Here is a 70,013-nt window from a genome sequence, read left to right as displayed (position 1 = left end):
CTTGGTCACAACTCTTTCACTGGAAGCATCCCTTCTTGGTTTGGAAAGTTGAGTGGCATCCAAGAAATTTCACTTCCTCATAACCAGTTGAGAGGGATCATCCCGAATGAGATTGGGAATCTCTCTGGGCTCCGAGAGCTCGATTTATCTGCAAATTTCATAAGTGGGATGTTACCAATTAGTCTTTCTAAGCTCAAGAAATTATCAGTTCTTGACTTGTCTCAAAACAATCTCACTGGAGAAATCCCACCTTTCTTAAGTGAACTGCCAAATCTTGATTCATTCAATGTTTCAAATAACAACCTATCTGGTTCTGTTCCCTTCAAACTTTCCCAAAATTTCAAACCAAGTGCCTTTGATGGAAACTCACAACTCTGTGGATACAGTGCTTCAGCTCCATGTCCTGTTCTATCCTCCCAAGCTCCACCTGAAGCTGCAATGCCAGACAAAATACGGCACCGAGAACTTAGTATCAAAGACCTTATTCTCATTTTATTAGGGACACTTCTTGTTATTCTTCTTGTGGCTTGTACCATTCTAATCTTCTGCTTGCTGAGGATTATGAAAACGGTGAAAGAATCCAAGAAAAGCCAGTCTGCAGCAACAAAGGGTATTCCCCCAAATGCAGAAGAAGTTGAAGCAAGCGCCGGAACAGAGGGAAAACTTGTGCATTTCGATGAACTTAAGGTTTTTAGTACAGATGATCTTCTATGTGCAACAGCTGAGGTTATTGGCCGAAGCACGTACGGAACGGTGTATAAGACAACGATGGAGAATGGAATTCAAGTAGCTGTGAAAAGATTGAGAGAAAAGATAACTAAGGGTCAAAAGGAATTTTTCACAGAGGTTAATGCATTGGGGAAAATCAGACATCCTAATCTCCTTGCACTTAGAGCTTATTATTTAGGTCCAAAGGGTGAAAAACTACTCATTTTTGACTACATGCCTAATGGAAGTCTTGCAACTTTCCTCCACGGTGAGCAAAATTGTACCGCTTTTTCGATCAATATACGGTCTTAAATGTATTAGCATAACATTCCGTTTGTTTACAGTCCACGACGCTAATGCGCCCATAGATTGGGGAACGCGGATCAAAATAGCGAAAGATGTAGCAAGAGGGTTGCTTTATCTTCACACCAAAGTAGGCATTACTCATGGAAACCTCACATCAAGTAATGTACTTTTGGACGAGCACAAAATTGCCAAGATTTCAGATTATGGCCTCTCAAGACTAATGTCTGCTGCTGCAAATGCTAATGTGGTTGCCACTTCCGGGGCATTGGGGTACCGGGCACCGGAGCTATCGGAGCTCAAGAAAGCAACGTCCAAGAGCGACGTTTACAGCTTCGGTGTGATCATGTTGGAGCTTCTGACGGGGAAATCGTCCGGGGACGTGGCTAATGGCATGGCTTTGCCACAATGGGTTGCATCCCTTGTGAAAAAGGAATGGACTAATGGAGTTTTTGACGTAGAATTGATGAGGGATCAGTCTGTTGCTGGTGATGAATTGCTGAGCACATTGAAACTGGCTTTGCATTGCGTCGAGTTATCGCCATCTGACCGTCCCGAGGCTCTGCTGATTCTCCGGCAACTGGAGGAGATTGTGAGGCCAGAATCAGACGCGGAGAGCTCCGGAGAAGACGGCGAAGCGATGCCTTCACCGACTGCTTTGATGAACTAGACTGATGGAAATCTCCAAACTAGTTGAACATATTGAAGGGAGATTCTGTAATTCATTTTTTTTGGAGACTCTTTCAAATCCACTTTGAAACTAGTTTATTTCTCCATTCAAAAGGCTCTAGGACATGATACCTAATTTAAGGGAATTGAATTATTATTATTTTTTTGTAATTCTTTTGGTCTTGTGATACATTTGGTACCTGTATTTCTTCTTCTGAAATAGTGTGTGAGGTCCCCCTAGAGAAATTTCTTCAGTAGAAGTTTGATTATTATTATTATTTCTTTAATAAAATAAGTTTGGTGATTTGGTTGTTAATGTAATTTGATTCTTGAATCATGTAAACATACTTTCTAAGCTTTGCAACGTAATAATATCATATATTTCTCAAAAGCCCTTGAAATTCCGGTTAGTTTTTTTCTACGAGTAATTTTTCATGTTTTAACATCGTTTTTTTCTAATACAAAAAGGAGGAGAATGACTCGAAATCGAATTTACGCCAATAGATAAACAAATGAGACTAATTGAGTTTTTTAAATTTCAACATCGTTAGATCACATAAGTCTATCACATTTTAATGAAAGTTCAAATCGCGAAAAAACATTTCCAGCATGGAAAATAGATGTTCTTCCCATGGTAGGTCGGATGCAAACAGTTGAAATATTTATTTTCATTTTCAATTAAATTAGAGGCACTTAAAAAATGCGAAAAAATTGCTCGAAAACTGTCCCTTAATTAATATATCCAATTAATTTTTCGTTGTTTCCACTATTCTTAACGACTTATATAAACGCGCAATTGTTGGAAAATGAAACCATCAAAGATTTAATTTTCACGTTTCACTTAAAAGTCAATAACAAACTTACCAACTCGAATGCTTTAATTTTTAATTTTTAATTTTTGGTTCAGCCATCTAATGTTTATTTTTCCCTTTGATTCGAAGTGACTTAAAAGAATGATAAGATGATAAATTTGACTTGAAATGTCGACTCTAACTTTGGTAAAGGATTCGTGAATTTTTAAGGGAATATAACTTCATCTTAATTAGTTAGTAAAAAAATCATTATTAATAGTTTTTTTTAAAAAAAAAGGGAAGCAAAACAAGAGAATTTTACATTATATTCAATTCTATTGCCTTTAAATCGTTACCTATTTGACTATTTTATAATCGATATTTCCAGCTGTGCACCTACAATACATATTAAATCATGAATTGGATGGAAAATATTTCTTTAAAAAAAATTTAAAAATGTCAAAATATAAACTATGGTTATCATAAAAATGGAAATTGAAGAATATAAAAACGATTCAAGAAACGAAAGTAATTGTTATACAATTACGTGTGCGAGCTCTTAATTAGCTACCCTATCTTTAAATTGGTGAAAAAAAAAAATAGTCCAAAAAAATATTTTCGTTAACAAATTTGAGGTTTTTTTTAATACATCTATTTGCTTCCTATTTAGACCATTTTTAAGTTTTCTTTTTTCTTCTTCTCCTTTTTTTTTTTAAAAATAGATTTAAGAGTGGTTAAAACATTCTTTCAAAAAGTTGAAATAAAATGGTTGACATGCTACCTAAGGTCCTAAATCACGTGCAATTAATTTAACTACTTGTCGTTACGGCTTCCCTATAGGTAAAATCATTATAATTTGTCACCAAATAGCACAAATGAAGGAAACTGATATGCTCAAATATACATAAAAACTCTTGTGAGAACGTCTTATAGTTTCATTTTGTGAGACAGATCTTTTAATTCATTTGATTCATAAAAAATATTATTTTTTAATACCAAAAATATTATTTTTCTCTTTATATATGAATTCTTACATATAAATATTTGTGAAACTGTCTCACAATAAACTTACTCGTATATATTATCTTGAATGCAATATCCGCAATCTAAATATCTAATTAGTTATATTACTCATTTATTTGTTATCTATACACATCAAATAAAGAAACTGAACCATATAATAATAAGGGACCAAAAAAGGGTAATTAGGGACACTAACTAAGCAATTTTAATAAGTTCAAACCTTTTTTTTTTTTTCCCATTTAAGACATCACATTCGGAATTTAATTTCGCTTGCCCGTTTTCAGGCATACTTCTGAAAAGGATATCCTTCGTTGACTAAGAAAATGTTTCACAAAAAAGGCTAAAATGATAGAATTCATACAATTATATGTTATACATTGTATAAAATATTTTATGATGAGAGATTTGGACTTAGTTTTGGTATTAGGCACGAGTTCCAGCATGTAGGTGAGAAATATGTGTGCGCAATGACAATTAATAAAACCTACAAAACCAATAAGCAACATTACCAAGAAAGTTCCTAAATATACATATTTATATATTTGCTTGAAATGGACAAATACTCAAATTTAATGTAATTTTTTATAAGAAAATATATCACAAGTTTTGCACCCAACAGTTTAAGATACTTAAGAAACCTATAAAATCTTACATTGCAACTAATGGGTCGCCCCTGTTTCTCTTCCAAAAAACGTAACTTGACATATTTTAATAGTAAACCAAATCACATCATAATATGGAACAAAAAAAAGGACTTGTGAAAGAAGCATAAATCTGAGATTTTCTTGAGTTTGATGAACCAGTGGGTGCAACAACTCTACTGTAGAGTTGAACTAAGTAAATTTTGCCATTTGATTGTTCCCACTATATATCAAAACCTAATCTGCCAACCTTAGAACCACCCTTTTCTTTCTTAATCTTGTGTATAAAACCAAATCCTTTCTTGCATTTTTTCACTAGCAAACGTTCATTCATACATACGCCTAGTCCCGCCGCGAGACGTCACTTTTCTTCACTGAAAACTTGGTGGAAATGGTGGCAAATGGCAACCCTTTCTGCCCTTTCCTGTTCTACTTAGGCCTCTATCTCCTCTCCACAAGCGCAATGCCGAAAACTAATGCAACAGTTCATTACCATGATTTTGTTGTATGTTGGATTCTTCTCTAGTCTTTTTACATGGAGATTGATATATATGATCATTAGGTTATGTATATGTTTTTTGGTTTACATGTGGAATTTATTTATACAGGTGCAAGCAACACCAGTGAAGAGGCTGTGCAAAACTCACAACTCGATCACGGTGAATGGGATGTACCCCGGACCAACGTTAGAGGTGAACAATGGCGACACTCTCGTGATCAACGTTGTAAACAGAGCACGTTACAACGTCACGATTCACTGGTAGTTATAGGCATATATCCATTGATGAGTATATACAAAATACATAGAATTCAACTTGAGTGTTCATATATAGATCTTTTGTGTTTTCATATATTTTCCACCAACTATGTATAGGCATGGAGTGAGGCAAATAAGGACGGGATGGGCCGACGGACCTGAATTTGTGACGCAGTGTCCTATCAGACCGGGAGGGAGTTACACGTACCGTTTCACGATCCAAGGACAAGAAGGTACTCTCTGGTGGCATGCGCACAGTTCTTGGCTCAGGGCTACTGTGTATGGCGCTTTGATCATTCGTCCGAAGGAAGGTGATTCGTATCCTTTCACTAAGCCCAAGCGCGAAAATACTCTGCTTCTTGGTAAGTTCAAGGTCCTTGCTCTTACAAACCGCATGACATTACAAGAAATTAGTCCCATTTTCGGCTTGCTGATGAAAAAATGTATGAACATGCTTTGTTTAGGCGAGTGGTGGGACGCCAACCCTATCGACGTTGTAAGAGAAGCTACAAGAACAGGAGGGGCTCCGAATGTGTCCGATGCTTTCACCATAAATGGTCAACCTGGGGATCTTTACAACTGCTCCAAGAAAGGTCTGTTTTGAAATTTTTACACTTAACTAGTTCCAAGTTCGAATCCCCTTTGTTACATGATTTCTTCTTCATATAGATAGATATAACATTCAACCGAAATGTAATAAATCAACTCATTCTGTTCCATCTTGATACAGATACAGTGATAGTTCCACTGGACTCTGGCGAGACGAATCTTCTTAGGGTAGTAAACTCTGCACTAAACCAACAACTTTTCTTCCAAGTTGCCAATCACAAGCTCACTGTAGTCGCCGCTGATGCGTCTTATGTGAAGCCCTTTACCACCTCTGTACTCATGCTCGGACCGGGACAGACAACCGATGTCCTGATCACTGCTGATCAAGCACCAGCCAGATATTACATCGCCGCACGCGCCTATGCCAGTGCTCAAGGCGCACCATTCGACAATACAACAACAACAGCTATTCTTGAATACAAATCCGCGCCCTGCCCTGCTAAAGGTGTCTCTGTCAAACCAGTCATGCCTATCCTACCTGCATTCAACGACACCGCCACCGCCACAGCCTTCACGACAAGCTTCAGAAGCCCGGGACAAGTTCAAGTGCCCACTGACATCGACGAAAGTCTTTTCATTACAGCTGGTCTAGGACTCAACAACTGCCCCCCTGGTGCAAGGCCTAGAAACTGCCAAGGTCCAAACGGGACTAGATTTTCTGCCAGCATGAACAACATATCATTCGTGCTCCCATCGACGTTTTCCTTATTGCAAGCACATCGACAAGGTATACAAGGAGTTTTCACGAGCGATTTCCCAGCAAATCCACCGTTGAAGTTCGACTACACGGGCAACGTGAGCCGGTCCATATGGCAACCCATTCCAGGAACTAAAGTGTATAGACTAAAATACGGGGCTACGGTGCAAGTAGTGTTGCAGGGAACAAACATATTCACATCTGAGAACCACCCTATCCATCTTCACGGGTATGATTTTTACATAATCGCCGAGGGATTCGGCAATTTCGATCCAAGAAAGGACACAGCAAAGTTCAACCTCATCGATCCACCTTCAAGAAATACAGCGAGTTTACCCGTTGGCGGGTGGACGGTGATCAGATTCGTGGCGGATAACCCAGGTTAGCACGATGTTTTACACATTCATAAGTATTCAAAGCATGAAATTTTTTCTCTAGCATGAAAAAAAAAATGGCCTTGTTCACTTAGGAGTGTGGCTGTTTCATTGTCATCTGGATGTGCATATCAACTGGGGACTGGCAATGGCTTTCGTGGTCGAAAATGGCGTCGGCGAATTGGAAACTTTGGAGCATCCTCCAGCTGATCTTCCTGTCTGCTGATCTTCAAGAACAGCAGTCGTTTTTTGTTTTAGTTTCCTCACATTGGAGAAACCTTTTTTTTTTTTTTTGCCATTTTTCATTGTTTACTCAATCAATCAGTTCTATAGGGATATAGAATTACAGATGTTGAAGGAATATTTTTTTGCTGGATTCAAATAATTTTATGCTTCAGCAACAATCTCTCTTTGCAACCACAAGGTTTTCTTGAGGGTTCCTTCCGACCGCTAAACGGAGAAAGACTGAGTCGTGCTACGTTTACATGTGTGGTTACGTATTATTTTTGAAATTATAAATTTATTTTATATGTATTAATGGAAAGATATAATTAGAAGAATAATTTTGTAATTTTAAAATTAACGTGTAACAAGTGTGCAATCATCAGATTGATTATGTACATTCAAAAACAAGGCGATACATTGAAACCTTGAAACGTGCTAATCTCTAAGAACACTGAAAAATATCTAGAAAATGTGATAATGTATTTTATAATGAAGCAACGCACCATACTACATGCAATGCATACATAAATATGGAATCAATCAATTCCACTGGAAATAAAGAAAATTATTTATAAAAATATATAATTTAATATGGAACAAGTGTTGCTTCGGCTATACCCACATTAATATCTCGGTATAAATATTTATATCTCGTTTCTAAGGTTATTGACATCTTACCTTTAGGATATTTTTTTTTAATATAATGGTTAATGAGATCCATCCTCAAATTGTATTTAAAGATATATTAGAAAAACCAATAAAAATATAATTAATTGTAAAAACTAGACCATATATTCGAGACAAATAGACAATTATATATATTTAATTTGAAAAAAAATTTCCAAATAAAGTTTAAAGATAATTATGTAATTTTAAGTGTATTATGTAACCCAACATATATATATATATATATATATATATATATATAATTGGGTTGGATACAGTATATTGTTTACTAAATCAAACTCTCACCCGTAAACCATTTGAATGTCGACTTTTTGTCAGTGCATGCAAACTAATCAAAGAGTGTGCAATGCAACTAGTTTTAACAAGTTGACCTAGTTGAACAATTTGAGCCAAAAGTCAAATTATACCATGTTTGCAAGTTGCCCAATTTGTAAATACCCTTTGTTTTCTTTTTTCTTTTTCTTTTTCTTTTTTTTTTCCCTTCCAGGATTTAAATATTTTTTAAAAACGAAATATTACTGAGCACTTGATTTGATTAAAAACAAATTTACAAACTACATATCCACAGGTTTACACTCAAATCGAACCTTGATTAATTTGTATTCATTAAACTCTTTCCAATTACTATAGAATTTCAGGAGTTAAAAAAATATTAGGTCTGAAATAAATTGTTATTATATAATTTGATCACTCAATTGGCTCGAAAACAGTTACCCAAACGTATATCGTGGAATACTATGCAGCCATATATAGATAGATTTTTAGTTGAAATTAAGTGTGTCTAATTATCACTTAAAGCAACTTGATAAATATTAATTTCAACTCGTAATTATATACCAGGTTTCATCGAATTTATATTTTCTTTTATACAAGTAATTACAATCACATGTTAATTTTGCAAGTTAAATATCTTGATTCATGAAAAAATATTATTTTTTATGTTAAAAATAATGATTATTTTTCAATGTAAATATGATCATGGATCCAACCTATCACAAGGATATCTATCTATTATTTTATAGTTAAATACACGTATAATTAGTGAAATATATATCTAAAACTTTGAATTTGTCGGGAAACTCTATATCATCATTAAATGGGCTAGCAAGGTATATCCGCAAAGGGTATATATCCCTATCATATTAATTTCAATTAAATAGTAAGACGAGTGCTTGCAAAAAAATTATACTTTAAAGTGATTAAATTTATAGATTATAAAAAAGTTAAGAAAAATCAAAAGTTGGTAGTGTTTGGAAACAAATGTGAAAATCTAAAAATCAAAGTTGGGTAGTGTTTGATAAATAAGTGATCAGATTGATTTTAACACTGATTTTTTTTAATTAGAATCAATTTTGAAGAATCATAATCACCATATGACTAGCTTTTGAATTTCAATTAAGTTAAGCATAAGTTAACACATAATTTGAGTTTAAGGTAGTGTTTGGGAGAGCTTCTAGGAATCACTTATCAGCTTTCGTCAACAAAATTTTGTTAAGAAAAAACTGAGAAATGCTTCCTAGAAGCTCTCTCAAACACTACCTAAGAAACATACAAATTAAAGTGATTTTTTTAATCAAAATCTAACAATCACTTTCTTTTAGTGATTGCAAATACTACCTAAAAAACAATGATTCTAAATTTTCTTAACAAAATTTTTAAAAAAATAAAAATTTTGTTAAGAAAAAAATGAGAAATACTTCGTAGAAGGTCTCCCAAACACTACCAAGTCTAATGAACTTTTGTTCCCAATTTTCTTTCTAATTACCGAATTTTCTTATGTGACCAAACCAAGTTTGAACTTGCAGCATAATTTTGAAAATTTCCCGAATATATATAATTTTACAGCATACTTTCAAGGAGTGTTTGAAATTTGACTGCGTCCAATAAATATATATATATATTTCCAATGCAACTTGTGCATCAACTTTCGAAATGAATGTCGTAAGTAATTAGCACAACAAATAAGTCTAACAAATATTGTCTTTTGCATAAGAGGCGTGCACATACACAAATAAATAATTTTTTAATTAATTTAAGGATATATGATTACCTTATCGTTTATTATTATTATTATTATTATTATTATTAATCTATGAAGAAATTTGTATTTATATACACCATCTCGTTCCGATCTCATTTCATTGGTATTTCATTCGTCAGTGCGAATTAATATTAAAAAAAAAAAAATTAAATTAAATCCGGCTGCCTCCTATCTTTCTCAGCTCCGTCGGAGCACCCTTGCGCCGCCGCGAACGGGGAACCGATGATGCCCGTGTGGACTACTCCACCAGTCTCCGGCAATGTGTCAATGCCGGAAAACGCTTCGAGCCACCACGCTCACGCGATAGGGTCGAACCAGTGCTGTTCGGCGGTGGTGCAATCGATCGACGCGCCTCTGGACACCGTGTGGTCGCTGGTCCGCCGCTTCGACGAGCCGCAGGCGTACAAGCTCTTCGTGAAAAGCTGCCACGTCATCCTCGGAGGCGGCGGGGTGGGCACTCTCCGGGACGTGCGCGTGGTGTCCGGTCTCCCGGCGGAGTCCAGCACGGAGAGGCTCGAAGTCTTGGACGAAGAGAGGCACGTCTTGAGTTTCAGCATCATCGGCGGTGACAACCGGTTGAACAACTATCGATCGGTCACGACCCTCCATGCAGCGCCGCCGCCTAAGGCCGGCGGAGGCGGCGGAACTGGAACCACCGTCGTAGAATCGTATGTTGTTGATGTGCCTCAAGGGAATACCGATGAAGAAACGTGTGCCTTTGTTGATACCATTTTGAGGTGCAATCTTCGTTCTTTGGCCCAAATCGCACTCAATTTGACAAAAAATTAATTATACATAATCGTATTAGCTAGCTTCGTATATTAATTAATTGATCGCACACCATTAAGGTTTTGCACCAAAAATTATAGGATCGTATAAAAATCTAGATTTTATATATGTATAATGTATAATTATATATATATATACATGATAATTATGATTGATTTCAAATCATTTGAAATTCATTCTACTTGTACTAATAAATTTCTAGTAATTACGATAATTTTGTGTTGATTTTTGATGGACTACTTGGATATCTGAACTTCACAGTTTTGCGTTTGCTCTATATATCACTGTTATTTTTCTTATGTTATTAAAACTTTATCGTTGTCCATATACCATAATTATATATTATGCATGAAATATCGGAATAAATAACATGTAATGTTTCTGAGATATTAAAGCAATGTTTGAAAGAGTTTTTAAAAAGCATTTTTAATCTTTTCTTTAAAAAAAATTCACAAAATTTTAAAATTTTATGAAAGAAAAGTTGAGAAGTGTTTCCTAAAATCTCTCTCAAACACTACTTAAAAGTATGATATGATTCTATGAACATATATAATAAAAGACATAGCTCGGGCATATGACGATAGAGATAGTTTGAAAAATTATATTTTGATTTATGATCATTTTTTAAATTTTTTTTTGGCAAATGACCTTCAAACATATAAGAAATACAAAAGTTAAAGAGACAAAAAAATTGAGAAGGTTATATTTCAAATTATTGGTCAAACACAAAGGTCATTTCGTTAAATGAATATTTTATCATGATGTTATGTCTGAAAATTAAGAGATGATAAAATTAAAATATTTTTCTAAGTCAAAGTTCCATCCAAATGTTATATCAACGAATTGGTACAAAAATTTATGGGTTTAATTGGGTAAACACACTTTTAATAATATTTCAATATACACTCTCAAATTTTGTTTCTTCAATTATCTTTGACCGAAAAACCATGAACAAACTGGTTAGAGATACTGAGATTTTTACCGTGATAACTATAATGCTTAAGTTTAGAAATAAGGAGAATTTAAGAATGATTGAGCAAGACTGTAAGGGCCACAAACCCGGCCTTAGACACTCTATGAACATATATCCTCCCTTGTAGGGTAAGAGAAATTATAATATCTCTTCTATTTTATAATAGTTGAGAGACGCATAGTAATTGCTACTCTGAAAACACTAATTTTTATTTTCGATTTTACCATTTCGTCTATTTCTATCCACTATCCCACTAAACCTCACACTCACTGTACCCACAAAAAAAAAGACATATAAAATAACTTTTATTTTGCACACGCATAAACGTGTGGAATTTTTACTAGTATATAATAAAAAATACTATATATATCTCCTTTTCCTTTTCTTTTTTTCTCTATGTCGTCAATTTTGTCGTCTTTATTCTCAAGTTGATTGAGAAAAATATGATAACATGACAAACATGTTTATATATCTCATGGCATGCATGTCAAACTATAATTTTAGAAATATCATGCTAGCGTGATATAAGAAGTAAATATTCAAATAATGGACGTATTTTTTATTTTTGAAAATATTACTTTTAACGAATAGTGAATTGAAATGTATATTTTCACCAATTTGCATGTTGTCAATTACTTGGGCACAAGGTCCCATTTCATATGAGAGAGTCGTTTTTCTTTTCAATATTTTGTCAACTCAACTCAACCATTGTCTATAAAAAAAAAGCTATACAAAAATCTGTTTCAAATCCATTTTAATTCTATCAAAATTTTTAAAATATTCTATTTATTTACAAGGAAAACAAATTTATAATTTCGTTTTAAATATGCCTCTAATTTATATATTTCTGAAACGTATTTCATTTCCATCTCAAAATTTATGTTTCTGATGCCGTGCTTTTTTGTAGTGTATAATTTTGTAAAATACAAAAACAATTTTAATATTTTAACAAAACAATTTTAAAATTTTAATAAGTTATTTTAACAAACTTTTTACTTAAAGTTGATTTTCCATGAAAAAAAGGTGTCGTTGGGCATTGAAAAATCCTCAATGTCCTTTATTGTTATAATTGTTATTTTGATCACTAACCTTTATTTTTTTTCGCTAACCACAAAATTTAATCTGACTCATGTGGATGGAGTTCCATTCGAAATCAACCATTTTTTTAATAAATGTATGAAAGAGATAAATAAAAGTTGTGAAAGAGCTCGGGCCAGAGGAAAAGTCTCAAGAGAAATAACATCGTTCTTTTTTTCTAATGGGTTTTCATCAATCAAGCATATGCAAAGGACGACAAAAAAAGTTGTAGATCGCTTGATAGATACCGGTGAAATTCATTATTCTTTTAGTTTATTTTTTTTAGTACGTTTGTTGGATTTTTTCACGGATTTATGTTGATAAGAAGAGTCCATATATTTAATATACATAATGAAAATCAATTATGACAGAAAAATTAATACTTGTCATGGTCTGAATTGGTCAGAAATCTGTCTCACAAAACGAACCAGTGAGACGGTCTTACATAGTTTTTGTGTTTATGTTTTTCCTATATGATTAGTATTTGGATGAAAATCGATAGAATTGTCATTATTTTAAAATCATTAGGGGTGGGCATAATTTGGTTAAAACCAAAAAAATCGACCGAACCGAAAAATTCATTTTTTTTTGTTCGTTTTTTTCGGTTTTTCGGCCGGTTTTGGTTTTAAAATGTATGAAAACCGGTTTTTCGGTACGGTTTCGGTTTTAAAATGTATGAAAACCAGTTTTTCGGTTCGATTTTCGGTTTTATGTCCCGAAAAAATCGAACCAGTCGAATTTTGATTAAAATAATATTTTTATGGATATTGGTCATTGGACCTTACAAATGGGTCTTTTTTAATCACTTCTATGTTTTTTTCTTACAAGATGTAAGCCTATTTTAATTAAATACGATTTTTATGTAACTTAATAGTCGTTTTATTGTTTTAATTGAAGTCCATATTGTAAATTTTGATGGAATAATTTATATTTTATTGTTATTAGTTCTCTATTATGTATTACATGCATCAAGAGAGATATCATTTTAGTTCTTAAATTTTTTTTAGTATTAACCTTTTTATATTTTGGTTTTTATTTTAGTTTTAAATCCATAATTATTTTAAACAATTCATAATTTTCTTTGTCCCTAAACTAATATTTGCAGTCGTGCAAAATAAATTTAATTCATTACATAAACCGTATAAAACCGACCAAAAAAATCGGACCGTATCACAAAAAAAACCGGACCGGACCGTAATAAAATGGTTCGGTTTCGGATCAAAGATTTTGAAAACTGAACCGTAATAGAGTAAAACTGAACCAAACCGACCGATACCCACCCCTAAAAATCATACAAGAAACATAGTGAAACGGGAGTCACATGGATAAGTCATTTGTCATTATGTGTGCTTCATTTAAGTAAATCGTGGTTTAGATATCAGTTAAATCCATTATTTTGTTGATTATTAAGTCATTTTTTAGCATGTTTTTTGTCAAACGATTTTACGAATTTATATATGTGAGACGAGTCGATCCATTCCATACATGCAATGAAAATCAATATTCTTTATATAAAAAGTAATGCTGTTAATGTGCCAGGCCGGGCCAGATGGGTCGGAAGTTTATCTCATAAACGAACATTTGATATGGTCTCACATAAGTTCTTATATATATATTTTATAGTTTTTCGCATACGAGTCTTTGGATAAAAACATATATTTTCTAATGAGAGAGAATTGTTACTATGTTAAAATCTACAAAAAAAACTTATTAAAAAGTGATTCATATAGATAAGTAAAATATAGTTTTTTTAATTAATTTTTATTAGATGGAAAAATAGTCTTGAATATTATTCAAACGACTTTAAACATGCTCCAAATTTCGTGTTTTTAATAGTTAATACATAGTGGACGTGCATTTCTCTAGGCACCGTTTGGTTTGATTGATGATATAAGTAATACATAGATAAGTAATATAATGTAATAAAAAATAAATAAAAAATGATAGTTAAAATAGTATTGGATTTGATTGACAGATTATAGTTTATTTGATTTGATTGATTAAATTTTATATAAAAATGTTAAATGACTATTTTGACATTTTAACAATAAATAAAATAAAAATTATATTATTTATAATGAGTATTATAGTAATTTGAATTTAATGATTTGATTGATGTATTATAAATAATTAATGATTTGATTGATTTAAAATAAATAGTTAATATATGAATAAATAATAATGATGTAAAATAAATAGTTAATAGCTCGGTCAAAACTCGACTCGAGCTCGAGTAGCTCGAACACACATCGAGCTCGAGCTTTCCATGTATGTGATCGAGTAGTATCATGTATATATATATATATATATATATAATATAAATATAAATATAATATATATAATATTATATTTATTTATTTATTTATTTATTCATATATTATTTATTTATATATATATTTATATATATTTATTTATTTATTTTTCGAGCTCGAGCTCGAGTAACTCGAAATATAGTCGAGCTCGAGTACAAAAATAATTACTCGATCGAGCTCGAGCTCGAATTCGAATGGTCAAATACGAGTTGAGCTCGAGCTCGAGTAGTATGATACTAGACTCGACTTGACTCGATTGCACTCCTGAGTTATACATAGAGGTGTAAACGAGCCGAGTTACTCGTGAGCAACTCGCGAGTAGCTCGGTCAAAGCTCGACTCGAGCTCGATTTGACCGAGCTCGAGCATACAATCGAGCTCGAGTCGAGCTTTAAAACTATGTGATCGAGTAGCTCGCGAGCTACTCGATAAGCCACACACACACACACATATATATATATATATTAAAAGATAATATAAATATAAATATAAATATAATATATATAATATAATATTATTTTTATATATTAATTTAGTTATAATATTTATATATTTATTTATAATATTTAATTAATTTTATTTTATTCATTTATTTATATATTTTTAATTTTTATATATATATAATATAAAAGCTCGAGCTCGAGCTCGAGTACTCGAACTACAACCGAGCTCGAGCTTATATTTTACTTCTCGATCGAGATCGAGCTCGAGTAGTAAAATATGAGCTCGAGTAGTGTGCTACTCAAGTTTGGCTCGATAACACCTCTAGTTATACATATATTATTATATGATGAACAAAACGGTGCCTTAATATATAAAATATACATGTGTGTCTGTAGTATGTTGGTAAGTTAAACAACAAATCATTCATACCCGTATAATTTAAACCGGGAGAAGGACCAGCTCCTGGAAGCCGCAGCCAATGGCAGATAACGCAAACCCAAACAAGGCCTTAACCAGTACAAGGTTTTCAGACCTAACACCGCCTCTGTCCCAATCGGTGGTAGAGGCCCTAAATCGGGAAGCCTTCGAGTTTTGCACCCCGGTTCAAGCCGCCACTATCCCCTTGCTCTGCAGCTACAAGGATGTGGCTGTCGACGCCGCTACTGGCTCCGGCAAAACCCTGGCCTTCGTTATACCCCTTGTCGAAATCCTCCGCCGTGCTTCTGCTCCTAAACCACACCAGGTCGGTGATACGCACAAGTGACACCAAGTTTCAATTTTAATTGCAGGGTTTAATTTATTGACTCAATAAAGCATGTGAATTCTGCTGACAATTTCAAAGGGTATGTGACTTTGGCTTGCGTACTTGTGTAATGAGTAGTAATTGGGAGGTTTTGATGATGTTAGGAATGTAGGATTCAGCTTTTTGAGTGTGATGTAACATATTGGCGCGTATGATTTTTATTTTTTACTTTTGTTTTTTTTTTTTTTTTCTGTTAGTCAAGTGTTCTTTTACGCAGATAGCTAATTTCTTTTACCGGTTACAGGTGATGGGAGTAATTATTTCTCCTACGAGGGAGCTGTCCTCGCAGATATTTAAGGTTGCGGAGCCATTTATTTCCACTTTGCCAAATGTGAGCCCCATGCTGTTAGTTGGAGGAGCGGAAGTGAAAGCTGATGTGAAGAAGATAGAAGATGAAGGAGCAAATTTGTTGATTGGGACACCTGGAAGATTGTATGATATCATGGAGCGGATGGATATATTGGATTTTCGCAGCCTCGAGGTATTGATTGTTTTCTTCATTTTAGAATTTAGAATTGGCCTTCATTAACTGCTTAATTTCTAACACCTTTACCAAGAACTATAAGTTTTAGTTTGCCTTGGTAAACAAGAAAATTGTGTGTTTGATTATCTTTAGTATGCATTGCCTAATTAGTAATTAGTGAGAAGTATCTTGGAGAAGGTTGAGATAGTAACAGTTATCGGTTAAGTTTTTTGTTCCTTCTTTTCCCTCGCCGACTGAGGGTAGGTGGGTTGTATGTTTATTTCACTTCCTGGTTTTTTGTACTTAGGGAGTTTAATTTTGCATAGTGATTTGGTTTCTCCACCGCTTTGATTAATTCTGAGTAAATATTTATATTCCTTGTTTTTGAGAAGTTTCAATTTGGTGCAACAGATACTTATTTTAGATGAAGCTGATAGGCTGTTAGATATGGGATTCCAGAAGCAGATAAATTCTATCATATCTCGCTTACCAAAGCTTCGTAGAACTGGTCTCTTTTCAGCTACACAAACCGAGGCAGTTGAAGAGCTATCTAAGGCAGGACTGCGGAACCCTGTAAGGGTTGAAGTTCGAACTGAAGCAAAAAGGTCAAATGATTCACTATCATCTCAACAAATTACCTCTGCGAAAACACCTTCAGGACTGCATATTGAGGTGCTCCGTTATCTTCAAATTTTTTGGATCTCTGTGGTTACATTTATTGATATTGGTTTATATCACAATTCAAGATTCGGATAAACTGATGCTTAGTTCGAACATGCTGATGTTTTCCTGTTGTTTATGGTTGCATAAATATCCGGTATCATGAATGCTATACTTAATGGGGATGCTGATGCTGGCTTCATTTATGTTTACATGAAATTTCAGTATCTTGAATGTGAAGCAGACCAGAAACCTTGCCAGCTTATTGATCTCCTTGTTAAGAATAAAACTCGAAAATTGATAATGTGAGTTCCAGTTTGCTATTTTTCTGGAACTTTCAAACCCTTTCTTTTTGCCATTCGAGCTAAAGTGGATATTTTCTGACAAATAATCACCCTTCTATTGTAGCTATTTCATGACTTGTGCATGTGTGGATTACTGGGGCACTGTACTACCATGCCTTTCTGTTCTCAAGGATTTATCTTTAATCGCTCTTCATGGAAAGATGAAGCAGGTAATTTGTTGTATACTTTTGGATAAGATTCGTTCCTTTTATGTTGCAGAAGTCTTAGGACAGTCCATGACTTTTTTCATTATGAATGCAGGCTGCAAGAGAGAAAGCATTAGCCTTATTCACGTCTTTGTCCAGTGGCATTCTTCTTTGCACCGATGTAGCTGCACGTGGACTTGACATTCCCGGTGTTGACTGTATTATACAGGTAGAGGTTGAGAAATTATATATTGCTTTTTGACCGCTTCGAATTAATATCAACAAGTCCAAGAGTTGAAGAATGTGATTTCTTTTTTTAAAAAATGCAGTATGACCCTCCTCAGGACCCGAATGTGTTTGTGCACAGAGTTGGTCGAACTGCTAGGATGGGACGAGAAGGAAGTGCAATTGTCTTCTTGTTGCCTAAGGTTTATTTTTTTAGTTCAAAATTTTAGGAGAAAAAAACTATAATCTTGTTGGTTAGGTCTTTGGCTGTGTTACTTCCCCAACTTTATTGGTTTCCTTGAATGTAATTATTCTCTAAACATTTAGGAGGAAGCCTATATAGAGTTCCTTAGATTAAGGAGAGTTCCACTTGAAGGTACAAAATGCTCTGATGAAGCTCCTGACGTAATTCCTCAGGTGAAGATTTTTTTTTAAGAGATATCACACATTCTTGCTCTATTTTTCAATATTTTCTTTCTTTGATCATGGAATAATATAACAATCGGGTCCTTGCCTGGTGTTAAATAAAGCAAAAGAGATCTCTCCAGAATGCTGAATCTTCAATCCTTTCAATTTGTTTCCATGTCTTGTCTTTTTACCAACAGTGTTGAGTGTAGGCTATGCTGATAAATTGACGAATAATCCATGAAGGCCAGCATATAGACGAGACGTGATGATTTTTCCTATTTTTTTGTAATGGGTGAAGTAATCCTTTTCAGATTCGTGCTGCTGCTAAAAGAGACCGCGACATCATGGAAAAAGGACTCCGAGCTTTTGTATCTTATGTCCGCGCCTATAAAGAACATCACTGTTCTTATATCTTCAGGTTACGTTATATGTTTTATTATACCATGATGCAGAATGTTATTACATTGTCTTAATGACATTTTTGGTGTGTAGATGGAAAGAACTTGAAATTGGGAAGTTGGGTATGGGATTTGGCTTGTTGCAGCTCCCTTCGATGCCTGAAGTGAAGCATTACTCTCTTTCAGTTGAAGGTTTTGTCCCAGTTGAAGATCTAAACCTGGACGAAATCAAATTCAAGTGAGAATACACTTTTAATATATTTCTTGCTAAAGGTTCTCCGTAACTCTTTGAATAAATGCATCGCACAAAATTTACTCTCCCTTTTTCATCTCAGTCTCGACTCATTTTGCCACTATGTAACCGTGTCAAAAAATCAGCAAAATTTGGATGGTTTCCATGCATTTTTTCACAATTAATCATCCACGACTGTAATTTTTATTATATGTTTTCTCACACAATGCTACTTTCATTAAAACAGTCACCTATCTTCCTTTTCGCTGCTTAAATTGTGAAATCTTACCAAGTAACCATGTTGTGGTAGTATCCGGCTGGAATATGGATGTACTTTTTTCGTGAATTATTTATCCAGATGTAAACTCCTAATCTCTCTTTATTTAGGGATAAATCTCGTGAGAAACAACGAAAGAAAAACTTGGTAGCAAAGAGAGCTGCGAAAGAGCTAGAACAAAAACAAAAGAAACCGAAAGCTGTCACAAATCCTACTGCCCCTGTTATGAGGAAGAAAACAGCCAAGCAACGTCGTGCTACTCAGTCAGCCGAAGACGCAGATGAGCTGGCCAACGAGTATAGACTGCTGAAGAAGCTAAAAAAGGGCAAGATCGATGAAAATGAATATGCAAAACTAACTGGAACAGAAAATCTGCTTTAAGATTTGGCAAAGCTAAGACATTACCAAGATCTAATTAAATCGATTTTTGGACGGTTTGAATGTCCCAGGAGTCTTGCTTGTAATGCCGCCCCTCTATATGTATGACCGGAATAAGATAATCGGTGGGCTATGCTGGAAATTGAACCAGTTTCTCGGCTGACAGCCAAAGGCTTGGAACCTTAAACGACAAGAATTTACCTGCTGGTCTCTGTTCTCAGTATTTTTTTTATATAAAGGAGTTGTAACCTTTAGGCCTTGAATTCTGAGTTATATACAGTAGCTTTGCAATTGTAAATATGGGTATGATGATTTTTGCAGTCAGTTTTTTACATGCACATGAGCATAAAATATTAATTGATGACTACAAATATTAAATTAAAATTGTGAAAAAATGTAGATGTAATAGATGGAGAAAATGGATCATGGGCTACAGCCTACAAGTTGGTTTAGATATGTGTCACTTCGACTAGTCGCATCCAAAGTTTAGGCCAATCGATTGTAATTTAGAATTATTATTATTACAAAATAATGACTCACACAATACAATAAAAATATTTCACATCAATAATTTGGCACCATGATAATAAACATTTCATTAATAAATCAATATTTTTAAACTTCTAACCTTAAACCTATCTCGGAGAATGGTCGTTTTCGGACAATTAATGAATAAATAGACGCATCGGAGCATTAATTGAAGAACAAAAGAAAGAAAATAATTCAGTAATTTTAGAACATACATGAGACATCCCTCTACTCCAATCTGATATATAAAAAATAATATATATTTCATTTTTTTTCAAAAAAAAAAAACGAATAATGAATTTTAAAAGTTACCCATCTTTTTCACGTCAGCAATCCTGTCCAGATTTTATCAGGGGATTCCACAGCATTCCACGAGTCAGCCACGCGCCCTTTCAGCGACTCAATCCTGTCCCTCCACGTTTCTCACATCCGACCGTCCATTCCACTCCCTGCGATTCCCATATACACACACATCCCCATCCATTCCCCAACAGACTAGAAGGACTCATTTTCCTTTCCCCCAAAATTTCTCCCCCAATTTCTTCATACAATCAAGGAAAGGGAAAGATGATTCTGAACGTTTCTCAGCCTGCTTTTGGTTTGTTGAATTCCAACGGAGAGAACGTGGGCGCCCTCTTCTCATCGGCTTCTTCCTTCGCCGTTTCGAACCGGAGGAATGCAAACGGATGCGTTGTGTGCGCATCGAAGCAGGCGAATAACAAGCCCTTAACGGGTGTCGTTTTTGAGCCTTTTGAAGAGGTGAAGAAGGAGCTCATGCTCGTGCCTAATGTTCCTCAAGCTTCTCTTGCTCGACAGAAGTACGCTGATGAGTCTGAGGCAGCTGTCAACGAGCAAATCAAGTATGGGACTGTTTTCCTTTGTTTATTTTTTATTTTTTGTTTTGAAATGGATTTTTTTAATGGGCTTTTTCGTAATGATTACAGTGTGGAGTACAATGTTTCGTACGTGTACCATGCTTTGTATGCCTACTTCGATCGAGATAACGTTGCTTTGAAGGGTCTGGCGAAGTGAGCCCCGGAAATTAATTCTTGATTTTTTTTATTTTTTTTAATGTTGAATCTCCCTGACAACTTTGTAAGTTATGTTAATATTATTGACACCAGTTTGTTTGTTTTTGTAAAGATTTTTCAAGGAGTCTAGCGAAGAAGAAAGAGAACACGCGGAAAAGTTTATGCAATACCAGGTGTTTGATTATTTGCCCTTCATGTTTTTCCCCTCGCTTTTATAGTTTATTTTTAATCGAATTATATTTTCTATAAATTTGTCGATCAAATTTAGAACAAGCGAGGTGGTAAAGTGAAGCTGCAATCGATCTTGATGCCATTGTCAGAGTTTGATCATGCTGAGAAAGGAGATGCGTTATATGGTAAATGCATCTTTTCTCATTTGTGTTGGTCTAATAAATGTAGAATACAATATGGTGATATTTTCTTTGGAAGGTATGGTTGTGTTTATTGTGAGTGGTTGCTATGTGTGAATCTGTCATCAACACAGATGGTAATTGGTTTTCTATCTCTATGTCTATTCAATGTTGGCCTCAAGGCCTCAAGAATGGGGACCATATTTTGTCCAGAGCATACATTTTATTGCGGTTAGCAATAATTATAAATACAATGAGTATTCATTTGCAACCCGTTTTTTGGAGGTATCCAAAGGATTTTTTTTGGGGTCCAATCGGAGATTTCATGTGATCAACAATATCTGTGATGAGTATGTATTGCTCTACGATGTGTAGTAATGAAGATACGGCGAGTTCATATTCCGTAGACCTTGCACAAGTCTTGATGCTACCAGAATTATCAACTGTGGGCCATGATGTGGATCGTAGTTGACATATTCTCCTCTCCCTATATTTGAAAGTGATACGATTCTTCATGCTTTGTGGGTCTGAAATTTTGCTATCGCACATTTAAAACCTTGTTTTTGGACGCTATGCAACTCCTCTCAATTTGCTCATATAGTTAAAACCTTGTTTTTGGACACTATGCAACGCCTCTCAATTTGTTCATAACATAAATAAATAAAGTAAGGTAGTGGTTTGATTGATTTGTTGTTCTGATAGTAAACAACAGTTTTTCACAACCCCACCTCCTCCTCCTTAGGGCGATAATTAATTGCCTCCAACTAGTTTTTTCATCCCACATCCATGCTATTCCTAGACTCGGCCATCACCACTCCACTTCTTTCTATGTACACCGATTCTGCTTTTGGTCATCCATAGCACGTGGTTAGTGCCTGATGTGCTTCATCGTAACCTTCACATATTCATTGCACCTTCCTGACCCTTATTCTTGATATCATGATACAAATGTTCATTTAATTTACTTTACAGCAATGGAGCTTGCTTTGTCTTTGGAGAAGTTGACAAATGAGAAGCTTCTGAATTTGCATGCTGTAAGTCTGTTTTAGGCTTACAGTTTACCCGAACATTAGCACGATATTTATCATTAATATTGTTTTTAAGTTAAACAAGACTGATAGGGATGTCTTTAATGATTGGAATGTAACAGGTGGCCACCCATAACCATGATGTGCAGTTGACCGACTTCATTGAGAGCGAGTTCTTGGCTGAGCAGGTTCCCTATTACCATTGATCACACATGAAGTTTTCTTGGTTCACACATAGTGGTGTTGGTACAAAACTCATCTTGTGAAATTTCCTTTTCAGGTGGAATCTATCAAGAAGATATCAGAATACGTAGCACAGCTGAGACGAGTGGGCAAAGGACACGGTACAAGCATAAAAATAAATCTACTTAACCTTTTCGCAACACCTAGCTTCTTCCCCATATTTTAGATGAGAGTCAATACTATTAAATTTTTAACACCTTGCATATTTTTTGGATTTGGACATCAGGAGTGTGGCACTTTGACCAGATGCTGCTTCAGGAAGAGGAAGCTGTTGCTTAAGAGGGAGCTTGTTGCACCAGTATATTCTAGTTTGCTACTAGTTGGTATAGTTTGTGTTGGCGTTAGACAGCAGTTGTGTGAGAGACTTAGTTGTAGGTGATTGTGGAGGAGGTAGTTTCAGTATCATCAAATTTCGCTCGACCCTTTTTCTAATAGTTGATCAAACGTTTCTCTGTTTTTGGTACCTGTACTTTGATATTTTCGTCTCATTCGGTGCCTAATTCTTGAGCACTCCCAAATTACTGTTTTATTGGGATAATATTCCCACAGCTGGTATCTGAACGTGCGAAGGAGGAGGGGCTTTCTTTTAGTATAAAAGGTTTTTACATGAAATTTGGGCACGATTCGGTACACTACCTTGGCTGGTAATCGTTACAATGTGAGAGGGCATCGGTGCCATCGAATGAAACAGTCGCCTTCCTCTTATTCTTCCGGTGACTCGGCGACTGTTAAAAAAAAGTTTAATGTTTCTGGGTATACTTTTTGGTTGCGCGATTTCAAAACAATAGTCGTTTACCAGAGAAATTTATGTTAATATTGTGATAATGCTTTTATGTCGTGAAAAGGAATTGGTACAGAGACTATCAATAAATAAACGTCATTTAGCGACTTGGTACGAAAACAATATGCTAAGTGCAAAATCAAGGTGGTGCCTAGTGATTGGGATTGATCTAAAGTAATTGGAATTTTCGTGAGGACAAAAGTTCAAAAGCCATTTTTTAACTTATTTTTTTATAATGCCTTAATAAATTATAGATAGGTTAAATTGAATATTAGGGTAATGACAGCCAACAAGCCCGTCTAGCTCAGTTGGTAGAGCGCAAGGCTCTTAACCTTGTGGTCGTGGGTTCGAGCCCCACGGTGGGCGATTAGTTTTTTTTAATCCAATATTTTAAATATAAATATATATAAAATATTACACTTGTCGCACAATAACGTCGATATGTCCGAGTGGTTAAGGAGACAGACTCGAAATCTGTTGGGCTCTGCCTGCGCAGGTTCGAATCCTGCTGTCGACGCTTTTACTCTATTTTCATACTGAATTTTAATTAATTAAAATAAATTATATTAACATACGAATAATTGTCGGCAAAAGAAAAAAAAATAATAATAAATACGAGTGGACAAGTGGACAGTGTCTTTTTGGAAACACAGAGAGAAGTTGTAATTCTCCAAATATTATAGTAGAATCTTTTGGTCTTGCCCGTGGTTTTTATCCTAATAATTTTTGGGGGTTTTCCACGTAAATCTTGGTGTCTATTTTATTATTTAATTTCCATAGTTTCTATCTCGTGATGCCGCACCTGGGACCAACAAGTGGTATCAGAGCCTTGGCATAAAATTTCTTAAAATTCTGAGTATGCTCTGTGGTTGCAGCTTTGACTGATCTTCCACATCAGAAAAGATTTTTTGAAGACTTTATAAGGCAGGATTCTTGTAGTCAAGATGACGGCAAAATACGAGATAGAAAAATTCAATGGGAGCAATTTTTTGCTGTGGAAATTGAAGGTGAAGCAATTCTAACAAAAGAGCGTTGCTTGACAGCTATTGGAGATAGACCGACGGATGTCAGGACAATCAAAAGTGGAACGAGATGAATCACAATGCTGTTGCCAATTTGCACTTGGCTATAGCGGATGAAGTTTTGTCAAGTATCTCTGAAATAAAAAGCGCAAAAGTTATTTGGGATACTCTGACAAAATTGTACGAGGTCAAGTCACTACACAACAAAATTTTCCTAAAGAGAAAGCTTTATACTCTTCGGATGGCGGAATCCTCATCGATGACCGACCATATCAATACACTGAATACTCTATTTTCCCGGCTCACGTCTATGGGGCATAAAATAGAGGAAAAAGAACGTGCGGAGCTTCTACTTCAAAGTCTACCAGATTCATACGATCAGCTCATCATCAATGTTACCAACAATGTTTTTTCGGATAATTTAAATTTTGACGACGTCTTAACTGCGGTTCTTGGAGAAGAGAGTCGTCGAAGGAACAAGGAAGATAGGTTGGCAACGTCGAAGCAAGCAGAGGCTTTATCGATAACGAGAGGAAGATTGACGGAGCGTGACTCCAGTGGGAGCCACAGATATGGTAGATCCAAGTCAAGAAGTAAGAAGAAGAATATTTACTGCTTTAAATGTGACGGTAAAGGGCACTTCAAGAGAGAGTGTACGAAGAGCATCGATAAGGGATCTCAAGGAAATGTGGCCAGTACTTCAGGCGGTGGTGAAATATTATTCAGCGAAGCAGCAACGGTTGCCAAAGACAGACACAAATTTTGTGATGCATGGATTATGGATTCAGGAGCGACATGGCATATGACGTCAAGGAGAGAATGGTTCGACCAGTATGAACCAGTCTCAGGAGGATCTGTATTCATGGGAAATGATCATGCCTTGGAAATCGCTGGGGTCGGTACCATAAAAATCAAAATGTTTGATGGTACTATTCGCACCATACAGGAGGTACGACATGTGAAGGGTCTGACAAAAAATCTTTTGTCTTTGGGGAAATTGGATGATATTGGGTGCAAAACCCGTATCGAAAAAGGGATCATGAAGATTGTGAAAGGCGCGCTTGTGGTTATGAAGGCGGAAAAGGTTGCTGCAAATCTGTATGTATTGTTGGGGGAAACACACAAAGAGGCGGAATTAGCTGTTGCATCAATTGGTTCGGGGGAAGAATCAACAGTGTTGTGGCATAGAAAGCTTGGACATATGTCAGAACGAGGAATGAAGATTCTTTCTGAACGGAAGCTGTTGCCAGGGCTTACAAAAGTGACTCTACCCTTTTGTGAGCATTGTGTTACCAGTAAACAACACAGATTGAAGTTTGGCACATCTACTGCCAAGAGCAAAGGAATATTGGAGCTGATTCATTCTGATGTTTGGCAAGCACCAATGGTATCCCTAGGAGGAGCGAGATACTTTGTCTCGTTTATTGATGATTTCTCTAGGAGATGTTGGATGTATCCAATCAAGAAGAAGTCAGATGTTTTCGAAGTCTTCAAAGTTTTCAAAGCGCGGGTAGAACTTGATTCTGATAAGAAAATCAAGTGTTTGAGGACTGACAATGGAGGAGAATATACCAGTGATGAATTTGATACATTCTGTCAGCATGAGGGCATCAAAAGACAGTTCACGACGGCTTACACGCCTCAACAGAATGGAGTGGCGGAGCGGATGAACAGAAGTTTGTTAGACAGAACAAGGGCCATGTTGAGTACTGCGGGTCTACCAAAGTCATTTTGGGCAGAAGCAGTCAAAACCGCTTCTTACATCATCAATCGTTCTCCTTCAGTGGCGATTGATTTGAAGACTCCGATGGAGGTGTGGACTGACAAGCCAGCTGATTATTCTCGGTTACACACATTTGGAAGTCCGGTGTACGTTTTGTACAATGAGCAAGAAAGATCGAAGTTGGATTCCAAATCCAGAAAGTGTATCTTCTTGGGCTATGCTGATGGAGTAAAGGGGTTTCGCTTGTGGGATCCTACTGTCCACAAGCTTATCATCAGCAGAGATGTTATCTTTGAAGAAGATAAAGTGAAGGGAGACAAAGGCACACTGAATTCAGAAACTACTATCATTCAGGTGGAAAATAAGACAGACAAAGATCAAGTTTCTTGTGAAGCAGTACCAGAGCACGAGGAACAAGAACCAGTTGAGTCAGAGGTTTCCAAAGTAAGGCAGTCAACTCGAGAGAGAAGACCACCAGGTTGGCTTTCAGATTATGTCACTAAAAGCAACATTGCATATTGTCTATTAACAGAGGATGGTGAGCCGTCGAGTTTTCATGAGGCTACTCAAAGCTCGGATGTATCCCTGTGGATGACAGCGATGCAGGAAGAATTGGAAGCAGGACAGAAACAAAACTTGGGATCTTGTTACACTACCACGAGGGAGGAAAGCTATAGGTAACAGATGGGTCTATAAGATCAAGCGTGATGGCAATAACCAAGTGGAGCGGTATCGTGCGAGATTGGTTGTCAAAGGGTATGCTCAGAAAGAAGGTATTGACTTCAATGAGATATTTTCTCCTGTGGTTCAACTTTCAACACTCAGGGTAGTATTGGCATTGTGTGCGGTGTTTAACCTACATATAGAACAGTTAGATGTGAAAACGGCATTTCTTCATGGCGATCTTGAAGAAGAAATCTATATGCTCCAGCCAGAAGGTTTTGCAGAAAAGGGCAAAGAAAACTTGGTTTGCAGGTTGAACAAATCTCTGTACGGTCTCAAACAGGCACCGAGGTGTTGGTACAAGAGATTTGATTCCTATATCATGAGCCTTGGGTACAACAGACTCAGTGCAGACCCTTGTACGTATTTCAAGAGGTCTGGTGATAATGATTATATCATTTTATTGTTGTACGTGGATGACATGTTGGTAGCAGGCCCCAACAAAGATCGGGTCCAAGAATTGAAGGCAAAGTTGGCTAGGGAATTTGATATGAAGGACTTGGGACCAGCAAATAAGATTCTAGGGATGCAAGTTCACCGAGACAGAAGCAACATGAAGATTTGGCTTTCCCAGAAAAATTATTTGAAGAAAATCTTGCAACGCTTCAACATGCAAGATAGTAAGCCAGTTTCAACCCCTCTTTCTATTAACTTCAAGTTATCTTCTGAGATGTGTCCTAGCAGTGAAGCAGAGAAGATGGAGATTTCTCGAGTACCGTATGCATCAGCAGTGGGGAGTTTAATGTTCGCCATGATTTGTACAAGACCAGACATTGCACAAGCAGTGGGAGCAGTCAGTTGATATATGGAAAATCCTGGACAAAAGCATTGGAGCACGGTTAAGAGGATCCTTAGATACATTAAGGGTACCTCAGAAGCTGCATTATGTTTTGGAGGATCAGATTTTACACTCAGGGGCTATGTGGATTCAGACTACGCAGGTGATCCAGATAAGAGAAAATCTACTACTGGTTATGTGTTTACAGTTGCAGGAGGTGCAGTCAGCTGGGTTTCAAAACTGCAAACAGTTGTGACATTATCTACAACGGAGGCAGAATACATGTCAGCTACTCAAGCTTGCAAAGAGGCAATATGGATTAAAAGGTTATTGGAGGAGCTTGGGCACAAACAAGAAAAGATTCCTCTGTTTTGTGACAGTCAGAGTGCCTTGCACATTGCAAGGAATCCAGCCTTTCATTCCAGGACTAAACACATTGGAGTTCAATTTCACTTTGTTCGGAAAGTAGTAGAGGAAGGAAGTGTGGACATGCTGAAGATCCATACAAAGGATAACATAGCTGATTTTCTGACCAAACCAGTGAATACGGAGAAGTTTGAATGGTGTAGATCCTCAAGTGGCCTAGCAGAAACGTAAGCAGCAGGAAATGGCAAGATTGAAAGGACGTGTGGAGACGTGTTTGATTCTCAATCAAATCTCCAAGTGGGAGAAATGTCGGCAAAAGAAAAAAAATAATAATAAATACAAGTGGACAAGTGGACCGTGTGCAATGTTTCAAGCATATAGTCATGCCACGTGACAAGCTGTGCTGTGCCAAATACAATTCATAATTGAATTGTACTCTCGCATTCAGACGGAAATATGCAACTATAAATAGATGCATTTGGCATCAGTTCATAGCATCCCAACATCGAGTTCATTTCTCATCTAAAGCATTCAAATACTTTTGAGTGTGTTTCTATATATATTTGTGAGATAGGTTTTCTCCTGTATAAAAGAGTGAGTGTCTTTTTGGAAACACAGAAAGAGGTTGTAATTCTCCAAATATTATAGTAGAATCTTTTGGTCTTGCCCGTGGTTTTTACCCTAATAATTTTTGGGGGTTTTCCACGTAAATCTTGGTGTCTATTTTATTATTTAATTTCCATAGTTTCTATCTCGTGATGCCGCACCTGGGACCAACAATAATGTCTTTATTTTTTTTTCTTTCTAATTTTCCAAACTTTGATTTACTTTTTTATTTTACCCATCTTATTTTATAATTTAATTACAAAATTTATAATACAAATGTTTTTTTTTCTTCTATACCTACATGTGTGTTAATAAAATTACACAAGCCTCAACAATTCAAATCTATGCTTCACAGATAACAAAGTACAAATACACGAGAAAATAAGCAAAATTAATGGTTGCTACTTCCGAGATGATGAAGAAGATGGCGTTGATGCAACAAAAGATGCAGCAGCTCCTTTATCAAGCAAAAGCTGTGTAACGTCCTCGTACTCCATCAACTTCGAAATATATAAAGGGGTTGCTCCAGTCTTGCTCTTGACATTCAAGCTGGCTCCTCGATTGATAAGAACCTCGACTGTCTCTGTACTACCTCCTTCGACGGCTAAATGAAGCGGTGTATGGCCTTCGGCATCTTGACATTCTAAGTCAGCCCCGAATTCAATTAGCATCATGACTGCATCTTTGTGTCCTTTGAGAGACGCAACATGGAGTGAAGTTAATCCGTATTGATCACAGAAGTTTGTAGTTGCTCCCTTATCTAGCAGAGATTCTAGTAGTTCAAGTTCACCACGTCTAGCAGCATGGAGCACTGCTTCACCCCGTTCAAGGATTTTGGCTACTTCTATCTACAAATAATCCAAAAATATGCTCAGATTGAGGTTCCCTATGCTAGTATTGGAAATTCGGTTGAATGGTACTCGAGTCAAAAAAAAGTTTGTTCCACAAATCAGATTTTTCACTCAAACATAGTAAAATGGCTATCGAGATCTCAGTCTACAATGTTTCTAGATGTTGATATTTGACAATTCCATCTCACATCGATAGGAAATTGTTCAATGGAAACAATAGATGACTGGAAATCAACAAAAAGTTACTTCATAGAGGACCGACAATAGACACTATTAAAAGAAAGTTTATTCACATGTACACAGCATTTGGTCATGTGAACAGTCCTAAAAACAGAAAAACACCATTAAACTACTATAATAAGTAACTAAACATATCACAACACTAACAAAGACAATAAAGGAAATGTTCTGCTGCTAAAAGTATTCAAGATTGGTCCACAAGGCCTTAACTGCTGCAGCCAGTATTTAATTTAATCTCATGCAAACAAAAAGGCAAACAGAAATAATTATTATCCGCTTTTCCGGCTTAAATGACCAACATACTCACTTGGTGTGGTTAAAAGAATCAGCTTCTTCAATAAGAAACCCCCTGTGATTACTTGGAGTGGTTATATCTCTCAAGTTTGTTTCCTCAATCTTGGTACTCAATTGTTTAAGCCAAAGGGAAGGAACTACATTATGGACAAGGGAGAATGTCACATGTCTGTATAAAAAACTGATATTCATCCGAATAAACCAAAAAATCTCCTATTCTCCTTAAGTGCTTTGCTTCTTGGCTGCACAAGATGGATGGCACGCTGTAGAGTAACAAGCATAACTTTAGATGGTTCTTTTGGAACCTTCATAATGGACTCTTTCATACTATTCTCTATTTTCTACTGGTATACATCAGCTGCAAATATTTTGAGCCAAGCTACAGAAAACTATCTTCTCCAAAATTGCCATTATACATCAACAAAAATGAGCAGCTATGGCTCAAAATGGATGAAAGTAGTCGTGAGCAAAAGAATAGTCATCCCCTCTTTCCTAATAGTAATAAATCACTCTTTTCTATGACTTTTTGTGGCATAATTTCTTTCTGTTCAACACAATGTTCTGAAGCATAGATGTATATGTACTGATTTATTTTTCAATTTGCAGATGGGCAAAAACTAAAGGCGATAATATTCCTTCAAAGAAAAAAATATGAAAGATGGAAAATATTACTTACATGGCCCTTATCTCGTGCAATATCAATGGCCGACCGGAAATTATCAACATCCCCGATGGTAGGGTCCGCCCCCGCTTCGAACAGCACCTCCACCATTCGACGGTCCCCATTCGCCGCCGCCCTGTACAAAGCCGTCCGGCCGTCCTTGCTCCTAGCGTCCACGTTAGCACCTGCACTCACCAGCACCTTCGCACTGCTCAGCTGTCCTTTACTCGCCGCCAAATGCAGCGGCGTTCTCCCTTCCTTGTCTCTGCAATCAACCGCCGCCCGCTCCTTCGCGAATCTCTCAACCTCCTCCGTCCGATCAAACGCGGCCGCCACGTGTAACTCACTCCACCCCTTCGATGACACGCACGTTACGTCGTCGTCCAACCCTTTCCTCGCATCGACTTTTAACCCCGCATCCAGTAGCAAATCAATCATGCTGTGATCGCCCAGCTGGCTCGCGACTCGGTACAAGGACTCGGCTTCCGAATGGGAAAACTCCGAAACGACCGACCTCTGTCGCTTGATTATGCCCTTTACGGCTTCAAAATCTCCCGCACCAACCGCGTGCGTCAGGAGAAAAGGACCCACGAAATAAACCTTGAGCTTCACGTCGTACGTGGGACGGTGTGGCGCCGAGTTGAACCAGCGGTTCACAAGCTCAGACTGAGTGGACTCCGAAGGGTCGACATTCAAATCAGGGGCAACGGCGGTCTTGAGGAGGAATCTATCAGAAGGGGAACGTGGGAACGTCGGAGGCAGGTGGGATTGCGGCTTCAGTACGATCTGGAAAGTGGCGGCGGACAACGGGGCAACAAGCCCACTTGGCGGGTTCACAAGAAACTTGTGGGGGGAAGATGTTTGGACCTTGAAAGCTAAAGTTGCAGCCGAAACCAGAGATTTGAGGTGAACGTAGGTGCGGCATTTGCAGTCTAACACGAAGTCTATATGTATCTCTGAATCCGAAAGTTCAACCAATTTTTCCATTCGCGCGAAAAGGTGGGGAGGATAGATGAAGTGAGAGAGTTGAATTCTTGCGAATCATTGGATTCGGATTGAGTTTCTTGCAAGAAGAAGACGATGAAACAGTGAAAATGACGTGATAGGGTGGCGGCATGTGATATTGTGGGGGAATGATACGAACGAAGAAGAAGAAGACAATATTTGATTCGTTTTGGTTCCACCATTTTCTTTTTCTGTATATGACAGAATTACCAAGCTTACTTCAAATTCAATGAAATGCTGAATACTATGCATTGCTTTAGAATTAGACAATTAGCTAATAATATTGCAAGATTTGAGATAATAAATAAAATTTCAAAGTTTCATAAATGATATGTAAAATTATATTATGTATCGATATTTTTAATACCAACATTTGGATAATATTGTTATGTCAAATTATTATTTACGGTGTAAGAAGTTATCGTTAATTTTTTTTTTTCGATTTGCATCAAATAAAACCTTGAACTAATACATTGACTGCAAATTTTGTTAATCAAATAAATCACAATGATAAGTTTTATAAAATAGATTCGTTCGAAAATGTGTTGGTAACGACTTCAGCAACTCGGACATGGCTCGAGATCAAATTATTAACTTTATAATGTATTCATATTTTTAATATAGTTTTAAAAATCGAAAAAAATAATAAATTCAGGTAGTGTTTACAACCTTTAAAAATAAATGATTTTAGATTTTTTTTTTTCTTCATAAAAATTATTAACAAAAAATCGATAATCATTTATTTTTAAAGGTTGGTTTCAAATAGTTACTTATGTGATACGATATGACATTGGTTATATAATTAGGGTAATTGCCTAAAATAGTACCTCATTGTCATTAACGGTTTCGAGAAGGTGGACTGGTGGTGTCGGATGACTTTTTTTTTTTTTTTTTTAAAAGGTGTCGCCTGTCGGGTGATTACTATATTTTTAGTTGAAATTTATTTATTATTGGGGAGAAAAAAAATTGTCCCAAATTTAGGCAAATTATATCAGCCCTTATTTAATTTTATGGACTGCAATAATGGGCTTTATATATACATATTTAGAGCCCAATCTTAATTTTAAGAAACGGGCCTAGAGTAAGAATTGATACGTAAATAATCGATTCATTTAATTTTAATAATAATTGGTAATTGTAAAAAAAATTAATGTTTCCTTTTTTTTTTCTTTTTTTTTTTTTTCAAATCTAAAAGGGACGTGAAAATATTAACATACGTATTTTTTGTGGTCTTTTCATTTCGGCTGATGTGCAAGCATTAAGACGAAAGACAACAAAATAGGGATAGCAACGGGACGGGTTTTGCCAAACTTGAGACCTGTTCCGCCAAGAAAAAATAGGATCTGGACTCGAACTCGCCCTTTTTTGGACCCTCCCCACCTCGCTCCACCCCGCCTCAAAACCCGGCGGATCCAACCCGGGTTTGGATCTGAACCCATTAATATTTAATTTATTAAAAAAAATTAAATAAATTATTATTTATAATATATAAATATATATACATGCATATATATTTTTATTTATTTATATGAAATTATATAAATAGTATAATAATGTATATATATATAATACTATGATATATATTAATATATAGTATATTATTATTATTATTATTATTATTATTATTATTATTATTATTATTATTATTATTATTATATATATATATATATATATATATATATATATATATATATATATATATATATATATGCGGCGCGGGTCCACCCAAACCCGGAACCCGCCCCAGACCCGTTGATCTAGACACGTCCCGCCTCGATACCCGTTTGATCGGATTTGAACCCGACCCCGTGCTAACCCGGCCAATTGTCATCTCTATAACAAAATCTACTCTTACATATTTTATCAGATATAATCATATAAATGAACCAAACCGATGAGTTATTGAGAGCTTGATTTGATAAAATTTCATTTGAGTTCGTTAAACGAGATTCGTTAAGATAAAAGAACTAGTATCAAACTTTGCAATATGTGATTCGTTGGTCCGTGAATAGGTCATTTAGTAGCTCTTGGAAAACAAAACAATAGTTTTGATATTTGATTTATAGATTTTACATATTTACTAATAAAAAATATTAAAAAATTCCGTTAAATTTATATATTAGAATAAAATTAAAATTTTAAATAAGTTTTATAAATATATAATTTATTTTTAATAAATACAATAAATATTTAAATTTATAATTTGTATTTATTAAGTTCATTGAGGGTCAATAAAACTCGAATAAGATCGTGATTCGTGAATCATGATTATATTCTTTAAATAAAAACTGGAGCTCCAATATATAATAAACGAATCAAACTTAAACATTATAATTCGATTCAATTCGGTTACATTCCCTTATGACACACATGTTTGCTTACTCATTTACGATTTTATGTAAATATAAATATAATTAGACAAAATATATAGGGCAAATTATTTTAAAATTCCCAAACCCAAACATTTCTTTCTCTTAACTCCCTACACTCAAATTTCTTTGTTTCAACTCCCAAGTGGTCCCCAAATTTGTCTTAACAAAGTGTTTAGCATTTAATCATTTGTACGTGGCATTGTTTTACCTATCGAACCCGTTCAGGCCAAGCAGAACTATCGGTTACGCAAGGTTTCCAGCCGATATACTCTGGATTAGGGTCCAACATGCTTTCGTAAGATGAATTAAATTCAAATACCTCTTTGACCATAGTGTCATCGGGTCATACCTGCCGAGTTTTACGAAGTGCTCCTCACACTCCAACCACACAGTCGCAACATATGGTTTCTGCACAAGCTCCTTCAACGACACCCAGCACAACCTTAATTCGTTTTCTACCTTAAGGCGTATGGTATATGAATTTAATTATAAAATATGAGCATGAAAGAACAAGAGACTTTAGAAAAATTATTCAGACATAATATTATTACATAAATCAACTCCTTTGAAGAGGAGAAGACAACTTGTTTAGCTACTCATAGTAGCTTTGTTCTTGAAATACATAAACAGAAAACTTATTACAATAGAAAGAGAAATATTACAACAATTTATTTGTAAGAAAACTGAAGGGAATGCTCGATGTCTTCAGCTTTCTTGAATGCTTGTATTTATAGTTGAGGTTCCACTCGTTTCACCGAGAAACTTCAGGGAATCTTACAGCTATTTTGTCTTGTCCTTTTATGCCATTATTAATGGCATCTTTAGCTAGTGGATGAGTCACCCGTTATCCACCTTGTCCTGTTATGCCATTATTGATGGCATCTTTTGGTGGAGGAGTCACATGCTGTCCTTTTTCTTTTGGCTCTATCTTCCTCACATGCCTTTTTTATTGTTGTCGGGGCATCTTCTGCTTTTGCAGTGGTCCCCTGAAAAAACGCATCTTTGGTGGTCCCTGTCCACCTTTGCTTGTCTCGGAAAATTTTTTTCGATCCGTTCGGGGTCTGAAGTTTTTTCTGAATTCTGGCTCCTTCTGGTTTGGACACTCTGGGCAGATGTTTTCTGACCATCTCCGATATGAGCCATGTTACAAAATTTTCGGCGAGTCTCTTTACTCCCCGGCAGCTTGTTGTTCCACAAAAAGTTTCTCTTCTTTTCGAAGAGTTGTTCCGCAAAAGCCGTAGTTTTTCCTGTCATTGTGTTTAACAGGAATGATCCGTTCACAGAATTTTGATAAAATTTGAACGAAAACTTGACCTTGTCCATCTCGGTGAGACAAACCCAAATACCTCATGCCCTTCTAGTTGAAATTACATCTTCTCCAAAAGTGGACACTAATGGTATTTCTTCAGATAGGGGATCCTTGATGAATTTTTGATTATTCATTTCAGGTCTCCTCAGTTTGATGAAATGAAATGGCTAGTGTGATCTTTTTCCGGTTGGTTCTGGAGCTGTACTAAAGAAATATAATTCAAGCACATCTCCTCTGGACAAATGGTCGTTATTTGCCCATGTTTCTTGAACTACTTCCTGAATCCATTTTGGTAACTGTGATATCTCCGGAAATCTTGGTGACGTTGTATAAACTGAGGCCAAAGCCCCAAATTCATACCAGAACTTTACATCCTTAGGATTGACATTGTTTTTTAGCCAAACCCTTGGATATATCTCTGCTACATCAACCCTGCAAGTGTTAGGGTTAATTTCACTTCTTGTACTTAATTTCTCCCACCTCTGTTGATAAACCTGAAATGGAAAAATAATAGCTGGGTTAGTATCGATCTTAGATTTGCCCTTGTCTGTGTTGGGCCTAAGATTGATCTCTTCCTCTTTTACCCCAGAGGCGGAGGATTGACTTGATGAGTTATCCTCATCAATTGTTGCTTCATCCAAATCATCAAAGGCTGATGATAGATTCACACTTGTTTCTTGAGTTTTAGATCCCTCAACATCTTGTTTCACAACCGGTGGTTGTATTTCTTGTTTTTTTGTAAAACGAGTGGTTTTAGCATATCTTGTTTATGAGAAAGCAATGGTTTCTCTATAGCCTTCACAATTGCCCCTTGAATAGCAGCCCAAAGTTGTGTTTGAGCCTGCATACATCCTGTAATTCGATTAGATACTTTGATCCGATCAGCTTGTTGTAATCTGCCGGCCATTTCAGCATTAATGGCTAACTTATTGAACTCGGTTTGAAGCAACCCAAGGTGTTCCTTGAGATGCCTCTGCATTTTCATGATGGAATCCAAGTCACTGCCTTCCATCTCTTGTTAAGAAATCTGCAAGAATATTTTCATGAGATTTAATAATAACAATATCAAAAATATAATTTTGACATAATGCTTGCCATCTTAATAACCTAGCTTTCTCAGGTTTAGATTCAATCTTATTTCTTAGGAAAGCTTTTACCTGGGTGTTATCAACCTTGAGTGTGAATTTTTTAGCAAGTAAAAATAATGGCCATTTTTCGAAAGCTCTTTTAACTGCATAAAATTCCTTCTCGTTGATATGCCATCTGATGGCCTCTGATTCTGAAAAAAGACCGCTACAGTATCTGCATGGTATTTCTCCATCTGGGGTGATCTTGGTAAGGACTGCTGCCCACCATTCGTCACTGGAATCCGTGAAAAACACCAGATCATCTTCATCTACGGGTATAGCCATTTTTGGGAGATTCTTACATATTTCCTCTAATTGGTTTACCCCTTTAGTATGGTCATCGGTCCATATAAACTTAGCATCCTTTTTTAACAAAGGACTGAACACCTTTCTGTACATTGCTAGGTTGTTAATGAACATCCCTGCAAAATTAACTACTCCAAGAAAACTCTGGAGTTGTTTCACGTCTTTGAGTTTATCTGGAAAATTCTTTACCTTTTCCACAATATGGGTTTGTAGAATTATTCCGGATTCATCAATCTCAATACCAAGGAATTCAATTTTCCTTGTTGCTATGACTGCTTTCTTTTCAGATAAGACCAATCCCTCTTGTTTGCAAATGTAACACCCGGTATTTTTAAATACGTAAATCTGCATGCATAATTAGGGAATTTAATTATTTAAATTTTAGATTTATGGGTTAAATAATTATGTGAATTATTTGTGCATGATTTAATTTATTTTTTTAAGCATTTAACCCATAATTAGTGATTTTTATGATTTTTAGTATTTAATTGTCTTTGGATCGCGTAGACGGGACCGTGGACGGACGAGATGACAACTTTCTATCCAAATTATTTTATGAGTCTTTTTAGAGCCCAAAAATATTATTTTGAGTTTTATTTCCTCAATATTTTTAGTATTTAATTTTATATAATTTTAGGAGTCCATTTTTATCCAAATTTAGCCATTTTAATGACTTTTAATTATTTTTAAAATTCCCTTAAATTGTAATTTCGGGATTTTTATATTTTTAATTTAAGTTATCAGATTTTAACTTTTATTTGGAGTTTTAAAATTTTATATTTTTATATTTAAAACTTTTAATTATTTTAATTATCCTAAAACCTATTTTAATTAAATTAAAAACCTAAACCTAACCTACCTAAACCCTTCAACCGATCACTTAGCCGCCTCCATCAGTTCTCATCCCCATCTCCATCGTGTTCTTCGAGTTCTTCAGCCTCCATAGCTCGATTTTGAAGCTTCCAAGTCGGTTGTCATCGCCCCGTCGTCCCGGAATCATTCTACGCACTCCTTTCTCTTCAAACTACGGTGCAAGGCATGATTTTTCTTCCCTATTTTCGTACCTATCAGATATTAAAGTGTGTGCAATGTGTAGGCATCGAAATTTCAAATTTTTTCAGAAAAAAATTTGATCTAGGTTGAAGACGCACGGTTCTTTGATGTTTTCATGATTCATGTTCACATTTTGATGCCATGGGTGCGTTCTAGCTGCTGGCCAGGGTCCTTAGGGTGTCCTAGTTGTGTCTGGACTCGAATGGCTCAAATGGCTCGATCCAAACGAACCCAGGGAACAAACTGCTGCAGATCGGCCAAGAGGAGTCGCAGATTAGGGTTCTGTGGGAAGGGGATCGGGTTCGGTCCTGTGGGGTGCATGGGCCGGGGTCAGGGGTTAGGTTCGAACCGCCCAGACGTGGGCTACGTCTGGGCGGCGGGGCTCCGGCCAGGGGTGGCCGGAGCAGGGCGGCAGCAGCCCTAGAAGGGCTGCTGCTCGCGGCGGGCCGAGAGGAACAAGGGAGGGGCAGTTTGGGTTTGGGCTAGGGTTTTCAGTTGGGTCCGGGTCGGGTTTGGTGGTCCTGGTCAAGTCAGCGGGTCATGGGTTAATTTATTTGGGTCCGGGTCCGGGTTAAGTTAGTTGGACTCGGGTATTTTTATTTTTAAGTTTTTAGTTTAATTAAGGGTTTGATGGGCCTAATTAAATCTTAAAATTTAATTGGGCTCCATTTAATTATTTTGGGTTGAACTTAATTATTTGGGCTTAATTAATTTAATTAAGTGAGCCCACTAATTTTTATGGGTTTTAGGGCCCATGAAAGTTATTGGGCCAGTCTTTGGGTTTTGGGCCCATTGGGCCAGAATTGGTTGTTAATGGGTTTGAATTATTTAATTGGGCTTAGAATAATTTTATTGGGCTTAAGTATGTTAATGGGCCAGTCTCAGTGTTAATGGGCCAGATTTAAGTAAATGGGCTTGAGAGTTTAGGGCCAGCAGTCCAGTACAATCCATGAAAAATTGCATGTGTCCTGATTATATATTTAATTATTTTTATGCATTGAAGTTATTTTAATATGTATATGTTAGTATGAAATTAAATTAAATATATATGAAGGACACACATTTTATTTAAGTACATGCATTCATGAAATAAATTTTTATGCATGACTTAATGTTTAAGGTTGAGCAAAAGAAAATAATTTTATGTTGGAAGTTGAAGTAGTGTGACAATTTGAGGGGGATTCGTCCCCATATGTGAACTATTGAAGGGCAGTTTACTGCCAATTTAAGAGGTGATTCGTCACCGCCACGTACGTTGGTTTCCACGCTGATCAGTATTTGATGTATGATTTAAGGTTACACTATGGATACAACCATGCGATGTTAGAAAATAATTTGCTCAGCAATGTTTATGTATGATTATGATATTTAAGTTAATTTAAGTTATGTTATGTCGTAATGTTATTTTAAGCATGCACATTCATGTATATGTTATGTATTAGTATTAAAGTGATATAAATTATTTTAAATCCTTGTTATGTTAGCATGTTGGGCTTCTAGGCTCACTACACTGGTATGGTGCAGGTGAGTACGTAGAGGATGTAGTACCCACCGGAGGCGAGGACGTATGAGCAGACTGGCAGTGATCCTCGTGACCGTGATAGATGTCTGAGTCACATTGCATGTTTTGAATACTTCAGCATGTTATACATTTTAATTATTTTTCAGTGGTTGTGGTTTGGAATATTTTATTTAAATATTTTCAGTGCATGCAAACTTTAATCATTTTATTTATGCAGTATCTTAATTCAATATTTGACTCAGATATTTATTTTATTAAAGAATGCATTTTATTTGAGTTATTTATTTATTTATTTTTAAATTTTTTTATTCTGTGCATATATGTATGGGTATATATGTACATATTTTTATTTAGTAAGTAATAAAAAAAAAATAATTTCCGCATATTTATTTATTAATTATAGAGTTAGGGTCGTTTCAGTTGGTATCAGAGCACGGTTCTTGGAGGGGTCATTACTGCTATGCGAGCTCAGAAATCCACGCTACCGGTCTGTAAGTTTTAAGTGTTTATAGTATGATTTATTTTTTTTAAGGATTTAAGTTAGCATTACTTTTAAACCACTTAGTTATGCATGGCGATTTACGTAAAGAAATATGTGGTGGTGCAGAATGCCTCCCAGACCGATGAACAGACGTGGGGGATCTCCATCTCCACCTCCACCTCCACCTCCGCAGAACCCACTTGCAGCAGTGGAGCAGGCCAATGCTACCTTGATGGCAGGAGTTACGGCTCTGTTAGAGCAGCAGGCTTCACGTCCCAGAATGTCCCATGAGGAGGACGTATCTGAGCGGTTCCAAAAGAAGGGGCCGAAGGAGTTCCTTGGTACCACCGATCCATTGGTGGCTGAGGGGTGGATTCGTTCTTTGGAGTCCATCTTTGCTTATATGGGGATCACATATGCGGACAGGGTGAACTGTGCGACGTATATGTTGAGGGGAGACGCAACTCTTTGGTGGGAGGGTGCTGCCAGGGGAGTACACCTCCCTACACTGACTTGGGCGGAATTCAGGCGTGTCTTCTACGCCAAGTATTTCACGGAGGATGTGAGGAGTCGCATGATCCGGGAGTTTATGAGTCTCCGGCAGGGGGATAGGTCTGTTGTGGAGTATGTGAGCCAGTTCGAGCGGGGCTGTCATTTTGTGCCTCTGATTGCAGACATTCCACCGGAGAAGATGAGACAGTTTGTGGAGGGACTGAGAGCGGATATTAAGCACGACGTACGTATGATGGACGTCGCTACATATGAGGCGGCAGTTAGTAGAGCACTGAGGTCAGAGGAGGGTAGGAGAGAGATGCAGCGAGAGCAGCAGGGGAAGAGACAGTTTCAGTCGGGGTATCAGCGACCATCTTCGCAGCCTCCTACGAAGAAGCAGTTTACTGGGCCGGCTAAGGGCCCGAATCCGCAGCAGAGGCCGCAGCTGCAGAGGCCACAGCAGCAGAGGGGCGGGGCCCCTAATGCTATAGGTTTTCCTACTTGCCCGAAGTGTCAGAAGATGCATTCGGGACCTTGTCTGTTGGGAGCAGGAGTTTGTTACCACTGCAGAGAGCCAGGGCATCAGATAGCTAACTGCCCAAGGAAGAAGAACACTGCTGGTAGAGTGTTCGTCATGCAGGCAGAGGAGGCAGACCCAGACACCTCCTTGATCACCGGTATATCTTATCCCTAGTATTTTATAATTTTCCTTTGGTTAAGAATTTCGTTTTCTTTATGGAATTGTTGTTCTTTGGGTTATCTATCTGCATGTTAGAATAAGAAGCATGTTTTACTTGTGATTAGAATTAAGGGTTAGTAGTGACTCATTGGAAAAAGTTTGGTAGTGGTATGAAATTGTTGGGAATTTTCTGCGTGCAGGGAGAATTCTAGTTGGAGGCAACTCCACGTTTGCGTTGCTAGATTCAGGGGCTACGCATTCGTTTATCTCCCTGGAGTTTATCAGGCGGGTAGGCATCACACCTGAGATTATTGACAGTGGGTATGATGTTACTATGCCGTCAGGGCAGATTATTTCTACCTCGAAGGTTATTCGAGGACTGGAGTTGGAGCTGCAGGGATACTCCATTCGAGCAGATGTGGTGGTTTTGCCATTGAGTGGTTTTGATTTGATTTTGGGTATGGACTGGTTGACAGTCAATGGAGCTTCGATTGATTTTCGTCGGAGGTCAGTGTCAGTGAAACCGTCAGGGGGCGACCCGTTTACTTTCCATGCATCTCAGAGCAGTGATTTTCCTCGGGTGATATCTCTTATTCAGGCGAGAAAGTTGTTGAGACGGGGTTGCCAGGGGTTTCTAGCGAGTATTGTCACGACCTCAGAACCATCTAGCAGATCATTATCAGAGATAGAGGTGGTTCGTGACTTTCCAGATGTCTTTTCGAAGGATGTTGCAGGAATTCCACCAGTGAGAGATGTAGAGTTCAGCATCGACTTGGTGCCAGACACCGTGCCTATCTCTAAGGCACCGTACAGACTTGATCCTACCGAGGTGAAAGAGTTGAAGGAGCAGATTCAGGAGCTATTAGAGAAAGGCTTTGTTCGTCCTAGCTTTTCTCCATGGGGAGCTCCGGTGTTATTTGTGAAGAAGAAGGATGGCAGTATGAGATTGTGCATCGATTACCGAGAGCTCAACAGGGTCACAGTGAAGAATAAGTATCCACTGCCGAGGATAGAAGATTTATTTGACCAGTTGCAGGGAGCTTCAGTGTTCTCCAAGATCGATCTGCGATCTGGTTACCATCAGCTACGAGTTAGAGAGGCAGATGTGTCCAAGACTGCTTTCCGGACACGATATGGGCATTACGAGTTCCTAGTGATGCCATTTGGGATGACCAATGCTCCAGCGGTTTTCATGGATCTCATGAACCGAGTTTTTCAGCCATATCTAGATCAGTTCATCATAGTCTTCATTGATGATATCTTGATCTACTCTAGGAGCATTGAGGAGCATAGACAGCATCTACAGACAGCCTTGCAGACCTTGAGGGAGCATCGGTTGTATGCCAAGTTCAGAAAGTGCGAGTTTTGGCTCGAGCAAGTGGCATTTCTTGGTCACGTTATTTCGAGAGATGGGATTGCAGTGGATCAGTCGAAGGTTGAGGCAGTGCAGAAATGGGGTATTCCGAGGAATGCTTCGGAGATTCGCAGTTTCTTGGGTTTGGCAGGATATTATAGGAAGTTCATCAAGGGTTTTTCCTCTATTGCAGTACCCTTGACTTCCTTAACCAAGAAGAACACGAAGTTTATTTGGAGTTCAGACTGTCAGAGGAGCTTCGATCAGCTGAAGGAAGCACTCACTACTGTACCTGTTTTAGCGATGACAGTACCACACGAGGAGTTAGTGGTGTACACCGACGCGTCTAAGCTAGGTTTGGGCGCAGTACTTATGCAGTGTGGTAAGGTTATTGCTTATGCGTCGAGGCAGTTGAAGATTCACGAGCAGAACTACCCGACACATGATTTGGAGTTAGCAGCAGTGGTCTTCGCTTTGAAAATCTGGAGGCACTATCTGTATGGCGAGAAGTGCAAGATTTTCACTGACCACAAGAGCCTCAAGTACTTCTTCACTCAGAAGGAGTTGAACATGAGGCAACGGAGATGGTTGGAGTTAGTGAAGGATTACGACTGCGACATTAGCTACCATCCACGTAAGGCTAATGTAGTGGCCGATGCTTTGAGTCGGAAGTCGACAGTGGTATCGTGTTTGACAGTGCAGTTACCACTGTAGAGTGAGATTCAGAGGTTTGATTTGGAGTTGTACTCGAGTGGTCATGCACCGAGCTTGTCAGTGTTGACGGTGCAGCCAGTTCTGCGAGATCGGATCAGGGATGGAAAGTCTACTGATGAGGAGTTGCAGCGATGGAGACAGAGAGATGAGGCTAGGGGTAACCTCTTGTATACAGTAGTGGATGGTATCGTTCAGTACCGTGGTAGGATGTGGGTACCAAACGTCGATCAGTTGAGAGCTGAGATTTTAGCAGAGGCTCACACATCTCCGTACTCCATTCACCCCGGAAGTACGAAGATGTACAAAGATTTGCAGCTATTGTATTGGTGGCCCGGGATGAAGAGTGACATCGGGAGAGTGGTGTCAGAGTGCTTGACTTGTCAGCAAGTCAAGGCAGAGCATCACCGTCCAGCAGGACTTCTTAGACCTCTTCCTATTCCGGAATGGAAATGAGATAATATTACGATGGACTTTGTGGTTGACTTACCGAGGAGTGCCAGAGGTTGCACAGCGATTTGGGTGATTGTGGATAGACTCACCAAGTCAGCTCATTTCTTGCCGGTGAGGACTACCTACTCATTGACACAATATGCTGAGCTTTACATCAAGGAGATTGTTAGACTGCATGGCATACCAGTGTCGATTGTGTCAGACAGAGATCCGAGATTCACATCTGCGTTTTGGAAGAGTCTGCACACAGCATTGGGGACTAGACTTTTGTTCAGCACAACATTCCATCCCCAGACAGATGGTCAGTCTGAGAGAGTGATCCAGGTTCTCGAGGATCTTCTGAGAGCTTGTGTCATTGATTTTCAGGGCTCTTGGGAGACTAGACTGCCATTAGTGGAGTTTACCTATAACAACAGTTTTCAGTCGTCTATAGGTATGGCTCCTTATGCAGCATTGTATGGGAGGAGATGCAGATCTCCTGTGCATTGGGATGAGGTTGGTGAGAGGATTTTACTTGGTCTTGAGATTGTGCAGCAGACAGCTGACATTGTGACTCAGATTCGAGATCGGATGAGGACTGCTCAGAGTCATCAGAAAAGTTATGCAGATACCAGACGACGAGATTTGGAGTTCGCTGTAGGTGATCACGTATTCTTGAAGGTGTCACCTATGAAGGGAGTAGTGCGTTTTGGCCAGAGAGGCAAGCTTAATCCGAGGTATATAGGGCCATTCGAGATCTTGGAGAGAGTTGGCACGTTGGCCTACCGTTTAGCTCTACCACCAGGGCTAGCGGCAGTGCACAACGTTTTCCATATATCCATGCTTCGGAGATATGTCTCTAACCCGTCGCATGTGTTGGATTTTGAGCCCTTGCAGTTGCCACCAGATCTAGTGTATGAGGAGAGGCCAGTGCGGATCTTGGCTAGGGAGGAGCAGAGGCTTAGGACGCGGGTCATACCGATGGTCAGAGTCCAGTGGCTGAATCACTCAGAGGAGAAAGCTACTTGGGAGACCGAGGCAGACATGAGGACTCGCTACCCGGAGTTGTTCGGGTAAGTACTTTAATTTCGAGGACGAAATTCAATTTAAGGGGGGGAGAATTGTAACACCCGATATTTTTAAATACGTAAATCTGCATGCATAATTAGGGAATTTAATTATTTAAATTTTAGATTTATGGGTTAAATAATTATGTGAATTATTTGTGCATGATTTAATTTATTTTTTAAGCATTTAACCCATAATTAGTGATTTTTATGATTTTTAGTATTTAATTGTCTTTGGATCGCGTAGACGGGACCGTGGACGGACGAGATGACAACTTTCTATCCAAATTATTTTATGAGTCTTTTTAGAGCCCAAAAATATTATTTTGAGTTTTATTTCCTCAATATTTTTAGTATTTAATTTTATATAATTTTAGGAGTCCATTTTTATTCAAATTTAGTCATTTTAATGACTTTTAATTATTTTTAAAATTCCCTTAAATTGTAATTTCGGGATTTTTATATTTTTAATTTAATTTATCAGATTTTAAATTTTATTTGGAGTTTTAAAATTTTATATTTTTATATTTAAAACTTTTAATTATTTTAATTATCCTAAAACCTATTTTAATTAAATTAAAAACCTAAACCTAACCTACCTAAACCCTTCAACCGATCACTTAGCCGCCTCCATCAGTTCTCACCCCCATCTCCATCGTGTTCTTCGAGTTCTTCAGCCTCCATAGCTCGATTTTGAAGCTTCCAAGTCGGTTGTCATCGCCCCGTCGTCCCGAAATCGTTCTACGCACTCCTTTCTCTTCAAACTACGGTGCAAGACATGATTTTTCTTCCCTATTTTCGTACATATCAGATATTAAAGTGTGTGCAATGTGTAGGCATCGAAATTTCAAAGTTTTTCAAAAAAAAATTTGATCTAGGTTGAAGACGCACGGTTCTTTGATGTTTTCATGATTCATGTTCACGTTTTGATGCCATGGGTGCGTTCTAGCTGCTGGCCAGGGACCTTAGGGTGTCCTAGGTGTGTCTGGACTCGAATGGCTCAAATGGCTCGAGCCAAACGAGCCCAGGGAACCAACTGCTGCAGATCGGCCAAGAGGAGTCGCAGATTAGGGTTCTGTGGGAAGGGGATCGAGTTCGGTCCTGTGGGGTGCATGGGCCGGGGTCAGGGGTTAGGTTCAAACCGCCCAGACGTGGGCTACGTCTGGGCGGCGGGGCTCCGGCCAGGGGTGGCCGGAGCAGGGCGGCAGCAGCCCTAGAAGGGCTGCTGCTCGCGGCGGGCCGAGAGGAACAAGGGAGGGGCAGTTTGGGTTCGGGCTAGGGTTTTCAGTTGGGTCCGGGTCGGGTTTGGTGGTCCGGGTCAAGTCAGCGGGTCATGGGTTAAGTTAGTTGGGTTCGGGTCCGGGTTAAGTTAGTTGGACTCGGGTATTTTTATTTTTAAGTTTTTAGTTTAATTAAGGGTTTAATGGGCCTAATTAAATCTCAAAATTTAATTGGGCTCCATTTAATTATTTTGGGTTGAACTTAATTATTTGGGCTTAATTAATTTAATTAAGTGAGCTCACTAATTTTTATGGGCTTTAGGGCCCATGAAAGATATTGGGCCAGTCTTTGGGCTTTTGGGCCCATTGGGCCAGAATTGGTTGTTAATGGGTTTGAATTATTTAATTGGGTTTAGAATAATTTTATTGGGCTTAAGTATGTTAATGGACCAGTCTCAGTATTAATGGGCCAGATTTAAGTAAATGGGCTTGAGAGTTTAGGGCCCGCAGTCCAGTACAATCCATGAGAAATTGCATGTGTCCTGATTATATATTTAATTATTTTTATGCATTGAAGTTATTTTAATATGTATATGTTAGTATGAAATTAAATTAAATATATATGAAGGACACACATTTTATTTAAGTACATGCATTCATGAAATAAATTTTTATGCATGACTTAATGTTTAAGGTTGAGCAAAAGAAAATAATTTTATGTTGGAAGTTGAAGTAGTGTGACAATTTGAGGGGGATTCGTCCCCATATGTGAACTATTGAAGGGCATTTTACTGCCAATTTAAGAGGTGATTCGTCACCGCCACGTACGTTGGTTTTCACGCTGATCAGTATTTGATGTATGATTTAAGGTTACACTATGGATACAACCATGCGATGTTAGAAAATAATTTGCTCAGCAATGTTTATGTATGATTATGATATTTAAGTTAATTTAAGTTATGTTATGTCGTAATGTTATTTTAAGCATGCACATTCATGTATATGTTATGTATTAGTATTAAAGTGATATAAATTATTTTAAATCCTTGTTATGTTAGCATGTTGGGCTTCTAGGCTCACTACACTGGTATGGTGCAGGTGAGTACGTAGAGGATGTAGTACCCACCGGAGGCGAGGACGTATGAGCAGACTGGCAGTGATCCTCGTGACCGTGATAGATGTCTGAGTCACATTGCATGTTTTGAATACTTCAGCATGTTATACATTTAAATTATTTTTCAGTGGTTGTGGTTTGGAATATTTTATTTAAATATTTTCATTGCATGCAAACTTTAATCATTTTATTTATGCAGTATCTTAATTCAATATTTGACTCAGATATTTATTTTATTAAAGAATGCATTTTATTTGAGTTATTTATTTATTTATTTATTTATTTATTTATTTTTAAATCTTTTTATTCTGTGCATATATGTATGGGCATATATGTACATATTTTTATTTAGTAAGTAATTAAAAAAAAAAAATTTCCGCATATTTATTTATTAATTATAGAGTTAGGGTCGTTTCAGCAAATTTTAGAGAAAATCTCTAAATGTTTAACGTGTTCGTTGATGTTTTTTGATGCTATAATAATATCATCAATATAAACAAACATAAAGTTGAAATAATCCTTAAAAAAGTTATCCATCTTTCTTTGAAATATCTGGGGTGCATTAGCCAATCCCATATGCATAACTTCCCAAATATGGTGTCCTTGTGGAGTAGAGAAGACTGTGAATTTTTTACCGCCTTCTTCCATTCTTATCTGGTAGAATCCAGACTTACAATCAAATTTTGAGAACACTCTAGCATTTCGTACACAGCTAATTAGATGTTCTCTACTGGGTATGAAGTACCCATCAAACTCCAGGATTTTATTAATACCTTGGTAATTAATAACTAACCTGGGTTTTCTTCTTTTTATTTCACCATGATTTCTGACCAGAAATCCTGAGCTGCTATATGGTGAAACTCTTTCTTTGATTAGACCAAGGTCCAAATGTTCCTTGATAATCATTCTCATATCCCTTTGATCTGTTAAGTTCATCGGGATAGGCTTATATCTGACGAATTCATACTCTTTTCCTTCCTTTAGAGTAAGACTGGCTTTGAGTTGATTTCTATCCCACCATGCCAAAGGATGTTCGTTATAACTTTCTTTGAGCCTCTTTTTGACATCCTTAAGGGATACCTTATTTTCTAACTCTATATCTCTGTGATGTAGAGTTACCTTGAAAAGCTCCATATCCTCTGTTTGGAGTTCTTGTTCTGTTGTTATTTTCAACATGGTTTCTCCAAACCTTCTTGGATCTTTTATTTTTGGGTGAAAAAGTTGTCCTTTATCACCACGCTGGCTGCGAAATATTATCGGCAATTGTCGATAAAAAGAAACCTTGAGTCTTTGAACGATAATTTTATGATCACAAATTGTAGTGAACATAAGTCTTCTTGACTCATTGTCTTGTGTGTACTTCTTAAACATTTGTAAGAAGTTATTTTCCAACAGGATATCAGCTCCTGTATCATGGAAATAGATTGGTGGTGTCTTTACCTTGTACCAAAGTGTCTGATCTGCTCCTTCCATAAGAATCTCTGCTTGTTTTATTCCTTTACAAAGAATTAAAATTCTTCTAGAGAAATCTCGTCCAGCAATTTTTGGTAATTCTTCTTCACATTCTTCATGGAAGACTCCTCTTTTTGCTTTACAAATTCCTGCTCCCGAATCAATATAAGCTGCAAAGTATTCAGCCTTATATTGTTCATACAACATCCCTATCGGAATGTATATGGAGAATGGACTTGTTGTCATTTTTTAAAGGGATTACTAAATGGCCCTGTCATTTTTAACAGCATGTGTTGTAACTCAGTAATCCGATTAAGACTATTCGCCTTTAGTCTTTCTAAGGCTTCAGAAGGTAGAGTATGGTTACTCCTTTCTACCTCTTCAATGCGTCCTAGTAAATCATGTTCATGACTTACTAATTTCAATAATTGTTTCTTCCTCTGTTTGTAAACAGAGTTTTCGAATCTGATTAAGGGATTGTCCCTTATCCAATTCTCTTGGTTTTCCATTTCTTAGAATTCTTATTGAATCCTCCAAGTCTTTTCTTTTGCCATGAACTCTATTCCTTTTTCAAGGCGTTTCCATGGTTTATGGTCCTCTAAAAACTCTAGGCCAAGAATGAGCTGATCCACTTCTTTTCCTGGAATTCCACATATTTGAACTTTCAATTCTCCAATATTTATCAATCCTTGGTAAGTTCTTTTTTCCTGTTGTTCCAAATAGTAAATCGAGTTACAAGGGAACTGGTTCCGATGACTTGTAATTTCGAATACTATTTTTACTTCTTTCCATCCTTCTGGAGATCTAAGTTTTCCTATTATAGAAAACTCTTTTTCTTCTGGTGGAATTTCTTGAATAGGAGATTTGTCCCATCTCCTACTTGTCATTCGGTTTCCTTGGAAAGATAACCTTCGAGGTTCTATTTTAAGGTCTCTGTATAAAACCGGTCTGTCTTGAATTTGAATGTCTGTTTCCTGAATTAAAGGAAACTCGATTCTTTCTGGGTATATCGCATGAGCAACTTTCCCAAAGATATCTGGAATTTCAATGAACTCATTTCTAATAAATAATTCAGAATGGTGAGTATTAGAAAGAGCATATGAAATTTGATTTGTAATAGAATATGACCTATTACCTTCCTTCATTAGTCTTTTTTCCTTGAAGTTTTGATGTAAATTCAAGGCTCGACTAAAGTCCCTGTCAGCTAAATTGTAGGCTATTCTTGGATAAATAACTCCTACAATTTTTTCTGCACAAAGATTTTCTGAGATAGTACCCATGACATCATCTTGAATATTCCCCATTCTTTTATCGCATACTACGATATCTATAGATGAATCTATTCCTTCTTTAAAAGTTGCCTTAATCATTATTTGGATTGCTCCAATATGAATCCAAGACATCGTCCTTGCTACCTCACTTTTCAACTTTTGCAATTCCTCTCTTATTTCTTCAAAAGGAATTAACTGCATCTCTATTTGATTACTTGTTAACTCCATGGGGATTGCCATTTCCCTTCTGGATACTTTGTAAATCAAATTATGTCTTCTTTGTCTAAGCCCTAGGTTGCCTAAGACTCTTTCTACTTGTCCTGCCGAAAATCCCTGATACTTTTGTAACGTTAGATTTTCTCTCATAATCCTTTGGACCATATTATGAGATATCGTGGTTTGGCTAAAGAATCCAGCCAAACTTTCATGTGTTTCCTGCCGAAACACTTCTTCTTTATTCTGATTCTGATTCTGATTCATCCTCAGAATCTTCTTGACTAAACAATATCTCTTCTTCGTATATGCTTTCATCTAAGGGGATATCCTCAAATTGATATACTTGGACTAGATCTTGAAAGAAGACCGCATCATCCATATCTGGTGTTGCTTCAAAGAGTTTAACTCCTTTTTTCTCATTTTCTGGACAATTTGTAGATATATGTCCTCTTGCTCCACATGTCCAGCAGTTGCAATCCTTGAAACTTTCACTTGTTCTTGTATGAGTTCTTCTGAAAGTTCTTCTTGATGGTGTTCTTCCCCTGCTTTGTGATGAGCTTGTTACTGGGGATGTTCTTGTAGGGTCCATTTCTTCTTCCTGATCTATAAGATATGGCCTTTTGTTTGGACCAAAACGTTCTTGGTTTTCAAGAACTTCTCATTATTTTATTATAGGGATTATTTCTGAATTTCTTCCTTTTAAATCTCTGTTATCTGTTTCCAATGATCGTTGGAAGATCATTTTCTCTACAACATAAAGGTGTACGTTTATCTATACCCCTTATTTTCTTGTATTTCTTCTGTAATGCTGCCATATGGCACCATTCTGCCAATTTTCCTTTCAAAAAGGATGCGCGTCTTGCCAATGTATCAAGATGACCTGGAACGTATTCTTTAATCAGCATTTCTCTCCAGGGACTTGGCATTTTTGCGAAAAATAGCTGAATAGCTACATTTTCCTCGACTCCTGAATTACATCTGTATTTGGTGAATAACATAATGTATTCATCAACTAAACAGATATCATGTAACTCGAAACTATACAGAGCTTGAGTATATCTTCTCTTTTTCTCTTTATCTTGATTATTGAAATAGTCTACCCCTATGAATTGTGCTTTAAATAGGGTGACCATTCTTTCCAATCTCGCTGAGAGATTCTCCTGCTAAGATTGATTCCTTCGTATCTGGCATAGTCATCTCCCATGCAATCTTGATAGATCCCATTAGACTCATTTCTAAAAGTTTAATGAATCCTTCTTTATTGAGATCTAATGTCCCTACTGCAATTCTCATAGCTGACGTTCAATCATCTATAAGATCTTCTCTGTTTTTTAAGTCCAAAACATCAAGGTTTAACATAACCCCGTAAGGATGTATTAGATCTAAAACAGTTTTTCCGTAAGGAGTTTGATGGAGTGGGATTTTACTCCTTCTTGATCTGGTTCCTGCTGGATGTGAATTTTCTCCAACCTGGAACTCACTATGTGGTTCTTCTGTTTTAACCATATATCTTGGGGGATTCCCTATGGGTTGTTCACCCTCAGGGGAATTCATTTTTAGATCTACTACTTTGAGATTCGCAAAATAATCCGCAAGATCTTGTAGATCCTCGAGATTTAATCTTTCTAAAGTAGTCATCAGATATTGTTTTTCTCTGATACTGCTTTTATAAGATTAATCATCCTTTCATCATCAGTTAAAGGTTTTTGAACCATTTTGGTTTTACCTTTCTGATGTAACAAAGGTTCAGTACCAAACGAGAGTGGTAACCTTCCTCCTGTATTTCCTTTTCTAGAACCAGAAGTGTGTTCTAGATTTATGATTTTATTTTGAAGATCCTTTAGAGTTCCAAGAATTTCTTCTTGTTTCTTAAGGATTTCTTCAATTGCCGAGATATTTCATACAGCTGATTGCTGTAATATTGTACCGTCTTTTGAATTTCTCTAAGATCTCCGGAGACTTTAGAGGAATCTGGGGTAATCTCTAAAAATTTAGAGTTAGAGATCATCTTTCTTACTCCCTTCAAAATTAAGGGCATTAATCACAACCTGTTGTAACTAATCTATTATGAGTAGATTAACTTGTTTATAGGATTTTATATGAATAAAATCCTCTTGATTCGAACCTTCGTTTGAAGTCATTTTTTGTAGAAAATCTTCTTCTCAACAAAGAAAAGTATGAATTAACGAATAATATAAAGTCTGAATAATTAACCTAAAGCTCTGATACCAATTTTGCGGATGATTCAAGTACCATAATTGAGCACAAAAATACCAATTTTGCGGATGATTCAAGTACCATAATTGAGCACAAAAATAGCATAAATAAAGTACATAAATGCATAAATTGGGTACAAAAATTAAACATTGGATTTGACCAAGTTTGGTGGTCCTAGGGAGTTTTAAGAAAGAATTTTTATTGTAGGGATTTATAAAAAAGTTAGGTTTGGGTTTAGAGATTTATTCACAATTCACTCAAATATATACCTCCGTTTTTTTCTTTTTTTCTTTTTTTTTTAATTCTTTGAAGTGGATTTTGGTTTGGATATGTCAATTGGAAGTTTTGATTTGGATAATTGAAGTTGCTTTTCGAAATAGTGTTATGGGTTTATTTTGTAATTTGCTAAAATATGTCCGAAAATTTTAAAAAAAGTGGTCGACATCCATCAACTCCATTGCAAGTTTCTAAGTTAGAAAAATAAATAAATAAAGTTTGACCACGTTACTTTCTAGCAATCCCTCTTTGATTACTAGTAGCAAGTGAACAATAATTATCTTAGGGGTAAGAAAAAATATCGAATTTTTGGTTTATCGAGGTTACCATTATAATGACCCATTGTATCAAGATGGGTCTTTTCAGCGTGCTTATATTTCCATCACATACACCCTGAGAAACTTCCCAGGGGGTAACACATCCTATAATTTTCCCAAGTCGAGCACGCTTAACTTTGAAGTTCTTATATGATGAGCTCCCGAAAAGAAGATGCATCTTCTTGATATTAGTAGTACATATGAAATCTTTTAAATTTTCCTCAACTATGCAGTCTCATACCTACACAGTCTCAAAATCCCTCTCATTTCGACAGGATCGGTTCATTCATGTCTCCCTCCGTCTAGAAGCCTACCAGGAGCCGCTCATTGTCCGTGCACCTCTTGGCACCGACGATCACTCCTTGCCTCCTCAGCCCCGGGCGTCACAACCATATCGAAAAATAATGATACCGACTTTTTCTTCATGGTAACAGTATGAAATTTGAAAATTTCGGTATGTACCGATATACCGAAATATTATATAAAAAATTTAAAATATATAATATTTTTAAACAATAAATCTTTAAATTATAAAAAATATAAGGTTTTTTTCGGGTATAAAACGGTATATATCGATACCGTACCGAAATTTCAATATACCGTAAAATTTCGATATAATCGGTATGCTAGTTATATGTACCGAAATTTTTGGTATACCGAAATGTTCGATACGGTATCGGTATAAAAAAATTTATACCGTAATTTTTGGTACGTTGTATGATATGAATTTTTCGGTACGGTACAATATGTCACCCCTAGTCTGAGGATTTCTGAGTTGTTAATCGCTTAATTAATTATCAAAAGTTCAATTTTTTTTCTTATTAACATTTTTTTTGGGACAAGTCTATCTCATTACTGCTTACTTAATTAGCATGATTTATAGCTATCACGTTAACTCCGAAGCTCACCTAATGTACATCAAATCAATTTCGAAACATGTATTGTGACAGTACCCGCGGGTTTTATAGTTAAAAAATACACTAATTTAAAAATATAATAATTCCACATAAATAACATTCATACAGTATTACAGCATATGACTGATTCAATTATTGCAGCTTCTTTTTTAATATTGATTTGGACCTTAGCGATGCAATAATTAGCATTTGAATAGTAATAATCCAACACGGCAACATAGGAAGAATCCTGGAAATTCCCAGCATGCCAATCCACGCACACATGCAAGATTCGTCCCCAAATACTATCCAATTCTTGTTGAACTAACTATTTTTCCCTTTTCCGGCTTCTTTATACCTGATTTTGAAGTCAAAGAAAGCCATTCTTTGATGTTTCTATTCTGCTAAATACAAAGTCCCACGCGTTTTTCAAGAAATAGCTTTTGCGTTATACTTGGGTTGTTCAAAATTACGTCTGAGAATTTTTCTGATATTTCCTTCTTAATTTGGTGCTCCAAAATCTATTCTGGTGGGGTGGGTGCATTGTCCGAGTCAACTCAATTCCTATTTCCTGGCGACGATTTTCTCAAGAAACTTGTTTTTTATTAAATTTGTTGCGAAATTATTTGTGGGTTTTGTTTTAGTTTTTGAGAAATGAAAGAGTTTTGGAGATCTAAAAACAGTCTCCTGGCGGCATTAGCGATATGCTGTCTATGTCTGCAGAACTTAACAATTTGCTTGTCCCTGAATGATGAAGGTGCGAGCTTTATTTGATCTATCTTATGATTTTTAAATATTTATTTTTCAAGTTTAAAGTTGTTAAAGAAGTTTATAGTTTGGTTGGTTTGTTTATTCTTAATTTTGTATGTGTATTTTAGGTGTGGCTTTGCTGAGATTTAAAGAGAACGTGATGAGTGATCCAATTGGGGCTTTATCAAATTGGGTTGATGAAGTAGGAACAGACAATCCATGTTCTTGGTTTGGAGTTGGGTGCTCAGAAGGATATGTTGTAGCTTTGTAAGTAGATTACTGCTCCAAATGCTTATCATTTTCTGACTTTTTAACTGATGGGAAAATGAAATTTTCCTAATGGGAAAGGGAGGATTTTCCTTTTTTAGTTTTGGGTTTCTGTTCTTTTGACCTTTTCTGGATGTTGTTTTACCCGCAATTTCATGAGCATCTTGTTTTACAGTTGGGTTTATTGTAAGGAACTTGATCAGTACTGAAAATGAATGAATGTTTGTGTGTTGATATTTCATCTATAATCTCTAGTTGTAGGGTAGACATTGACAATCTGGTCTTACTGGCCATGCAAAAATTATTGAAGGAAAAAATATAGGATTTAGGGGTTCATGTATTGAATTTTAAATGATAGGCTATAGCTGGATATATAACAAACAGAACTTAGATCATACGAGAACTTACTGGTTTGCCCAATTTTTTTTTTTTTTACATGGAACTTCCATGTATATGAATTGCTGCCTAGGCACCTGGCTTCAGTAAATTTGTAGTTTACTGCAAGGTTCCTGTCTACTTGACCCCTCTGACTCTCGTCGATATTGTGGAAACATCGTGTAATCCTATCGAAGAATCTATTATAGGAGCGAAAACTACTCCAAAGCTCTATCACTTTCTCATTTGTGCTACAGCATCAATCACATGCACAAACAGTCACACACTTCCTTGCACATGTGACACCATCAAGCACTAGCAACCACTTGAAACGAAAGGAAAATTACTTTTTAGTTGAATAGATGCTTTTGTGGTCATGATCATTTCAATTTCAAATTATACGTTCTATCCAAATTGGTTTAATGTGCATGGGGATGCAATGCATGTTTTTCATGCCATTAGCATGAGTTAGGTTCAATGGTGTGAATTGAATTCTTTTCTTCCTCTCTAGTCGAGCTGAGAAGTAAACCGCAAAAAAAATTCCTTCATCGATCAAATCAACCAAAATCCTGAATTATTATCATAGTTAACTTCCTTACCCTTAAAACAATTATCCTTTTTTTTTATCTCATGGGTTTTTTTTTTATCATTTGTCTCTAGGAACCTGGAAGATCTCTGTCTGAGAGGTACCTTGGCTCCTGATTTAGGGAACTTGGTTCACATGAAATCCATGTAAGATGTAACTTATTGATTTCTTATTGAACTTTTCTGTTTTCTTGCATTTTTTGTTAACTTCAATTTCTTGACAGAATCTTGCGCAACAATTCTTTTTCTGGCGTAATCCCCAAAAATTTAGCAAAATTAAAGAAATTAGAGGTATTAGACCTTGGATACAATAACTTCAGCGGAGAGGTTCCATGTCAGCTTGGCAATAATTTCTCATTGGCAATCCTGTAAGTTTGCAATAAAACTGGATATTCTTGTGGAAATTATCTTTATCTTGATCTTGTTAATTTATACTTTCTGTTTGACGCAGTTTGCTAGACAACAATGAGTTTCTTAGCAGCTCATATGCCGAACTTTATGAACTCCAAAAGCTATCTGAAGTTCAAGTGGAAGAAGAGTTGTTATCCGGCCCCACAAGGAACAGCAATTCAATCTTGTGGTAAATCTTCAGCATGTGTGAACTTCCATCCTCATTATAATCTAATATAATAAATTGGAATTGAAGTTTATCCATTCATATAGTTATTTAATGATTCAATGAGAAAAATTAGTAATGTCATGCACAATTTTGAGTCTCAGTCCTATAGATTTTAGTTGATTGTCGGGTTGGTACTGAAGCAACACATTCGCCATCATGTTGTAACAACGCATAAAATGTTAGTCTTCCCAATTTTTGTAGTCTGATGGTATCTCAATTTTGGCCCGACACACTGAATAAATCCCATGTTTTTAAAAGCAGAAAGATGTTTTTGACAATGCAAACAAGGCGAGGCTTGTTTTCTCTTTTGTTTTTTTTTTGTCTAATATCAGTGTCCCTCCTGATTAAGATTCAATGGTTTTTTCACTTTTCAAGATGAAAATTTCCTTGCCTTCTTCACAGGGATTCACTGGAGAAAAGAGAAGCGCCACATAGAAAATTGTTACAAGAAACTCCTAGAGCTCGAAAATTGTTACAAGAAACTCCTAGAGCACGGAGGCAAGGGTGGAGATTTCTACCCCCACCAATACCCACTTTAAGAAATTCACCATCTCCATCTCCATCTCCATCTCCATCTCCATCTCCATCTCCTTCTCCTTCTCCTTCTCCTTCTCCTTCTCCTTCTCCTTCTCCTTCTCTATCTCCTACTACACTAGCACCATCCTCTTCTCCTTCCCTCTCTCCCGTTACACGTGTTTCTCCTCCTTCGCTTCCTATCCCAACAGAAAGTCCTGGCACATCAACTGGAAATTCTAAGAAGAGTCATCAACTTCTTATATTGTCTCCCGCCATTGGAGGTCCTGTATTTGTTCTAGTGTTGGTTGTTTGCTTCTTCTATTGCAAGAGTGGTAAGGTTGCTGCTGTAAATCCCTGGGCTACTGGACTAAGTGGACCATTGAGGAGAGCATTTGTAACTGGTAATGTTGCTGACGCAAAATGTCTAATGTTTTGCTCGTTTTTTTTAAATGCACACGTATAAGGCCCTTGAATGACAATTTGTAGTCTTGAGAGTTTATTCAACTTCTTAAGAATTACCATTAGAACTATTATTGATCATATTATCCTTAATTAATAGATTTTATATTTTTGGTTACTTCAGGGGTCCCAAAACTTCAGAGATCTGAACTTGAGGTTGCTTGTGAAGATTTTAGCAATGTGATTAGCTCTTCTGCAGTTCGCACGCTGTATAAGGGTACCTTGTCTAGTGGAGTTGAGATAGCTGTCGCATCTATTGCAGTAGGATCTGCAAAAGAGTGGTCGAATAGTGTGGAAGCTCAGTTCAGGAAGAAGGTATCTTTTTATATTAATGTCGATTCTTGATTTGAGATTCCATATTTTGACTGTTGCTAGCTTGAACACGCGGTCATATTTCATTCCAGTCACGGTTTCTTTTTTCTTGAAACTCAATTTGGCTTCTTATTTGTCTCAGATCGACACATTATCAAGAGTAAATCACAAGAATTTTGTTTGCTTACTTGGATATTGTGAGGAAGAGGATCCTTTCACTAGGATGATGATTTTCGAGTATGCTCCCAATGGAACTCTCTTTGAGCACATCCACAGTGAGTATATTGATCTCTTGATTTTTTTTCTTAGTGCTTCAATTTAAATTTGGTCTATTCATTGTTGATACGGTAATTCTATTCTTATCAATCATTTCATAATTTCGTCGAACTCTTGTGAATTCTACAGTAAGAGAAGCTGAACACTTGGACTGGGAAGCACGATTAAGAATAGCAATGGGCGTTGCATACTGTCTCGAACACATGCACTCATTGACACCGTCACTCGCCCACAAAAACTTAACGTCCTCGTCTATATATCTCACTGAAGATTATGCAGCAAAATTAGCAGATTTTGTTTTCTTGGACGAAAAGGCTGCAGCTGAAACTGAACCGAATCTTTCAAGTAATGTTTATAGTTTCGGAGTCCTGCTATTTGAGATGATTACTGGTAAACTCCCGTACGCTGTAGGTAGTAGTGATTCACTCCAAGACTGGGCATCCAATTATCTGAGAGGAGTACAGTCTTTGAGAGAAACAATTGATCCTACTCTGAAAACATATCGTGAAGATCAACTTCAACTTATTGACGGTTTGATAAGATCGTGTGTTGATCCTGATTCGAGACAGAGACCGGTTATGCATGAAGTTTGTGCGAGATTGAGAGAGATAACAGGGATTGAACCTGCAGTGGCAATCCCGAAAGCATCACCTCTTTGGTGGGCAGAACTCGAGATTTTGTCAACTGAGGCTAACTAGATAGATACGTGAAGGATTTTTTTATTTTTAAAAAATTAGATAGATACGTGAAGTTGAAATAGTGAGCGACCTCTTTTTACTTGTGTTTCTCGAAGTGTAGAGGAAATTTCTTGATTATTGTACATAACATATGGCGGGAGAAATTATAATCATTCTTTTATTTTTTTAATTAATATTAAAATATGAAATCGAAACCTTGGCCTTTTGACAATCTTATTTTATAGTTAGTGATGCTTGATTCAATCAATCATAATTCGTAAAAACAAAAAATTTTAAAAATAAAATCACTCTTAATAATAAGAAATACAAAAGTGTGAAATAATAAGTCGAACTATCGTTAGAAAGACCTTAACGAATTGCCATCATTTTGGCACTTGGATTAAACAATAACAAAAGTAAACCAAACTCTGCAGCCAATAAACACTCACAAACCGATCCCACAGCAAACATAAACAACAGAGAAGCCATGTAGTCAACATAATCAAGGGAGACGTCTGAAACAGACCGAAATGGGTACTTCTATGCGCGGCGCAAGGAGTTAAAGATGATTCACACTTTCTTGAACTCTCTATCTTCATTGCCGCACACTAAACCAGAGTAGTCACTTCTTGAAACAACATTTGCTAATGTTAGTTATGACTATGCAATGCACCAATTCAACAAGAAGATCAGAGATCGAGTGGACCAAATTATGGGCTATACTGATATGCTGGAGGTCCTTTTACCTCTTCCTACAATAGCTGAGTCATGTCAGTGTCGTCAAGCCCAGTGCTTTGTGGTATGTCGGAATACCAAGAACGCAGAACATTCCAATCACAGGCCAAAAAAAAAAAACAGTCAAGTGAAATTGCCCATGACAATCAAGACCACAGACCAAATGGACCAAAAAACGAAACAATTGAACAAATCCACAAGCAAACCATGGGATATATTTCACAAGATTTTAGAAATCCATTGGCATTGCAAACAATTTATTGATTTCTGTAACTGCCTCTTTTGTGCACAAAGTTTGTTCAAACAAATCACTTCTATTTTCACTGGATAAGCTTGGCAAGGAGTTGTATTGAATGTTAACTAATTCATCATCAGGGAGAATCAAAAATTGTGCTTGATGATTAGGCACTTTATTTTGGTTCCTTGGCTCCTGGAACGTGCAGTTGACGTCATCTACAGCTTTATGATTATCAAATTCATCATCAGGTAGTATCAGAAACTGTTCACACTTGACCTCATCAGGAACTTTAGTTTGCTTCTTTGGCCTGCTTTTCCTCCTAAATTCTATCGACTTTCCAAACATCATGTTAATATCACTCATTGCCTCCTTCAAATTAACAGTGGGTTCTACAAGACCATGGTGCCAAACATTTTCTACTGCTGGTTCATCAGAGATGGTGGATCCTACAAACCTATACACAACTGTATCCTCTCTGTGTCCAGCTTCAGTTGCCCTTCTAGAACTCGGCTCTTTAAAACACTGTGGAGGAATATCAGTTGGATACGCACATGAAGAATCATTCGCATGACTGTTTGATATGCGAACACTTTCAGATTTTTGAACATGAATACCTTTCTCAATGATTTTCTCTTGAGCATCATGAGTTTTCTCGCTGTCAACATATATTTCAAATGGTTTCTTTAGGGGATCGTTAACATCAGATCTTTGGAGTCGTGGAAATATTGAATCCTTCGACAAGTTCTGCTGAGATGATCCAACCTCAGCATGTATGCTCTCATCCGTGAAAACCTCAAGTCCTTTGTTCAAGTTACCATTTTTGAACTTGTTTCTGTCTCCTCTCCTGTCACTGATTGATGGCTCTAATGGCTTTCGAAACATGCTGTTGATGTCATTCATGGCCTCTTTTGTGTTAATTGTGGGCTCCACAAGACCATGATGCCGTGAATCTTCTGCATTAGATTTCCCAACTATGGCAGTATCTACAAACTTCCCCACAACTGTATCCTCACTATAAAATTTTTTACTTCCACCTTGTCTTACTTCTTTCATGGGAATTTCATCTGTAGATCTTTGTGGTAGGTCCATCTTGCTCGCAATATTTACCAACTTAGATTGCATCTCAGGCAGATACTCTTCAGGCCATGTTTGTTCAGGTTTGCCATCAGCTTTTAGCATATTCTCATGGCAAGATCTAACCTTGTCGTGGGTCACAAATTTTTTACCAGAACATAGTGATTTGCCATTGACTTTTTGTCCCTGGTGCTGCAGTATGTCTGCCAATTGTTAAATAGTGAAGCAAACCAAGCAACGAATAAGACTTATAACAAATAACGATCAACAAAAACCTGAATTATCTTATTTTTGTGTCTCTCCATGCGATGGAGAAATAGCTCATATGACTTTAGCAACTCGTCAACAGGCTCTGCAACACTGTATAGATGAACATAAGTCCAACTAATGAAACATTAATTACCTATGCCCATGACTCATTATTCTCTTGTATTCATGAAATTTGACAAATAAATACTACAGAAGGAAACAGTCCTTTTAAATTAGAGGCGAGGTGTCCCTAAAGAGGAGAGTAGATTACCCCCACTCAGAGCAAGTAATTCTAAAACAATTAGTCATATTGATCGATTAGCTATACCATTCTAAAACTATGGATAATAGAGTAAGTTCTCTCTAGGTTGAAGTTTGATAAAGAAACTCTCCTATCATAAAGTTCAAAGGACAAGACCAAAATAACACATGTTGGCATCACTGAAAAATCATTGCCACAAAATATACAGAAGATAAACCTTCGAGAATTGAAGAAAGCAACAAGTTAGCTTCGGCCAATGAACTTCTCAAAAAAAATCCAGTGCGCATGGAGCTGAAAGGATGAAAAACATGACATATGTTCATGTGTGGGCATATATATACCATCAATTATGCCCCACATAGAAAAGCACCGAACAAATGGATGTAGCTTCTTACTTCTGCACTCCAAGATGATAAATTTTCTCAGCTGCTTCAAATTTTTTCATCTTCTCATAATAGAGGGCATATGCAAGGTAAAACAATGACTTTTTCATCCCAATGTGGTTCATCTCCATAGTTCTCAAAACTCCCTTTGGATCATCCACAAAATCCATCTACAGAAAGACAACTGAATATAAATTTTACTTGAACCGCTCGCATAAGCTAAAAATATGCAAACATATTGTATCTAGTAAATACAGCCAAGCTAGTGGAACAGGTTTATTCTTATTTCGACTCTGGAACATCGCTAGTTCTAAGCAAAACATGAACTTGTGTTTCAGTGTAGAGCAGGAATACGAGAGAAATAGACTCGAAGTAAAAAATTTTCAAATTTCATGTGTATTTTCGAAAAATGGCAACTTTTGCAAACAAAATACGGAAGTAACCTCGTCAAAACGGCTCTCCGACGCCAATCTAAATGCTGGTTATTATAACTCACAATCAAGAAAGAAGGAAGAAGTTGGACTGCTGCTCTCGATACACTTTTCTCAATTTCTAAGCTAACAAAAAACATAGTAGCATCAATCCACAAAACAAATATTAAATCCACGAAAAAAGAAAAGGACCTAGAAAAGAGAACCACAAATATAGGTACAAACATAAGAATCAGCGTCACATAAGGATTTACCAGTTGCAACCACACGCGAATGTAACGCAAATCATTTGAGTAACGGCCATGGGCTAGGAAAGTCTCGGAACATTTCTGGAGAAAGCGAGGCAATTTCTCTTTCAGAACCTGAGGCTGCAACCAATCTTTCATTTTTCTTATCCCACTGTCGAGTGAAAATGGGAAAAAAAAAACAAAACAAAACAAAACAGTAGAGTATCCATTATGCTGAAAACTGCTGAAAAACATAAAACAGAAATAAAGGAGTGAGATTAATACCGGAGCCATGGGAGCAGAGGGTCATCGCCATTGTAGGATTTGATGTCCGAGATTATAGAAGAAAAGAGCTTGTTGTACAGAGTGCTGTCGTTGCTTGACATTGATCGGAGACTTTGGAAGATGGTTTTGCAATTAGGGGAAAGGGGGAGGGTTTTGTTCTGTTCTGGATTGGAGCCTAATTTTAATTTGAATTTGAATAGGGACTGTTTGGCTCTGAGCCGTTGATAGTTGAATTAGTGGTAGATTCAAATCTTCGAGTGGAATTGTTTTGTTTTTGGGAAAATTTTAAATTATGTTTTCTCCACCAAAATTAATAGCAAAAATCTGAATTGTTACCTGGCTAACATAGTTTGGAGGCTATTGCGTTAGTCTGGGGTTTATCCAGTGTGCACCGAAGGTAGCGGCTGTGGGTTTCCACGTCACAAAAAAAAAATATTGAATTGTTGTGAACTTTGTATAGTATTTTTATATCATACAAAATATTATAAAAAATTTAGCTGATATAAGGTTATTATGTCAATAGTCAATACAATGTAAATGAGAGTGGAGCAATTTCACCCCAACCCAAAAATGTAAGGGGTGTATTTAATGTTGAAAAATTAATGACGAGTATAAACTCTAGAAATTTAGTGATAAGAAAATAAATTTATTGGATTTTTAAAAATTACATGATATTTAATCTTGATTTTTAAAAACTCTATACAAAATTTAGAGATATTGAAACAATCAATGAATTTTGATAACCCCGTGAAAATCAATAAAGTACATGAAAATTATTAAACAAACATTAAAACACTGTAGTGACCTATTCTAAAACACCTACTAACTAGCAGTTAATCATGTAATTAACTTAAAATAAAAACACTTATTAAAAAAAGAGTTTATTGCGAAAATTTAAAAACCTATTACAAAAAAAACCGACGGAATACGACCGGTACTAAAAACTCAAATGTATTTTCCTGTGCATATTTACAACATACAACTGACTGTAGGTACATATGCTTCCGGTAGCTCATGGACCTGCATTTAACCCTATCTCGATCCGCTCGTCTCGTCCAACCCGAGACATGTCCGGTGGAATGGGATGTCCAAGATAATACCATGGACGTGAGTGACTAACGCTCAATACGTAAATATGAGTATAAAAACTAATATGATGTATGCAACGTGAGATGACTGGTCAACTATCAAGTCCTGCTCAGACTAGGCGTCAATGAGTATGTAGTATCATCTGGGAATTCGACCACTAGGTAATTCACACGCTTGTTTAGACCACCGTAATATCAACCTACATGCATTGCGGTAACTCCCGGTGTCAGAAAGTAATAACATGTGTAGGACTGAGCAACACTACGAGAAATTTATTACTATAGGACAGAGCGACCTTACGAGAAAGGTTATCTCGAGAGAGATACGGTTCAACGTGTATATGCACATGCAACATGTATGAAAAACAGTAAAACATGTATCATCACACATAAATACAACATATGAGCATGCATACTCAGCTGTCAATCTCAGTCAGTACTTACGTACCTCTAGTAGTGGATCAATATTTAAGTATAATCAGAGTATAGGTTCCAAGTTTACAGTCAAGTAATTATCATATCATTAATCATGTTTTAAAAGTCTTAACTAAGCTAACAAATACTCTTTATATTTAAATAAGATTTTTGGACCATACTTTCGTCTGTCCTCAGTCCGTTGATGTCGATAACCTATTTTATACTCACACTTTGATGTTATTCCATAAGCACCTTACTATTGTCATCGGGCCCTCAAATATAGACTAATGTATAGAGGAATAACTATGAATTGTGACTGAAAAGTGAAGCCCGGAGCCCCTATTTATAAGCGGAGTTCGGAAGCTCCGGAATTGGGACTCGGACGTTCCCAACTCTACATGCAAGCCACGTATCTGGTTGGCTGGGTTCGGACCTTCCGAACCCTGCATGCAATTGCTGAGTCATAATGGTTCGGACACCTAAAGGACACGTGGTCTAGACTGGGATCAGATGTTCTGATCATGGGTTCGGAACTTCCGAATTGTTCTTGGCTTCCAAACCAACCATGCACACTTCGTTATTTCTGAAGTGGGGGAGTTCGGATCTTTCGAACCGAGTTCGAACCTTCCGAACTGCCCTGCTTCCAAACTTGTTAAGGGTCCAGCTCGGTGCTTCCGAACTGTGGTTCGGATCTTTCGATCTCTCCAATGGTTTCAAAGTCCAAAATTCATATTTTAATTCAATTTAATTTTTTGATTTGTTTAATTAGTAATCCTTGATCATATTAACATTTAATTGACTTAAAACAAGATATGAATTACTACAAACACATAATGCAATACTATGATCCCAAATATTTAGAAAGACTTCTAATAAATATTTAGCTTTCATATATTCTCTTCTCTTCCCATTAAAATTATATTTCTACATCTCTCGTCCCTCCTTCAAATCGCATTTATGTATACTATTTTTTATTTTTATCAAGATTTACGGTCAAATTATCGCAGTGAATAAAAGTATTTCATGTGACTGCACTAGTGCACTTCTTACTCGGACATTAATTATATGCAAAAGCTATATAATGGCAAATGTTTATGCACATCTGATTTTATACGCTCTTTTGATCTGTATCTGCTCTACTCTACTCTGCTCTATTCTGTTTTGTTATGTCTATATGTGGGAGTCACCTCTTGTTTTTAAAAGGTCAACATTATGCATGTGATATGATACCTCTTATTTAATTTCTTATAGATCAACGTACTTCATATATTACGTGATGTGAGTCATCTATTGCTTCTCAAAGGTCAACATGCACGGAGTTTTAGAATTAATTTTGTTATTTTTTATATACAATTTAGATAAAATAATTATAATATTAAGTCATAACAAAATAGCCCATGAAGCTACGTCGAATAAGTTTAAAATATTTTATCATTCACATCACAAAAAATGACAAAAAAAGGGGAAAAAACTAACTAACTAACATTGATAAAAAATTTAAAATTAAAAACAAAATAATATAATGTATGAAATTATAACTAAAAAAAACTTTTTTCTTAATATATTAAATATTATTGAGGTGCAATAATTGTCCCTGCTTGGTAGGACGATCGAACCATTACGCTTAAGTTGCTTTGTGGTTTAAAAGATTTGAATTGGATAATTAGCACAAGCTATAACTTTCGGTAAAGCGGCAATTGCGCTCTTTTCTATAATTGATATCAGAGTTAAGGTCATGGGTTCGATTTCTATTGATTACACGAAGTCTAATTGTTGAGATGCAAAATTGTCCCTGCTTGGCGGCTGTGCGGTAGATTTGAGTTATACAAACGCTCTGTAGTGACCCTGCATGAAATCACCTACTAACTGGCAACTAATAGCATGCATTAAACTTAATACAGCAAAATACTTAACAGAGTAAAAACGTGCGGAAACTAAACCATAATTTACATATCAGCTTAGTATCATAATCCAGGCTTAAATCTGTAATGATACAACCAAATCGAAAACTTAAACAGTAAACATTATACAGCTATATCGAATCCTACTGTATAATAAAATCCTCAAGGCTCCTGCTCCCTAGTCCTGCCTTGAACTACCAGCTCCGTCCATCCTGCGACCTGCCCCATAGAATAGGGTGTCCAAGATAACAATTAGGACGTGAGCGCTAACGCCCAGTACATAAACATGAGTAAACATATGTATATAATGCATACAACATGATGACTGGTACAGGGTCATCTGAAAAATCATGCTCAAAACCGGCGCCACATGAGTGCTGCCACCGCACGGATCAACCTCTGGGTGCAACCACACTCGTCTAGTACACCAGAGTAGACAGACATAAATGCCCCCGTCGTCGCGGTACTCTCAGTGTCAGACTATCGAGTATAGAGCTGAGCGGCTCTATAGTTAGGTATAACAAGTTATAGGTCCAACGTGTATATGCACATGACATATGAGTATAGAAAACGGTAAATCATACATCATGTCATATAATAATGCCAAATAAATGCAACATATAAACATGTATACTCGCTGGCAATCTCAGGCAATGTGTACGTACCTCTAGGCTAGTTCAAGTATAGTAGGATCCTAGGTTCCAAGCCTATATTCAAAAGTTCACCGTATCACTACATAAATTCTATAAGCCTTGATTAAGCTAATAAGTACTCCCAAAACTTAAACAGATTCCCGGACCATACCTTCGTCCGTAGTTAGCCCTTTGGAGTCGCTAGTTCCGGATGACTATAACCACACCTTGGTTATTCCAGAACTTCTATTATAACCGATAGGGCCCTCAAGTGTATATCTCACACTATATAACTGAAGAAAGAAACTCGGGAATTCGTATTTAGAAATGAATCTGAGAAGCCCTATTTATAGGCAAAATTCCCGGCCAGGATCGGAACTTTCGATTTCAGGATCGGAGCTTCCGATCCAGCTCATTGCATGCATGTGTGACACGTCGGGATCGGAACTTCCGATCGGGCGATCGGAGCTTCCGATCTGCTCTACGTTCAACACTTGTCAAAACTCACGGCTGAGTCATCGAGCAAAGCTGGCAGCCGGAGATCGAAACTTTCGTTTCAGGATCGGAGCTTCCGATCTCTGTGCTTCCGATGAGGTTCCGAAGTGGCTGGGATCGGAGCTTCCGATCTGGGTTCGGAGCTTCCGATCCGGCCCAAAGTCAAAAGCCCAAATTCTCTTCTGAAGCCCAATTTAAACTCCGGAATCAGTTAATTACTAACCCTTAATTATGTTTAACATATTATTATCTTAAAATGGAATCTGGGTTACTACATTCTCCCCACCTTTAGATATTTCGTCCGCGAAATAACATCTAAAGACAAATCAAGATAACAATATGAAACATTCAAACCATGTTTTATTACAACAACTGTAATTACAACTACATGATAATAAAAAATATAAAGCAAACAACTCAGGATATTCCGCTTGCATACGACTTTCAGTTTCCCAAGTTGCTTCTTCAACGCATCGGCGCTGCCACTGTACCATCACAAGTGGTATAGTCTTGTTCCGAAGAACTTTCTCCTTTCTGTCTAAGATACGGATTGGTCGTTCAACAAAAGACAGATCTGGCTCTAGCTGAATATCAGTAGACTGAATCACATGAGATTCATCAGCTATGTACTGTCGAAGCAATGACACATGAAAAACATTATGTATACTAGAAAGATTTGGCGGTAAAGCCAAACGATATGCAACATCTCCGATCTTCTCCAGTATCTGGAAAGGCCCAATGAAACGAGGAGACAACTTGCCTTTCACGCCGAATCTCATCACCTTCCTGAAAGGTGATACTCGAAGGAACACATATTCACCAGGCTCAAACTGAAGTGGCCTGCGACGAATATTAGCATAACTAGCTTGTCTATCTTGAGAAACTTTGATCTTATGCTTGATCAAATCTACCTTGTCTACAATCTGCTGCACCAATTCAGGACCCTCGACTTGTCGTTCCCCGACTTCATCCCAGAATAACAGAGTACGACACCGTCGACCTTACAATGCCTCGAAAGGTGCCATATCAATACTACGATGATAACTGTTATTGTAGGCAAATTCGATCAAAGGTAACTGATCCTGCCAAGATAAGCCAAAATCTATGACAGAAGAACGTAGCATATCCTCCAGCGTACGAATCGTCCATTCTGACTGCCCGTCAGTCTTCGGATGATATGCAGTACTTAAACTCAGAGTGGTACCCAACGCCTCCTGAAAAATACCCCAGAAACGTGAGGTAAATCGTGGGTCTCTATCACTGACTATGCTCACTGGAATCCCATGCAATCGCACTATCTCCTGGATGTATAAACGTGTCATGCGATCATAAGAATACTCCCGGTTATAAGGAATAAAGTGTGCTGATTTCATCAAACGGTCAACGACAACCCAGATAGCATCACACTGACGTGTAGTCATAGGTAAGTGGGTAACAAAGTCCATAGTTACGTGCTCCCACTTCCATTCGGGAATCTCAAGATTCTGCAGTATTCCACCTAGTCGTCAATGTTCAGCCTTGACCTGTTGACAAACCAAACATCTAGAAACAAATTGATACACACTCCTCTTCATCCCTTTCCACCAGAATCTAGTTCGCAAGTCCTTATACATTTTCATGCTTCCAGGATGAACTGATAATCGACTCCTGTGAGCTTGAGATAGAATATCGTTCCTGAGCTCCGCAACATTAGGTACAACCACTCAATTAGATAAGCACAATAAACCATCTGCCTGAAAATGGAATCCAGATGTATTAACCCCATTGGCTAGACGTGTCAAACGCTGAGTCTTAACATCAGATATCTGAGCATCTCTGATCCGATAATACAATGCTGGCTCAGACAAAATAGTATACAATCGAATCCCATTTCTCCCTTTCTTGTGCTTGAGCGTAAAACTCAATGAACAGCATTCTTGAATCATATGAGATACTTCACTAGTCTGAAGTGCAGAAAGTCTCACCTGCCGACTCAAGGCATCAGCAGTAAGATTAACATAACCTGGATGATATTTGATTTCACAATCATAATCTTTCAGAAGATCCATCCAGCGTCTCTGTCGCATATTCAACTCCGCCTGAGTGAATAAATACTTCAAACTCTTATGATCCGTTAATATCTCAAATTTCTCGCCATAAAGATAATGCCTCCAAATCTTGAGCGCAAATACAATGGCGGCTAACTCGAGATCATGTACTGGATAATTACTCCCATGCGTCTTCAACTGTCGAGAAGCATAGGCAATAACATGTCCATGCTGTGTCAGAACATATCCTAACCCCTGACTAGAGGCATCAGTATAGACAACATAACCTCCTGATCCAGAAGGTAGAGCTAGCACAGGTGCAGTAGTAAGACGTCTACGCAGCTCATGAAATGACTCCTCATAATTCGAGGACCATATGAAGGAAACATCTTTCCGAGTAAGCTGAGTCAAAGGCCTGGCCAACTGTGAAAAATTCTCGATGAACCGATGGTAATATCCCGCTAGACCCAAGAAACTAAGAATCTCAGCAACCGTCGTCGAACGAGACCAGTTCAGCACTGCCTCTATCTTACTAGGATCAACAGATATCCCTTCATTAGAAATCACATGATCGAGAAACACTACCCGATCAAGCCAAAATTCACACTTGCTCAATTTCATATACAGCTGCTTATTTCGTAACGCCTGTAAAACAATTCTCAGATGCTGTGCATGCTCATCCTTGTCATGAGAATAGACAAGAATATCATCAATGAAGACGATGACAAATCTATCCAGATACTCTCGAAATACCTGATTCATCAGATTCATGAAGACTGCCGGTGCATTCATCAAACCAAATGGCATAACCAGAAATTCATGATGCCCGTATCTGGTCCTAAAAGCAGTCGTAGAAATATCTGAGTCTCGTACCCGCATCTGGTGGTATCCAGATCTCAGATCTATCTTCGAGTAAACAGAAGTACCCTGTAGTTGATCAAACAAATCATCAATTCGTGGCAAAGGATACTTATTCTTGATGGTGACACGATTCAACTGCCTGTAATCAATACATAATCGCATCGATCCATATTTCTTCTTGACAAATAAAACAGGTGCTCCCCACGGAGAAATACTCGGACGAATATATCCCTTATCAAGCAGATCCTGTAATTGCTGTTTCAATTCCCTCATCTATGAAGGTGCCAGACGATAAGGTTCTCAGGA

The 70,013-nt window shown here is 37.0% G+C and overlaps 8 protein-coding genes and 2 non-coding genes across 11 annotated transcripts in view; 8 read left to right on the top strand and 2 right to left on the bottom strand.

Moving 5' to 3' along the window:
• Positions 1-1,912, top strand: part of LOC140883150 (probable leucine-rich repeat receptor-like protein kinase IMK3) — a 2,719-nt gene extending 807 nt beyond the window's left edge. Inside the window, exons 1-2 of the mRNA XM_073289511.1 lie at positions 1-976; positions 1,053-1,912. The exon at positions 1-976 is cut by the window's left edge and continues 807 nt beyond it. Coding sequence (XP_073145612.1) covers positions 1-976; positions 1,053-1,681 — 1,605 coding nt within the window. The 3' untranslated portion in view covers positions 1,682-1,912. The remainder of the gene's footprint in view (positions 977-1,052) is intronic.
• Positions 1,913-4,420: 2,508 nt separating this feature from the next.
• Positions 4,421-6,997, top strand: LOC140882469 (laccase-12-like). 2 transcript variants are annotated; one of them, XM_073288496.1, is made up of 6 exons: positions 4,421-4,640; positions 4,744-4,895; positions 5,010-5,254; positions 5,357-5,485; positions 5,623-6,579; positions 6,668-6,997. In XM_073288496.1, the coding sequence occupies exons 1-6, from the start codon at positions 4,527-4,529 to the stop codon at positions 6,796-6,798; spliced, it is 1,728 nt and encodes a 575-aa protein (XP_073144597.1). In that variant the 5' UTR covers positions 4,421-4,526; the 3' UTR covers positions 6,799-6,997. The 2 variants fall into 2 exon arrangements, with proteins under 2 accessions (XP_073144597.1, XP_073144596.1); XM_073288495.1 differs by having other exon boundaries at positions 5,010-5,485.
• A 2,628-nt stretch (positions 6,998-9,625) lies between these two features.
• Positions 9,626-10,490, top strand: LOC140883255 (abscisic acid receptor PYL4-like). Its single transcript, XM_073289647.1, has one exon. The coding sequence runs from the start codon at positions 9,748-9,750 to the stop codon at positions 10,312-10,314; it is 567 nt and encodes a 188-aa protein (XP_073145748.1). The 5' UTR covers positions 9,626-9,747; the 3' UTR covers positions 10,315-10,490.
• Positions 10,491-15,545: 5,055 nt separating this feature from the next.
• LOC140881994 (DEAD-box ATP-dependent RNA helicase 18) lies at positions 15,546-19,784 on the top strand. The gene is made up of 11 exons (XM_073287699.1): positions 15,546-15,861; positions 16,166-16,402; positions 16,796-17,056; positions 17,270-17,349; positions 17,453-17,558; positions 17,650-17,763; positions 17,864-17,962; positions 18,087-18,176; positions 18,479-18,585; positions 18,660-18,803; positions 19,185-19,784. Exons 1-11 carry the CDS (start codon positions 15,598-15,600, stop codon positions 19,453-19,455), a joined length of 1,773 nt encoding a protein of 590 aa, XP_073143800.1. The 5' UTR covers positions 15,546-15,597; the 3' UTR covers positions 19,456-19,784.
• A 680-nt stretch (positions 19,785-20,464) lies between these two features.
• On the top strand, positions 20,465-23,101 carry LOC140881184 (ferritin-2, chloroplastic). Its single transcript, XM_073286295.1, has 8 exons — positions 20,465-20,840; positions 20,925-21,008; positions 21,124-21,184; positions 21,280-21,367; positions 22,334-22,395; positions 22,512-22,577; positions 22,670-22,733; positions 22,859-23,101. The coding sequence occupies exons 1-8, from the start codon at positions 20,548-20,550 to the stop codon at positions 22,909-22,911; spliced, it is 771 nt and encodes a 256-aa protein (XP_073142396.1). The 5' UTR covers positions 20,465-20,547; the 3' UTR covers positions 22,912-23,101.
• A 605-nt stretch (positions 23,102-23,706) lies between these two features.
• On the top strand, positions 23,707-23,779 carry TRNAK-CUU (transfer RNA lysine (anticodon CUU)). Its single transcript has one exon. It is a non-coding gene; the product is annotated as a tRNA-Lys (tRNA).
• A 69-nt stretch (positions 23,780-23,848) lies between these two features.
• TRNAS-CGA (transfer RNA serine (anticodon CGA)) lies at positions 23,849-23,930 on the top strand. The gene has a single exon. It is a non-coding gene; the product is annotated as a tRNA-Ser (tRNA).
• A 4,331-nt stretch (positions 23,931-28,261) lies between these two features.
• Positions 28,262-31,916, bottom strand: LOC140882770 (protein VAPYRIN-LIKE-like). The gene is made up of 2 exons (XM_073288960.1): positions 30,693-31,916; positions 28,262-29,479 (listed from the first exon to the last, which is right to left on the bottom strand). Exons 1-2 carry the CDS (start codon positions 31,662-31,664, stop codon positions 29,033-29,035), a joined length of 1,419 nt encoding a protein of 472 aa, XP_073145061.1. The 5' UTR covers positions 31,665-31,916; the 3' UTR covers positions 28,262-29,032.
• A 21,918-nt stretch (positions 31,917-53,834) lies between these two features.
• Positions 53,835-58,634, top strand: LOC140879821 (probable inactive receptor-like protein kinase At3g56050). The gene is made up of 9 exons (XM_073283740.1): positions 53,835-54,323; positions 54,445-54,583; positions 55,619-55,690; positions 55,768-55,911; positions 55,995-56,123; positions 56,565-57,079; positions 57,262-57,452; positions 57,592-57,724; positions 57,855-58,634. Exons 1-9 carry the CDS (start codon positions 54,221-54,223, stop codon positions 58,421-58,423), a joined length of 1,995 nt encoding a protein of 664 aa, XP_073139841.1. The 5' UTR covers positions 53,835-54,220; the 3' UTR covers positions 58,424-58,634.
• A 173-nt stretch (positions 58,635-58,807) lies between these two features.
• On the bottom strand, positions 58,808-62,387 carry LOC140884888 (uncharacterized). Its single transcript, XM_073291772.1, has 5 exons — positions 62,287-62,387; positions 62,029-62,173; positions 61,356-61,513; positions 60,725-60,809; positions 58,808-60,641 (listed from the first exon to the last, which is right to left on the bottom strand). The coding sequence occupies exons 1-5, from the start codon at positions 62,385-62,387 to the stop codon at positions 59,367-59,369; spliced, it is 1,764 nt and encodes a 587-aa protein (XP_073147873.1). The 3' UTR covers positions 58,808-59,366.
• Positions 62,388-70,013: the final 7,626 nt, after the last annotated feature.

The sequence above is a fragment of the Henckelia pumila genome, chromosome 2 (genome assembly GCF_033568475.1).
Source record: "Henckelia pumila isolate YLH828 chromosome 2, ASM3356847v2, whole genome shotgun sequence".
In the NCBI taxonomy this organism is placed as follows: domain Eukaryota; kingdom Viridiplantae; phylum Streptophyta; class Magnoliopsida; order Lamiales; family Gesneriaceae; genus Henckelia; species Henckelia pumila.
This window is presented reverse-complemented; position numbering and strand designations above follow the sequence as displayed.

What these genes read in the sequence shown, in the direction of transcription:
- LOC140882469 (XM_073288495.1), top strand. Translation starts at nt 4,527, where the DNA reads ATGGTGGCAAATGGCAACCCTTTCTGCCCTTTCCTGTTCTACTTAGGC. An exon ending in TTCATTACCATGATTTTGTT is followed by an intron (nt 4,641 to 4,743) that starts GTATGTTGGATT and finishes TTATTTATACAG; the next exon opens with GTGCAAGCAACACCAGTGAA. An exon ending in TTACAACTGCTCCAAGAAAG is followed by an intron (nt 5,486 to 5,622) that starts GTCTGTTTTGAA and finishes ATCTTGATACAG; the next exon opens with ATACAGTGATAGTTCCACTG.
- LOC140883255 (XM_073289647.1), top strand. Translation starts at nt 9,748, where the DNA reads ATGATGCCCGTGTGGACTACTCCACCAGTCTCCGGCAATGTGTCAATG.
- LOC140881994 (XM_073287699.1), top strand. Translation starts at nt 15,598, where the DNA reads ATGGCAGATAACGCAAACCCAAACAAGGCCTTAACCAGTACAAGGTTT. An exon ending in TTCATGGAAAGATGAAGCAG is followed by an intron (nt 17,559 to 17,649) that starts GTAATTTGTTGT and finishes TTATGAATGCAG; the next exon opens with GCTGCAAGAGAGAAAGCATT. An exon ending in GTGTTGACTGTATTATACAG is followed by an intron (nt 17,764 to 17,863) that starts GTAGAGGTTGAG and finishes TAAAAAATGCAG; the next exon opens with TATGACCCTCCTCAGGACCC.
- LOC140881184 (XM_073286295.1), top strand. Translation starts at nt 20,548, where the DNA reads ATGATTCTGAACGTTTCTCAGCCTGCTTTTGGTTTGTTGAATTCCAAC. An exon ending in AGCTTCTGAATTTGCATGCT is followed by an intron (nt 22,396 to 22,511) that starts GTAAGTCTGTTT and finishes GGAATGTAACAG; the next exon opens with GTGGCCACCCATAACCATGA. An exon ending in GCGAGTTCTTGGCTGAGCAG is followed by an intron (nt 22,578 to 22,669) that starts GTTCCCTATTAC and finishes TTTCCTTTTCAG; the next exon opens with GTGGAATCTATCAAGAAGAT.
- LOC140882770 (XM_073288960.1), bottom strand. Translation starts at nt 31,664, where the DNA reads ATGGAAAAATTGGTTGAACTTTCGGATTCAGAGATACATATAGACTTC. An exon ending in TTGCACGAGATAAGGGCCAT is followed by an intron (nt 29,480 to 30,692) that starts GTAAGTAATATT and finishes GATTATTTGTAG; the next exon opens with ATAGAAGTAGCCAAAATCCT.
- LOC140879821 (XM_073283740.1), top strand. Translation starts at nt 54,221, where the DNA reads ATGAAAGAGTTTTGGAGATCTAAAAACAGTCTCCTGGCGGCATTAGCG. An exon ending in CTTGTCCCTGAATGATGAAG is followed by an intron (nt 54,324 to 54,444) that starts GTGCGAGCTTTA and finishes TGTGTATTTTAG; the next exon opens with GTGTGGCTTTGCTGAGATTT. An exon ending in AAGCTCAGTTCAGGAAGAAG is followed by an intron (nt 57,453 to 57,591) that starts GTATCTTTTTAT and finishes TATTTGTCTCAG; the next exon opens with ATCGACACATTATCAAGAGT.
- LOC140884888 (XM_073291772.1), bottom strand. Translation starts at nt 62,387, where the DNA reads ATGTCAAGCAACGACAGCACTCTGTACAACAAGCTCTTTTCTTCTATA. An exon ending in CCTCTGCTCCCATGGCTCCG is followed by an intron (nt 62,174 to 62,286) that starts GTATTAATCTCA and finishes TTCACTCGACAG; the next exon opens with TGGGATAAGAAAAATGAAAG. An exon ending in TTCGCGTGTGGTTGCAACTG is followed by an intron (nt 61,514 to 62,028) that starts GTAAATCCTTAT and finishes GTCTTTCTGTAG; the next exon opens with ATGGATTTTGTGGATGATCC.